This window comes from Hibiscus syriacus, unplaced genomic scaffold (assembly GCF_006381635.1).
Source record: "Hibiscus syriacus cultivar Baekdansim isolate YM2019G1 unplaced genomic scaffold, ASM638163v2 tig00113124_pilon, whole genome shotgun sequence".
In the NCBI taxonomy this organism is placed as follows: domain Eukaryota; kingdom Viridiplantae; phylum Streptophyta; class Magnoliopsida; order Malvales; family Malvaceae; genus Hibiscus; species Hibiscus syriacus.
In genome coordinates, this window is record NW_024063444.1 from 3,476,956 (window position 1) to 3,537,964 (window position 61,009).

Here is a 61,009-nt window from a genome sequence, read left to right on the forward strand (position 1 = left end):
TCAGCGTATAGCGCGGTACAGGGGGCACGCTATACTCCACGTGACGCCAAATCAGCATATAGCGCGGTTCAGGGGACGCGCTTTACTGCTACGGGTGTTAGATCGGGAAATATAATCTGACCGGTGGTAGATCGGTAAATATACCGATCACCGGTGATTTTTCGGGAAAAACACCAAACATGTAAGTATTAATGGAAATATTAATTATTCATTAATAACCAGGTTGGTTGGTGGTTGGTGGTTGAACGAAAAATTGTAATAAATATCCAGTATGTTATAAAATGAGGTGTTTTGATTGTGAATTGAGGAGTAAAGTAGTGGTGAGGAAAAGAGAGAAGAGGCAAAATCTGGAGAATAATTGAAAGAGTAAGCATCCAAGAAAAATTGTAGATAAAATTTTGAACAAAATTTTCTTCCAATCTATAATATGTAAGTATTATTCGAATAAAATTTTATTTGTATTCAAATAAAATATGTCTATTTCGGAAAGGTTTTTAAAATATTATTTTTAATATGCTCGAGTTGCATATATAATGTCTTACTCAATACTATAACGACCCAGCTTAAACTCATTCGCCAACCATGATAATCTCACACGTGACCCTTTTGTAAATGTTTTTTTCTGGAACCTTCCCAAGGTACGCCCTACATATTTCAAACACGTCCTGATCATTTTTTCCCACTACTGTCATTCCATTTGTAGGCACCCCGAGTTGTAAAGTCACATCCTCCAAAGTGATCGTACATTTACCACACGAAAGATGAAATGTATGAGTTTCTGGTCTCCACCGTTCAATTAATGCACTGATCAAACCGGGAACCAACCTATATTCTCTTACAAATGTGACATCGTAAAAGCCCACAATTTACAATTTCTCGACAATACATTTATTTGCTTCTTATAAGTGTTCACTCGACTACGAATGACTCGTTATTCGTCATTTTGCAATTTGTTAATCCATGTAATTATAATTAATTCATCGTTCTCAAATAAAATATATTATTCAATCATAATACCAGTGCTCCCAAATGAATAGAAATGTGTCGAGTATCTAGTCTCAAAAGAACATTTTCTTCTGTCACGCTTCAACAAAACTATAAAAAAAATTAAATATTTCAAATTATAATATTAATCATAATTAAATAAAATTTAAATAAAAAAATATGCTAAATCAAAATAAATTGTCTAATTAATTTATATTTACAATAAAAACAATAAAAAACAAAACCAAAAAATTAAACTAAACTTACCAAACCACTCAAATACGATTTAATATGTAAAATCAAGGTAAATACTTCAATAATTTATATTACTCAATAAAAAATAAAAAAATATTTTAAACTAAACTTACCAAACAACTCAAATACAATACACATATGTAGACTGCATATGAAGATTGTTCAACTATTTATTTATTTATTTATTTATACATGCATGGTATTTCTATCTTTACTTTTAATTTTTCTAACTGCCGGAGGTCTTTCACGGAAGCTGCTCTCAACCTGGTATTGGGGGAAGCCTACTATCCTACATCCCCCTTACCCCATTGCATATGGGAATAGGGTTTTATTGTTGTTGTTGTTACCAAACAACTCAAATACAACTTAATATGTAAAATCATAATAAATAGTATAATAATTATAATTTAAATTAAAAATAAATATTAGATTAAAAATTACATGAAATTTTTAAATTAACTTACCAAACCACTCGAATACAGTTTAATCTGTAAAATCAAAACAAATAGACTTATTAATTTATTTTTTTCAATAAAAACACAAAATAAAACAATAAATTTTAAACTAAACTTACCAAGTAACTCAAATACGATTTAATATGTAAAATAAAAATAATTAGTCTGATAATTTATATTACTAAAAAAATAATGTAATAATTTAAACTACACTTACCAAGTTTTACTCAAATACTACTTAATATGTAACAACCCGAATATTTACAAAATAATATTTAATTGAAATTGGAGGTTAATTGTGAAAATTGGTAAATTGTTGGTGACTAAATCAAAATTTATGAGAGTTTATAGGCCATTTTAGAAGTAAAGGAAATCCAGGGACTAAGCCTTGAATTTACCCTAAAACTGTCGGCAGCTTTGGGTGATTATAAGCGTGCATTTGGTTCTGATTTTCAGAACCAAAATGCTCCCAATTTTCCTTTCCCGTACGTCGTTTCCAACTCCGATTCCGACGCCGTCCAAATTTCGATCGTCGTTTTAAAACCACCGTTGTGTTCATCATCGAGCGTGGAACAAATCCTTCAATTTAATTGAAGCGAAACGCTACCAAACGTCGGGAATTTACAGTCAAAGTCTCGATATTTTTGTTAGCTCTATCGCCGGGAAAATCTTAAATTCACCGCCGATCGTTGCTCCGTTTACGACACCTCCTGCACCATCGTGTTCCTTGTGTCGTTTCGAGTCCGCCGGTGTCAACCTTGTTCGCCGTCGACGGCGGCACGTGAGGAGGTGGAGCAGTCAAAGATTCAGTCGAGTTGAAATCGAGCTCTCCGCCGTTCAAAAATTTGAACCGATCTTTGTAAGTATCTCGAAATCGCTTAAAATAATTTTTATAAATTTTTCCAGAATTTTTAGACCCCCGGAGGAGGCCTCACGCGCCACACGCACTGCCGTATGGAGAGTGGAGGGCTGGAAACCGGTTTGACCGGTTCGAATCGGTTTGACCGGTCTGACCCGACCGACTGACCCGACCAGACTGTTGACCGTTGACCGTGACCGTTGACCGTTGACTTCCTTTGACCAAAACTTAAAATGGCTTTGACCGACCCTTAAACGACCATAAATCTTTTCTGAGTATACCTATTCTGATAGTTTTCGTCGTCCCGAATCCGTTTCCGAAGTCCGTTTCATCAAATTTGAACCCGAAGACCTCCAAATTGACGGTAAAAGTGGTTGACTTTGACTTTGACCAAGAATCTGAATTTTTGAAAATTCATACTTTATGTTTTTCGACGTCCTGATTCCGATTCCGCAATTCGTTTGGCCAAATTCAGACTCGAAATACCCCAAAATGATAGTCAAACCTGAAAAATGCTTATATACTTAAGAATTTTAGCTTTGAACAATTAAGTAAGATTTGGGGCGGATTAATTATTATTGTTTGAAGGTACAAGAGACTCTCCGGATCGTTCGACAGCTCGACCTAGCTCTTCTATATCAGTTAAACCACGTATACCAGTATTCACCCGTTCAAAAATTGTAGCAGAGCGTGGTGAAACCAGCAATCAGTAGATCTACTATCTGAACCCATTATCGAGGTGTGTTCCTGTTTACTACATAATTTTTATATGTTTTGAAATATAATACATTGAAATCTATGGATTATTATTGTTGGTACACCGATTTATTGTTGATGATTTATGGACTTTGATGACTGTATATGGATATTGATTTTGGGATGGATTGAACTACAATTGTATAGCTTTGATCAAGCTAATAAACGGGCCTAATGTGACTCTTGAGGGCCCCAAGATGTTTCATTAGGTCGGCTTTCCTTTGCTGTGTGCTTAGGGTAAGCTATATGGACTTATTGACTTGGGCTTAAGGATACAAGCTTCATAGCCTATCCTTAAGTCGGCTTTCTTTTTGCTATGTACATAAAGTAAGCTATATGGAAAATAATTTTGGGAACTACTGATGGTGTACCAGAAAAGGGTTTAAACTATGATTTTCAAAAGTTAAAATCTTTTACTAATTTGTGAGATTTATTGGACTATAATTTGTTTAATGTACCTATTGTGATTTTATGGTAATGTTGGGACACACTGAGTCTAGCTCACCTTTCGAAAATGTTTTTCCCCTTTCAGATACTGTTGGTTAGATACCTCGGTTCGAGCACTTGGAGGATCAACATATCTCTTGAAGTATATCTGATTATAATATTTTAAACTTGCAAGTTGACTTTATTCTGGTGACATGGACCTATTTTAAAGTATTGGATTTTATAATGATGATACTTTTGCTATTACTATTCAGTTTATCGTGGTTTTGATTTTTAAGATATGTTTTAAATTAATTTATTACTGATTGGTTTTATATTTAAGAGTTGAGTTTTAATAGTATAATTTATTATAATTTCATGTCATGAATAATGTGGTTTTACATTGATTGGATAACGGTTTTGGAAAATGTTTTTGTGATCCACTAGACTTAGTCGAAACGCATAGGCCGGGTCTAGGGGGTTACATTTATTGGTATTAGAGCCTTTGGTTTTTAACCCTCGGACCGTGTATGAGTCCATATTGAAAATACGGTTTTGAAATATTTTACAAAACAAGTTACAAAGGCCATGTCACAATATTATTAAGATTTTTAAATTGTGTTCGAGACTCCAAGTGCTTATCTAACCCTAAGTTTTATCTTCTGTAGTAAACTTGAGATCCATCAAAATAAGTGCTAGACGTAGTCGTCGAACTAGCCGTGGATGAGGTCGAGTGGCTAGATTTGCAGATCTGATTGATGAGATACGGGTAGATCCCCCACCTCCGATAGGTGATCCTGCTCCTACGACCCCAACGAATCTGCCTCATACCGCTGGTATTGGTATGACTACACCGATCATAGGAGCGACCAATATTGAGTCAGAGTCTACCGGAGTTGCTTAGGATGAGAATTTTGGTAGACAATTTCTGCAGTTGATACAGGGAGCAGTCAGAGCTACTGGTGTTGTATCAGAGGTTCCTATTTCGCAGACTTTGATTACCAATGGAGTTAGAACTTTTGGGGGACAGATTGGTGGAGCTCCTACTGAAGCTGAGGATTGGCTCCAGGATACAGAGAGACGCATGGATCAGTTGGGTTTATACTCAACTAAGAGATATCAGGGTGCTGTGGCGATGTTAGATGGCAATGCCTACACTTGGTGGGAGTCAGTGACCAGTAGTGTTCCTACCGATCGTTTGACCTAGAATTTCTTTAAGGATCGCTTTCGGAGTCGTTTTATAGGAGAGCGCTACTTAGCTCAGAGACGTCAGCAGTTTCAAGACCTGGTTCAGGGAGACATGACTGTTTCTGAGTATGAGATCGAGTTCTTGAAGTTGATGAAGTATGGATTCAGTATGGTACCTACTGAGAGAGATCGATGTCGTAAATTTGCCCTTGGACTCAGATACGAGCTGCGTAGGCAAGTTGTAACCCATCAGGATGAGATATTTGATGTGCTGGTGGGCAGAGCCAAAGATGCTGAAGAGGTGGAGGTTTTAGCTTCTGGTAGAGAGCGTGTTGAACAGGAACGATCTAAGAAGTTTTCAGGCCCGATGGAGTCATCAGCATAGTCCGGGAAAAGGACTCGTACTTCAGTCCCTCAGAGAAGCAATACACGTTTCAGGCCTACAACATTCTCACCGTTAGTTGGCAGTCGAGGCGGTTCCTCGTCGTATTATCATGGGTTCCTCTATGAGATTTGTGGTAAACAACACACAGGAGAGTATCGTAAGAAGATGGGTCTTTGCTATCAGTGTGGATCTAGTGGTCATTTTCGGAGGGATTGTCCTCAGCTAGCTTCGTTTGAGCAGACCGCTACTCAGACTCCTGTGCGTTCTCAGACTACAGTACAGACTCCAATTAGAGATCGTAGCCAAGTAAAGGCTCGTGGTTCAGCGTCCAGGACTGACAGTAGAGCCCGACCTCAGTAAAATAGAGGGCCAACAGTTTCTGAGGCTAGATAACCAGCTTTAGGTTATGCCACTAGACATCGGGATGATAGAGATGAGCCTGAGGTTATTGCAGGTACATTTACTATTTATTCTATCCCATACTTTGCATTACTGGACAATGGCTCCACTCACTCCTATGTATCGAGCTCGGTATCTCGAAACCTTCAGATTCCGATCGAGAACACTGAAAATACTGTTACAGTTACGAGTCCAGTAGGAAAAGCAGTATTAGTGAATAAAGTATTTCGACGTTGTCCTCTCGAGGTTCAGGGAGAAATTTTTCTCGCTGATCTTATGGAACTTCCTTTAGAGGAGTTCGATCTAATTCTTGGGATGGATTGGTTGAATAAACACAAGGTAATTATGGATTGCGAATGCAAGCGGGCTACTCTAAAGACTTCAGATGGTCAGACCGTTGTGTTAATTGGTGAACGGCGTGGCTATCTCTCCAATATAGTTTCAGCGATGGAAATTGATCGTATGATCCGGAAGGGGTATGAGACTTTCATTGCTTGTATTTTGAACACTAAAGGTTCATTGTCCATGATCGAAGAGATCCGTACAATTAGCGAGTTTCCTGATGTCTTTCCAGAGGAGTTGCCTGGTTTACCTCCTGATAGAGAGGTAGAGTTCGAGATAGAGACTTATCTAGGATCTGCACCTATTTCTATGGCACCTTATCGCATGGCTCCAAAAGAACTTAAGGAGTTGAAGGTCCAATTACAAGAATTATTCGATCGAGGATTTATTCGGCATAGTACTTCACCATGGGGAGCTCCAGTTCTGTTCGTGAAAAAGAAGGATGGGTCGCTAAGATTATGTATTGACTATCGGAAGTTGAATCAGATGACGGTCAAGAATAAATATCCACTACCCAGGATTGATGACTTATTTGATCAGTTGCGAGGAGCTACTGTATTCTCTAAGATTGATCTTCGTTCGGGTTATTATCAATTGAAAGTTAAAGGATCTGATGTTGCCAAGACGGCCATTCGCACTAGATATGGTCATTATGAATTCTTAGTGATGCCTTTTGGTTTGATGAATGCTCCTGCAGCTTTCATGGATTTGATAAATCGGGTGTTCCAACCATATTTGGATCAATTTGTGGTGGTCTTTATTGATGATATTCTGATCTATTCTCGTACTGAGGTAGAGCATGACGAGCATTTGAAAATTGTTCTGCGGACTTTGAGAGAGCATCGTCTATATGCCAAACTAAGCAAGTGTGAATTTTGGCTTCAACAAGTGTCGTTTCTGGGGCATATTATTTCTGTACTAGGTATTCAGGTCGATCCAAGCAAGATCGAGGCTACTGTGAATTGGAAATGACCCAAGAATATCTCTGAAATCCGCAGTTTCTTGGGCTTGGCTAGTTATTATCGACGTTTTATTGAGGGCTTCTCGATCATTGCTTCTCCTTTGACAAAGTTGTTAAGGAAGAATGTGCCGTTTGACTGGGGTGAGGCACAATAGGAGAGCTTTGAGAAATTAAAGGCAGTATTGACTCAAGCACCAGTGTTGATTCAACCAGAGTCCGGGAAGGATTTTACAGTGTATAGTGATGCGTCACACTAAGGACTCGGCTGTGTTCTAATGCAGGAAGGTAAGGTAGTGGCTTATGCATCTTTTTAGCTGCGACTGCATGAGTGTAATTATCCTACTCGTGATTTGGAGTTAGCAGCAGTGATTTTTGCCTTGAAGATTTGGAGACACTATCTTTATGGAGAGAAGTGTTACATTTTCACGGATCATAAGAGTTTAAAGTATCTTTTGACCCAGAAGGAGCTTAATTTGAGACAACGACTCTGGCTAGAGCTTCTAAAGGATTATGATTACGTGATTGATTATCACCCTGGTAAAGCTAATATTGTAGCGGATGCTTTGAGTCGAAAGACGGTAACAGAGTTGAGATCTTTAATGGCCAGGATGAATTTATATGACGATGGCACTCTGTTAGCATAATTACAAGTTAAGCCGACCTTGGTTGATGAGATCAAAGCTAAGCAGCCCCTTGATAGCTCCTTGCTTTCCATCTTTGAGCAAGTAGAGTAAGGGACAAGCTCAGATTACGCCCTTGATCAGGATGAAGTTTTATGCTTCAAAGGTCGGTATTGTGTGCCGGATGATGCTGAGTTGAGGTAGACTATCCTCACGGAGGCTCATAGTAGTCCATATGCTATGCACCCCGGTGGAGATAAGATGTATCAGAATTTGAGAGAGAGGTATCATTGGGTCGGCATGAAGAAGGACATCTCGAATTTTGTGGCGAGGTGTTTGACTTGTCAGCAAGTTAAGGCGGAACATCAACATCCATCAGGTTTGTTACAACCTATCAAGATTCCCGAATGGAAATGGGAGCGTATTACTATGGATTTTGTTATTGGTTTACCTATGACTCCTTCGAAAAAGGACTCAATTTGGGTGATTGTTGACAGACTTACAAAGTCAGCTCACTTCATTCCTGTACGGGTAAATTATACGTTGGACAAGTTGGCGAGGTTGTATATTTCAGAGATTGTTAGATTGTATGGTGTTCTGTTATCTATCATTTCAGATCAAGATCTGAGATTTACTTCGAGATTTTGGAAGGCACTACATACGGCTTTGGGTACGAGATTGGATTATAGTACCTCCTTCCACCCACAAACTGATGGTCAATCTGAGAGAGTAATTCAGATTCTGGAGGATATGTTACGGGGTTGTGTAATTGATTTTCATGGTAGCTGGGAGAACTTTTTGCCTTTGGCTGAATTCGCTTATAATAACAGTTACCAGACCAGCATTCGTATGGCACCCTATGAAGCACTCTATGGGCGTAGGAGTCGCACCCCGATTTGTTGGACTGAGTTGCTTGATAGGAAGACTTTGGGACCTGAGTTAGTGTGGGAGACAGAGGACACAGTCAGATTGATCCGTGACCGTCTGAAAGAGGCATTTGATAGGCAGAAATCTTTTGCAGATCAGAGAAGGAAAGATATATAGTTTGAGGTTGGAGATCAGGTTTTTTTAAAAGTTTCACCCTGGAAGAAAGTATTGAGATTTGGACGTAAGGGTAAACTGAGTCCGCGATTTATTGGGCCGTATCGTATTCTGAAGAAAGTTGGACCTGTTGCTTATCAGCTCGAGTTGCCTTCCCATCTTAGTCGTATTCATGATGTTTTTCATGTGTCTATGTTAAGGCGATACCGTCCAGATCCAAGTCACATCATTCAGGTTGAGGAAGTAGAGCTGAGACCTGATTTATCATATGAGGAGGAGCCCATTCAAATCTTAGAAAGAGATGAGCGAGTTCTTCGGAATAGGCATATTCCAATGGTCAAATTTCAATGGAGTAACCGAGGCCTCTCAGAAGCTACTTGGGAGACATTGGAGTCAATAGAGGCTCAGTTTCCTCAACTGTTCTCATAAGGTAAATTTTGAGGACGAAATTTCTTGTAGAGGGGGAGAATTGTAACAACCTGAATATTTACAAAATAATATTTAATTGAAATTTGAGGTTAATTGTGAAAATTGGTAAATTGTTGGTGACTAAATCAAAATTTATGAGAGTTTATAGGCCATTTTAGAAGTAAAGGAAATCCAGGGACCAAGCCTTGAATTTACCCTAAAACTGTCGGCAGCTTTGGGTGATTATAAGCGTGCATTTGGTTCTGATTTTCAGAACCAAAATGCTCCCAATTTTCCTTTCCCATACGCCGTTTCCAACTCCGATTCTGACGCCGTCCAAATTTCGATCGTCGTTTTAAAACCACCGTTGTGTTCATCATCGAGCGTGGAACAAATCCTTCAATTTAATTGAAGCGAAACGCTGCCAAACGTCGAGAATTTACAGTCAAAGTCTCGACGTTTTTGTTAGCTCTATCACCGGGAAAATCTTAAATTCACCGCCGATCGTTGCTCCGTTTACGACACCTCCTGCACCATCGTGTTCCTTGTGTCGTTTCGAGTCCGCCGGTGTCAACCTTGTTCGCCGTCGACGACGGCGCGTGAGGAGGTGGAGTAGTCAAAGATTCGGCCGAGTTGAAATTGAGCTCTCTGCCGTTCAAAAATTTGAACCGATCTTTGTAAGTATCTCGAAATCGCTTAAAATAATTTTTAGAAATTTTTCTGCAATTTTAGACCCCCGGAGGAGGCCTCAGCGCCACACGCGCCGCCGCAGGGAGAGTGGAGGGCTGGAAATCGGTTTGACCGGTTTTCAACCGGTTCTGACCGGTTTGACCGGTTTGAACCAGTTTGACCGGTCTGAACCGGTTTGACCGGTCTGACCTGACCCGGCCGTTGACCGTTGACCGTGACCGTTGACTTCCTTTGACCAAAACTTAAAATGGCTTTGACCGACCCTTAAACGACCGTAAATCTTTTGTGAGTATACATATTCTGATAGTTTTTGACGTCCTGAATCCGTTTCCGAAGTCCGTTTTGTCAAATTAGAACCCGAAGGCCTCCAAATTGAAGGTCAAAGTGGTTGACTTTGACTTTGACCAAGAATCTGAATTTTCAAAAATTTATATTTTATGTTTTTCGACGTCCTGATTCCGATTCCGCAATCCGTTTGGCCAAATTCAGACTCGAAATACCCCAAAATGATAGTCAAACCCGAAAAATGCTTATATACTTAAGAATTTTAGCTTTGAACAATTAAGTAAGATTTGGGGCGGATTAATTATTATTGTTTGAAGGTACAAGAGACTCTCTGGATCGTTCGACAGCTCGACCCAGCTCTTCTAGATCAGTTAAACCACGTATACCAGTATTCACCCGTTCGAAAACTGTAGCAGAGCGTGGTGAAACTAGCAATCAGTAGATCTACTATCTGAACCCATTATCGAGGTGTGTTCCTGTTTACTACATAATGGTTTTATATGTTTTGAAATATGGTACATTGAAATCTATGGATTATTATTATTGGTACACCGATTTATTATTGATGATTTATGGACTTTGATGACTGTATATGGATATTGATTTTGGGATGGATTGAACTATAATTGTATAGCTCTGATCAAGCTAATAAACGGGCCTAATGTTACTCTTGAGGGCCCCAAGATGTTTCATTAGGTCGGCTTTCCTTTGCTGTGTGCTTAGGGTAAGCTATATGGACTTATTGACTTGGGCTTAAGGATACAAGCTTCATAGCCTATCCTTAAGTCGACTTTCTTTTTGCTATGTGCATAAAGTAAGCTATATGGAAAATAATTTTGGGAACTACTGATGGTGTACCAGAAAAGGGTTTAAACTATGATTTTCAAAAGTTAAACTCTTTTACAAATTTGAGAGATTTATTGGACTATGATTTGTTTAATGTACCTATTGTGATTTTATGGTAATGTTGGGACACACTGAGCCTAGCTCACCTTTCGAAAATGTTTTTCCCCTTTCAGATACTGTTGGTTAGATACCTCGGTTTGAGCACTTGGAGGATCAACATATCTCTTGAAGTATATCTGATTGTAATATTTTAAACTTGCAAGTTGACTTTATTCTGGTGACATGGACCTATTTTAAAGTATTGGATTTTATAATGATGATACTTTTGCTATTACTATTCAGGTAATCGTGGTTTTGATTTTTAAGATATGTTTTTAATTAATTTATTACTGATTGGTTTTATATTTAAGAGTTGAGTTTTAATAGTATAATTTATTATAATTTCATGTCATGAATAATGTGGTTTTACATTGATTGGATAACGGTTTTGGAAAATGTCTTTGTGATCCACTAGACTTAGTCGAAACGCATAGGCCGGGTCTAGGGGGTTACATAATATGTAAAATTAAAATAAATATTCTAATAATTATAATATAAGTTAATAACAAAAATTACACTAAAAATTATACCAAAATTTAAATTAAACTTACAAAGTCACTCAAATACAGTTAATCTGTAAATTCAAAATAAATAATCTAATTAATTTATATTTCAAATAAAAATTAAATAAGAAACAATAAAATTTACACTAAATTTATCAAATCACTTACCAGAGCACTCGAATTCTTTCTTCCTTAAATCGAACTCTCAATATTACCAAACTACCCAGATTTTTTTTTCTCTTGGCCTCACTCAATTTTCTCCTTCCACCTCTCATCCAAAATCTAACCCCCCATTTTATAACAACCCAACCCAATGCTCCATTATTGGTGTAATATTGGCACCACCCACTCCCACTGATTCCCACGCACCCGCTCCTACTGATTCCCACTCAATCAACAATTGTCCCATACATGCATGAAAAGAGGTTCAGACGTGAAGACGTCGTGTATTCCCAAAGTCATCTACCTTACCTAAAGACGTCGTATCTTCCTGAAGTCTTTATTTTTGTCTGAAAACGTCAAGTGATCCAGAAAACTTTTATTTTGCCTGTAGACGCTGATATTTCCTAGAGTCTTTAGCATTGTAATGTAGAAAACACCCTAAATGAAAAAATAATGTGGGAACAGCATTACCCTGAGGAAAAAACTTCCTCAACCGCATTATCTTGGGAATTTTGCCCAATAAAAACTCATGGTCTTTAAGTTTCTGGTTTTTCTTTTATAAATAGTCCTAGCTCGGTTTTAGGGCTTTGTTGATGATAAAAAAGGGAAAAATTGCCCCAGAGTTTCTGTAAAATGAGCTTTAAAGAACAGATAAGGTTGAAAAAGTGACTGGTATGGATCTCAATCGATCGGTCGTAGCTTTTTTATTCAAACCCTTTCTTAACTTTAGTGTCAGACAATAATGGCGCTGATCGTATCTGCCATTTTTTAGAAGAGACTAAAACGAAATATTAGTATACCCGAATCGATTGGAAGCTCCGTAAGTGTTTCTAATGGCGGAAACAGCGACGGCGGCGGAGGGATGAGTCGAAGCGGTATCAATGGTACTAGTTTCAGTTGTTTATCGAAATTTCACTTCAGAGATCATATATTGACTTACACTCAAAGATAACTTACTGCCGATGCGGTAGAAGAGCGGCAGAGGAAGCGGTGCACACGCCTCTGAATAACTGCCATCGGCCTCTGTGTTGAGCGATTCGACACCATAAAAAATGAAGTTAAAGCATATACAAAATCCATGGGAATCAACTTCGAATTCTCCATAGTCGAAAGCAAAGAGAACCTAAAAACCGAAGACATCAAATTATACGATAACCAAGTTCTTGTGGCTTACAGCATTCTTCAACTTCATTGCGTCGTTAAAGAAAACAGGGAAGTTTTTGGAGCTCGTCGAGCATGATTCAAGCCAAAATGGGCCTTTTTTTCTCAACAGATTTATGGAAGCACTCCAACTGTTCCAGTCACTGTGGAAGCCATGGTTAACGGCTGACTGATTAACTTATGAGAAAATAACTTCAGTGACCGAAAATGCCTTATAATATACAATTTTAACCAACTTTTTCTTGATTTGCGAAAATGACCAACAAAATCGCAACGCAAAGTCTAATTTCGTAACACAGGTTCCAAATTCGCAACGCGAATAGGTAAATCACAATGGTAATTGGTAAATCGCAACTCGAATAGGTAAATCGCAATGATAATATGTAAATCGCAACGCAAAAGACAAATTCGCAACGCAAAAGTCAAATTCGCAACGCGAGAGTCAAATTCGCAACGTGAATAGGTAAATCGCAACGCGAATTTATGTTTCATAACATAAGTTTTCTTTTCGCAACAAGATTTTCTAATCGCAACACGAATTTTGATTTCGCAACTCGATTTTTGAATTCACAACACGAATTTTAATTTTGCAACAGCTTTTATTTTCGCAACACAAATGTTTTGGGTATATAAACTACGCAGCAGCATCAACTCATAACCTAAATCCCTAAATTGCAACTCATTCTATCTCCATTTATCACTCTCTTCGGTAACATCCGTTCCAATATCCAACGACATCCTTCCCCATCTCTAATTTTTTTTACATAATTTTATTTCTATATAATTTTTCAATGATTTCTCTCCCAAATTATCAACTATCAACTTAATAAAGGTATGTTTTTCTCGAAGTTAGTGATGATATCTAGTTTATAGTTCGTTTGTTTAGTAAATTAATTTATAATTTGTAAAATGAAATCACCAAATGTTGATTATGTTTGGATATATTTGTGTTTTGGAGGGTCATGGGAGAATGTTCATGGTGTTTTACAATATATGCCTTTACCCATGAATCTTCAACTAAAACTGTCATTAAAAATGTTAACTTATGAAACTCTTATGTTATGTGTTGCAAAGAAATTGAATTTAGAGCCTCTAAGTGGATTTAGGTTATCTTATCAGAGAAAAGGTAAAGTTTATTTGTTAACCAACAATGAAGATGTTGAACGATTCATTGCTTACATTAGTGTTTCACAAGATGATTTTACATTGTATGTTGTTGAACCTAGAAGTAGTGAAGTTGGGTCACTAGCGGGTAGTAATCAACTAAGTGCTTCAACCCCACTTTATGGTGCTCACAATGTACAACGTTGTTATCAACCTCAAAATTTAATGGTTCCACCACAATTTCATCACCAAGAAAATTTTGTTTCGCCACATTTCCAATACCAAACACAATCTCAAAACCCACACCCTAATCCAAATCCCAATCAACTTTCAGCACAAAATTCCAGTTTTTTTATTGACCAGTTAGACGATGATGAGCCAACAGAAAAAATTGTGAGTATTAGTCAGTATTCGAAATTTGATCTTGGTCAATACCAAGACTTTGATCTTGGTCAATACTCGGATTTTGATGATGTTTCAGAAGAAGAAACATGCCCTGTGTGTAATGATTTTGATATTAGTCAATACCCGAATTTTGATGATGAAATAGCCGCTGCTTCTTAAGATGTTATTTATGATAATGAGGAGGAAGTTACGACTGTGAATGAACATGTTGAACATCCATTTTGTAATTCATATAACCTTAACAAGAAGAAGAAAAAGAATAAGTCCCCAGAGAAAAGTTAAAGAAGAAAATGCCATGAGAGTATAACTGGAATATGCCAGAATTACTTCAGATACCGGAAGAAGAGTTGGTAAAGATAGTAGTTGATTGTTACACAAAAGTTATTCGTATCAAGAAAGATGATTGTTTTGATACAAAGGAAGACTTGAAGATAGCTTTGTATACGAAATGTGTGGAATATGACTATCAACTAAAAGTTAACAAATCAAGCAAAGATCATTTCGAAACAATGTGTATGATTGACAAAAACTGTACATGGCGTATGATTGCAAAGAGGATAAAAGATTGTGAAATGTTTCAAGTTAGGACTTTTATTGATAAACATAAATGTTCAAGAACCCAAGTTTTTCCTCACCATAGACAGGCAAACAAAAAGGTGTTGGGTGGTTTTCTGGCTGAGTTAATGTTTTTGAATGACATGGTATATCGGGGACATGAAATTATGACTGACATGAATGCTCGGTTCAATATTAGTATCTCATATTCTCAAGCTTGGAGAGCCAAATGTTATGCCTTGGAATTGTTGAGGGGATCGCCAGAAGCATCGTTTGCCCAACTGCCGGCTTATTGTCACAATTTAAAGCTGAAAAATCCTGGGTTGGTAACTCATATCAAAACATATAGAGATGAACACTTTGAGTTGCTGTTTATCGCCATTGGTGTTACGGTTAGTAAATCAATATAATTTTGTTGACTCATTTTTGTTAGTTACATGAATTTCATATTTAAATGATTATATTTCTAGTGCATATTATTTTGTAGATTCGTTCGTTTATTACTTGCATGCGCCCAGTTATTATAGTTGACGTAGCACATTTGAAAGGTCGATACCTTGGAGTAAACTTATTAGCAGTAACCATTGATGCTAATAATGGGATACTGCCAATAGCTTACGGGGTTGGCAAATCTGAAACCTCTGATTCATGGACATGATTTATGGGGCATCTTAGGGATTGCATAGGTTCTATTAGCAATCTGACAATCATATCCGATAGGGCAAACTCAATTGACAACGCTGTTAGAAGGTGTTTCCCAAATGCTTTTCATGGACTTTGTGGTGTTCATTTGTACATAAATCTAAAATCAAGGTCTGCTAGTATAAAAAATCACAAATGGACATACTGGAAGACTGTAAAAGCTTATCGGGAAGTGGATTTTAATAAGCATATAAATTGTTTAAGACGTGTTTTGCCTCAATGTGCTCAAACACTAGAAGATGTCGGGTTTGAAAGATGGTCAAGAGTACATCAACTTGGAGCAAGGTATGGTTTCATGACGTCTAATAGTGCAGAATCAATCAACACTCTAAGTCGTCATTCCCGAAAATTACCCATTACTATGTTAATGGAGTTTTTTCGAGCCTCTATTAAATAGTGGTACTACAAGAAAAGAAACCATGCATGTATTATTTATTTAAATTTGTAACTTATCATATTTAATTTGAATATTTTACTAAGTATTATTTATTTAAATTTACAGGAACATTGGAATGTCGTGTTACACCATGGACTGAAAAAAAGATAAAGAAACGTGTTGTGAAGTCAACATCATGGAGAGTTAAATCATGTTCAAACACTTTGTTTGAAGTATTTTACAATAACTTAAATGGGCTTGTCGATCTAAATGCAAAGACTTGTAGTTGTATGAAATGGCAAATATCTAGTTATCCGTGTGGCCATGTTATAAAAGTTGCTCTTCATCTAAACCAAGATGATTCAAGCGCATACCCTATTCAAGATGATTCAAGCGCATATGCAATTTTGACTTTCACGTTGTGATTTACATATTATCGTTGCGATTTACCTATTCGCGTTGCGAATTTGTAACCTCTGTTATGAAATTGGACTTCGCGTTGCGAATTTGAGACCGCGTTGCGATTTTGTTGGTCATTTTCGTAAATCCAAAAAAAGTTGGTTAAAATCATATATTATAAGGCATTTTCGGTCACTGAAGTTATTTTCTCTTAACTTATTTATAAATGGAGAGCTTTAATAACTAAATCCTTAGTTTTAAATCATCAGTGGAAAAACATCAGTGACCATTTACCCAACACACAATTTACCTTACCTTAACAATATATAAGAAACCAAAAACAGTGTTATAACTAAATTCTTAGGTTTCATTGGGAAAAATGGATAGTTATCACACATTTGTAAACCAACATTTTTGCTAGGATAGATACCATCTGGCATGTCAGATCTTCTTGGGAATTCTATATGCCATGTTTCTTCCAGCATATCTTCATAGTCATGAAACCTGGTGAAGCACACCATCAAAATAACCCTAAAGGAAATAATTCAAAACCTATGTTGCACTGATATAGATACGGGGACGGGAAACAATAATTCTTAAAATTACAAGGTATGGGACGACAAGAGGACGACATATAATAAAAATTAAATTATAAATAGATATAAAAAATCATAAATAAAGTTAATATTTCACAAAAAATTAGAAAATAAAATCCATAAGTAAATATTAGAAAATAAAATTCATAAAGTCAATACTTCATAGAAAATTTGAAACCCTAAATCTCTAAATTATTTATGTAACCAAATTGTAATTATTGTAAAGTATGTAACACGTTTTGTAAACCCTAAAATGTTTGAGGACTAACTCTAAAGTTATACTATTTTTATTATAATCACAAATCTCTGATTTTGTTTTAACGTTTAGTCGTACGTCCCTATTTCTTTTCCTTTGATGATTCACGAATCCTCACCGGTCATCCCATAAACCCATATATCGTCGTGCCGCCACCATCCTTAGGTTGTCGATCATCTTCCAAAAGCCTCCACGTTGTGACCCCAACCCTCACCGTCGACGTGAGTCGTGTTGATATGAAACCTGCGAGCTTTGGCTCTCATTCTCCGTCATCGTGGGTCGATTTGGCCACCTAGGGACGCATGTAATAGTCACATGTTATCCCCAAAACATCTTCGGGTAAACATCGAAATATCCCCTAGTTTGTTCAGCTATACCCCACCATGTGGTATGTCCCCAGTACGTACTCATGCCGTCCCCGTGTCGGGGACATATCAGGTACTGAAACGTGGGAAACAGTGTCGTCCCTGTGCTTCATAATTCAAAACTACTTCCAAAGAAGAGAGCAATATTGAATAAGTATTACTAACCAAGAACAGGGTGGAGGAGGATATAAATCAGGAATCAAAAGTGTTGGGTAGAACAAACCCATAGGAGGAACCTGTTTAGAACGAACTATCAATGGTAAATCCTTTGGAGAGAAGAAAACGATGTCTAAGTTAAAACATACATTCAGAACAGTTAGCCTTGTCTTATGAGATCATGCAGGTATGTCATCCTCATAAGAATGAACTACAACAACATCATCAAGTTCACCCTCCTGTGAAATAACGCACTGAGAAAGTACAAGAAGAGTATTTCCACAGCAAACAAAACCTAAGAATACCAGGTAAAGAAGGAAGGTTTTGAAACTTGAATCTCCACGCTCCATCCTAAATGCCATGACAAGGTTTTGAATCTGAGATTTCATTGAGAGAGTGTGTGAGAAGAAGAAAGAATAAAGAAGGAAAAAGGAAGGAGAATGATGAAGAAAGAAGGAAGAAGTAAGAAGGAAGAAGAAAGAAGAAAGAAGGAAGAAGAAAGAAGAAAGAAGAAAGAAGAAATAAGAAGAAGAACCTGCTGCCACGTCAGAAAATTAACGTGGTTAAGTGCCACGTCAGCAAAAACTAACGAAGATAACGATAGTGACTAAAATGAAAACGAACTAAAAGTTTAATGATTGTATTGCAAGTTTTAAAAGTTGGATAACCAAAATGCAAGCACCCTAAAAGTTCAGAGACTATTTTTAATTTTTACCCTTAATATAACCATATAATAATTTTTCAGGCATTAGACATCAACGTACTTTGCAAGTAGAAAATTTTCAAGGGTATTTAACAAAAAATTTAAAACTCATCGTCAGGTGACCAAGATAGTTAGAAGGGATTATTGTTATTATTATTTTTTAAGATTTTAGGTTTAAATAATTGTATTTGTGAAAATATAAGTATTATCCATAGTTAAAAAAGATTTTAAATAGATATTATTTTATAATCACACTATAATATTTTTAAAAATCATTATGTTTTAAATGAATTAGAGTAAACTATATTTATGGCCACTCAACTATTGTCTTTTTCTATTTTGATCATCGGTTTTCAATTTTATTGATCAAACCACTTAATTATTTAAGCATTATCAATCAAACCTCATGTCGTTAACATTTAACAGAGAAGGTTACATGACAGATAATAAAATCGATATAATTAAAGATATAGTCCTCATTACTTACATATTTTATCAACATGGTCATAATTTTAAATTAATTTAATAAATTAATTCAATTTGGATGATACATTTTAATAAATCAATTTAACATTAAGACCAAGTTGATAGAATACGTAATTAATGAAGATTAAATATGTAATTATACAAATTATATTAATTTCCATGTCAACTCCTCCATTAAATGTTAATGGCATGTGGCTTGATTGATAATGTTTAAATAGTTAATGGTCTTACTGATAATATTAAAAGATCGATGATCAAAATAAAAAAAAACAATAATAAAATGGTCATATATATATAGTTTACTGAAAAAATTATTACGTTGAAAATAAAAAAAAAACCTTAAAATTTATAAAACTTTAATTTATTTAAATATTTTAATTTTTGCACTACTCAAACTGATTTGAATATGAAATAATCTTAGTCTAAAAGATTTTGAATTAAAAAAATAAAGTTCAAAAAATCTAAACCAACATCCCAAGATATTTTCATTTTCCATAATGTAGGAATATTTTTTTTATTTGAATAACTATTTTAATTATATTAAGAAACATAATTTTCCTCATTTTTTATTTTTAATTTCGGATTAGTTATATATATGTATATGTATATGTATATGTATATGTATATGTATATGTATATGTATATGTATATGTATATGTATATGTATATGTATATGTATATGTATATGTATGTATATGTATATGTATATGTATATGTATATGTATATGTATATGTATATGTATATGTATATGTATATGTATATGTATATGTATAGTATATGTATATGTATAGGTATGTATGTATATGTATATGTATATGTATATGTATGTATATGTATATGTATATGTATATGTATATGTATATGTATATGTATATGTATATGTATATGTATATGTATATGTATATGTATATGTATATGTATATGTATATGTATATGTATATGTATATGTATATGTATATGTATATGTATATGTATATGTATTATATGTATATGTATATGTATATGTATAGTATATGTATATGTATATGTATATGTATATGTATATGTATATGTATATGTATATGTATATGTATATGTATATGTATAATGTATATGTATATGTATATGTATATGTATGTATATGTATAGTATATGTATATGTATAGTATATGTATATGTATATGTATATGTATATGTATAGTATATGTATATGTATATGTATGTTATGGTATATGTATATGTATATGTATATGTATATGTATATGTATATGTATATGTATATGTATATGTATATGTATATGTAATATGCATGCATGCATTGATTTGCACCAATTTTAAGCAAAAAGTTTATTTTTCACAGACATTGACATATTTTAAACATTTTGATTTAAATCAAAATTTATATTTGAATTATAAAAGTTAAAATATTAAATATTTTAAAATTTAAAGTTTAAATTCGATAATTTGATATAAAACAGGCGGCTGTTTTAGTTCCTTATATTTCAATTTTTATGATTAACTCTAGGGTAAGTTATGCGTTTAATGTCTAAAATATTAGTTTTGGAATGTTTTAGTACTTAAATTTTTAATTTTTTTACAATTATACCTAAAGTTTAGTTTTTATTTTGTTCAAAATTTAACATTAATTTTTTTTTAAAAAAAAAATAAAAGTTTTAGTACTAAAACGGATAAAAAATTGATAGTTCATGTACTAAACACATTAAGTTTTTAATAGTAGGCACTAAAATAAAATAAAAACTAAATGTTAAATAAGGTTTTAGAAAAAAAAATAAAAATTTAAGTATTAAAACGGGCTAAATGTGATAGTTTAAATCATAAATGTGTAGTTTACCCTAAATTCTAATGTCTTAATTGGATTGTAACATATAACTAAAAGGAATCGATACATTAAAAAAAAACCCTAAAAGGAATTAATGGCGGGAAGGCGCACACAATTTAAGTGCACTCATTGAGTTTGTATTCGTCCGGCTTTCCATAGATGTGAAGAGCTAATTTTTGTTCATATTGTCTAACCTCCTACTGTCCTACATCTCTTAAAAGTCAAATTCAATTCTTTATAGATAAAAGGGTAAATATACATTTTAGTATATGAACTTAGTTACAAGATTCAATTTAGTATTTTACTATTATTTTTTCTAGTTAGGTATTTAAATTTAACTTTAATACATTTGATATTTAAAAGCTTTTCTTATCCAATTAAGTATTTGAACTTTGCCTCATATTTCAAATTGATACTTGAACTTAATTTTTATCCAAATATGCACTTATAATAAATGACTTGTTTAAATCAATTCAATCATGAAGCTGGATTTAGGTATCAACTGGAATTAAAAAAAAAACTTAATACACTTTTTACTGCCTAAATTATACCTCAAAATAAGAGTTGGTGTCTATTTTTTTTCTTCTAAAAATATGTGTCTAACATCTTCAACATTACACTTTAGGTGTTTGGATCTTAACAGTCATTAAATTTGACTGTTATCTAACACGTTGACACATACAAACTTTTAAAAATTATTTTATTTTTTCAAAAACTTAATATTATAATTAAATCCTCCAAAATTTTACATCTTCCGCAGTCAACGGTGACAGTTAATCGGCCACCGTCGGTCTGCGGCTGTCACCGTTGACACCATCAAAACCATCTCGTCGCCGCGACCAAAACCCAATCTCCTACCCACTGTGAAACTATGTCAATTGTCGTGAAAGTCACAGAATTTCTAGGTTTTTTTTGTTGTTCTTTTCAGCAATTTTGATGGCTATAATCTTCTGTATGTTATACGGTCCCCACCGTTGAATTCCTCATCCTACTCTAATCAAAACCCGACCGGTGGTGACCATTCGTCGTCGGCGGTTTAAATATGTTATTTCAATAGTTTAAATATGTCAAAAGTCTATGTACTATTTGAAAATTTAAATTTTAATATATACTTTTTATTTTACAAAATTGAGTTCATGTAAAAAAAAATTACTTGGAAATCTTGATTTATCCCCTGATTTTCAATCAATTTTACCCATCGATTGGTGATTTGGTAACTACTATAAAATTGCATTATTCAATTAATAATATTCTTTTATGTATTTGTAAAGATTAAGAGTTAAACAAATAATAATTACTATAATTGTAAGAGATTAAAAAATATTTTTATAATTTTTATAGCTATTATTTCAACAATTATCAAGAAGATTAAACCAAGATTTTCAAATGAAAAAGAATACATAAACTCAATCTTATAGTAATAATAAAACATAGAAACTAAATCTTATATTTTAAAATAAGACAGGACCTATTACACAATAAAACCTATTTCAATTATTAATATCTTCTAGATATATAATTTTGTTTTTAAAAAATTGTACCAAACCAAATCATCAGGAGCCACTTGAAAAATCCGGAAAAAAAAAGCAGAAAGAACGGATTATTTCCATTTTGTTCACAATCCGAGGCAACTGTGGTTCTCTACTCCAATCATGGACCAATCATCTCCTTCCTCTTCCTCAACTACTGCGGCCACCACTCCTCTCCTCCACCACCAGCAGCCTTGGTGGCGTCGCCGTTTCCAAATGAAAAACAGCCTCTCCGACGAATTATCTGGAGCAGTAGGAGACTTGGGCACTTTCATTCCGATAGTCCTAACCCTGACCTTAGTTTCCCACTTAGACCTCTCCACAACTCTCATCTTCACTGCCTTCTACAACATAATCACCGGCCTGCTCTTCCAAATCCCCATGCCTGTCCAACCCATGAAATCCATAGCCGCCGTCGCCGTCTCCGAAACCCCACACCTTACCACTTCCCAAATCGCCACCGCTGGTGCATCTACTGCCGCCGTCCTCCTCCTCCTCGGGGTTACCGGTCTGATGTCGACCCTTTACCGTCTTCTTCCTCTCCCCGTTGTCCGTGGGGTCCAGCTCTCTCAAGGCCTCTCCTTTGCCTTCTCAGCCATCAAGTATATCCGTTACAATCAAGACTTTATAGCTTCTAAGTCTACAACCCCACGGGCTTGGTTGGGCCTTGATGGTCTTGTTTTGGCCCTTTCAAGTCTCCTCTTTCTGGTAATCTTCACAGGTTCCGGCGATTATAACGATAGAAATGAATCCGATGACGACGACCAGCCTCGTCGGAGAAACTCAAAGAGGTTGAGAATCATGGGTTCAATTCCAGCGGCCCTGATAGTGTTCTTACTTGGGTTGGTTTTATGTTTTATACGCGATCCTTCCATTTTTGGCGATCTTAAGTTCGGTCCCTCCAAAATTGGGTTTTTGAGTATCACTTGGAATGATTGGAAAGTTGGGTTTTTGAAAGGAGCAGTGCCACAAATTCCACTCTCTGTTTTGAACTCGGTTATTGCGGTTTGTAAGTTGTCCGGTGATTTGTTTCCAGACAGGGCAGAACTGTCTGCTGCTAAGGTTTCTGCGAGTGTTGGGGCTATGAATTTGGTGGGATGTTGGTTCGGGGCAATGCCGGTGTGTCATGGTGCAGGTGGGCTAGCTGGTCAGTATCGGTTTGGAGCTAGGAGTGGATGGTCGGTGGTGTTTTTAGGGATCGGAAAGTTGGTGATTGGCTTGGTGTTTGGGAACTCCTTTGTCAGGATTTTGAATCAGTTTCCAATAGGGATTCTTGGGGTCCTTTTACTATTTGCAGGCATTGAATTGGCCATGGCCTCGAGGGATATGAGCTCGAAGGAGGAGTCTTTTGTTATGCTGGTTTGTGCTGCTGTTTCTTTGACTGGTTCTAGTGCTGCATTGGGGTTTGTGTGTGGGATTTTACTGTTTTTGTTGCTGAAACTAAGAAAAATGGAGTGTTCTGGTTTGGGTTTCAGCAAATTCAAGTTCGAGTCTGCCGTTGATGCCGAAACCAGTTCAATTCCTTAATGCTGCTTTATTTCGGCCTGATGTTCGATGATGAAGCAATGAGGGTATGTTACATTTTAAAATGCAATTATAAGATGTAGATTCATGTGCTGATGGTATCTTTATCAGCAGATGTGTTTGTGTTTGTGCTAGACTAGCAGAATACTTCCAGGATCATATGATAGAATATAATCTACTTTGATGCATTTAATTCTGGCCAAGCAGTTAGTACATATAGCTCGATGCATTTATTCAATTCTGTTGCCAATTGGAGTTTAATGTATAATCTTCCTTGAAAAACTAGTCAACTAAATTTTTTTCCGATAAGAGCCAAGTTTCTAAACATGGTGAAGTTTTTCATTTTGTTATAGAAATCTTGGTTAGCATAGTTTTTGCATATATGTTGTCAGATCCAAGTCAAAATTCTTTAGACATTACCTGGTGTTCTTACCATGTGGTAAGAATGTTCTTTTAGTAAAAGATTATGGCAGTATGCTGATAAAAAAATCTTAAGTGACGACCTCAAATTAACATTTGAGCATACCAAGAGAATTAGAAGTCCAATTATGCTTCACAAAATCATATGTTCTTTTTAATATTTTTATAATTTCTTTTGTAAGTTGGCTTCTTTCTCTGTTTTTGTTAAGTGCCAGGAATGCTTGCTTGAATTACTAGATAATTGAACAAATCAATGTTCTTAATAATTTTCTTTCATTAAATTGAACAAATTGTTCTTTACTGAAAAATAATAATAATTTAATCAATGTATATTTTGAAACCGAATAAATAAGAATGATCTATGACGGTGTTGATCTGAACATTTTTTAATACAAACTAGAATCCAGAAGGTAATATGAAATATTTGCTTTATATGTTATTTTTTGGTGTGATTGTAGAAGTTACTATGTGTTTATGTTTTGGTTTGTAATTATAATATTATTATGAGCAAAGACAATAAAGTGTGAAGTTGGAATAAGAATTAATTTTGCATTTAGATTTTCTAAGTGTAAAAATTTATATAAAAGTTCACAAAAAATTATGTTTTGAGAGGATTTAATTTACTCTAGTTCAAAATTAAGAGGACCTAAAGAGGGATTAAACCAAAATAATTAAAACCAATAACTTTAGCTTTTACATATCAGTAAAATACTTATAGCACTGGTTTCTTTCCAAATATCTTAGGATCATATCAGTAAAATACTTATAGGACTGGCTTCTTTCCAAATATTTTAGGATCATATCAGTAAAATACTTACAGGACTGGTTTCTTTCCAGATATCTTAGGATCATTTAAACAAATAAAGAACAGAACTCTAGCGTTTCTGGAAATTAAATAACTTTATAGAGACAGTGAAGATGGCACCAAATAGTACTGTGAACGCAGTAATTACAGCTGCCACAACTCCAATGAATTCATGTCTGAAACCGAAATAACTTCTCAAGTATTTTTCAACCGTCTGACCATCCTCAAGGACATCCTGAATATCTCCGAATTGTGAAACAAGCAAACCATACAGAGTCCAAGACACTGGACAAATATAGAAGTACCATCTACACCATATAGGAATGCTCTGTAATTTAAAAAGTCTGAAATGAGTGGGAAAAGAAGTCAATGAATATCTTATCAAATTGACAAAACAACACTTACCAGTCGAGGGATGAAAAATCCGGAGAAGACGCTCCATGGTCCATAGAATGTCGGGGAAACTATGGCTGCAATGTGGTGGTTTTCCAAAACCATCATGCCATAGAACGTGAAGTACAGTAAGGTGAAGTACATGAAGAAGAGATACCAGAAGAACTTGACAGCGGTCCATTCGAGCGCGATCATTGCATACACTATAAGGCCATACATAGCAGCTTGAACGAAAATATAAGGTATCTCGATTAAGATCTGCAGTTGCCAAGTGCGAAAGTCGGTTCTGATGTATTACATTTTGCACAAGTTTGTTTCTAGAGTGAAAACTCTTAAACAAAAATAGAAAGGAGTAAAAACATGCCTGGGCAATGGCAGAATACATTCCAGCGGCCTTTTCTCTATAAAAGACTGTCCTCTTGACTGCCACCACGGGCTGCACTGATGCAGTATTTTGGATACCGAGGAAAGGAACAGCAGCATACATTGAACCCATTGCATTACCCAGATCTTGCTTCTTTTTCCTGTAATTTTACAATGTGACGGTTAGATATATCAATATGATGAAAGACCAAGGGTGAAGCTGCGGATTTGTACTTGTTGTAGCTTACATTCTAGCGCCGAGGTCCCAGAACAGTGTCCCAAAGATCAATGTGATGACGGTTGTATAAAGAAATCTCACAGCGGTATAAGAAGGGTTGCGCCAATATGACCAGTGCTGCTTCCACAAGCAAGCTGCACACTGAGTCAAGAATTGCTGAGAGAACGGCGTTGGAAATAGAGTTCCTTTGAACCAGGAGCAGGCTTGCTTAAATCTTCAATAAGAGCTTTGTTTCTCCTGAACAAATGACATTCATCAGTGTTCAATTCAAGGTCATTTATATAACCTATGCTGAATTAAACTGAATTTTTTTGTGTTGATTATTACCTGAATAAGTCTGACTTCTTGTAAATATCAGCAAAATCGACACCTAAAGCTAATTCCTGTGCCGTTGTGCTAACTTCCAACATCCAAGTTGCTGGATTGTACCTGTCTTTTATTTTGCCAACCCCTTCAATTCCCTGTGGGATGTGAACAGATATCATGTTACATATATAGTTCATATGAACTGAGAATGAATAAGTTAACCTTTATTTTCTTGTATTTCATTTCATTTCACCTCGAAATAATCAATAAGATGTTTAGAATAATGTCCTAATGGCCCCAGATATATCTCGTCCTCCTCGCTTCATAAGGAACAGCTGCAATAGCATGTTTGTTCAGTTATACAATTACATAAAGAGCTAACTTATTTTCAAATCAAATTTTTACTGTTCTCGCCTCATCAAATGCTTCGAATATGTCGATACTTGGCTGATGAATGGTGCACACACTGTTCTTCCCGTGTCCACTATGTTCCAAACGGCTCTCATTACAATTGCAGCAGCTCTTGCATCAAGCCCTGAATTTGGCTCATCCATGAAAATGATAGAGGGATTTGCCACAAGCTCAACAGCTATAGTAAGCCTCTTTCGCTGCAGTCAATAAAACATTTACACCAGGTAAACCAACTTGCGCATGCCTTATTGGATTAAGTTCCACAAGATCCATGACTTCATCTATGAACATCTGATATCATAGGTTGAAAAAAAATCATCAATTTAATTTGATCCAAAGTGGTCATTAGGAAAATGTGTTACCTTTATTGGTCACTGTTGTCAGGCTCATTAGGTAAATGTATTATTGTTGCCCTAGTAAAAACTTCTAACTCGTAGCAAAGTAGAGACAGTACGAGACTTGAAAAAGCTTAGGGTTTCATGACTGTCAGCCTTTCTGGTTTTGGCACTGATTTCTTCCGGTAGTCGAAGCCAAACAGAATATAGCAAGGATTCTACACGGTGACAAGAGGAGAGTGAATGTCATTTTTCTCACAATATCCCGATACTCGAGCAAATGTTTCTTGCTTCTTTGGGAAACCTGAAACAGTGATGTTCCCCTCGATATAGCCACCGGTTTTTCTGCCGGCAAGCACATCCATCAGGGTGGTTTTACCAGCACCACTAACATCCATGAGAGCCGTGAGAACGCCTGGTCTGAAAGAACCACTAACACCCTTCAATAGCACCAGTTTATCTTCATTGGCACCTTGTTCTTTTATTTCCTGCAAAGTTCCCATCCAATCAAATAAACTTCTTATCTGTGGAATTATATATGATATTCGGAATTTTATTTTACCTTCGGCATATCAACGGAATAGATAATGTCATCAAATGTCATGGAATGTGGCCCAAATGGAAGTACCATTCCCTTTTTATTCATGTTTCTTTGAGTGTTATCTTGAACCTCTGCATTTCAGTTATTTTTAGAGTCTAGAATCTAGACAACGGCTTGTACACGAACACATGGATGCAAAAACTAAATGAGCTCTAATACCTGTTCTAGTTTCATTGCTTGAGCTACTTTCATTGTTTGATAACTGAAGCTTGTCACCAACTTCATCGGTTTGCTCGATCTCTTCTGGTTCTTCTGATATTACAACCTGTTTCTCCTCAAATGCTGCATATTTGGTTGCACAAAAGGTAACAGGCTAGTTCCTCCTAAAGAAGCATAAGTTTTAAGTACGTTTCAATAAAGCTACACTCACGCTTTAGATAGGCAAGGGCCAGAGTATACAAGAAGTTGAACAATATTGTGAATCCAAGCAATCCTCCTACTCCGAACCAGTACCACTGAGGATCTTGGAAGAAACCCCTAGACTTCAAAACTGTAATTCCCAGTGATTCATTTGAGCCTGGAAGAACCTTCAACATGAAACAAAGTATAAAATATCAGCACATTGTTAACAGATAATATGGGAAAATCGATAGAATATTTTAATTCGAAGCATTACTAGTCTCCACTGGTTTCCAAGGAATTCATTAACCATCAATGCATTTTGTCCATACATCAAAGGCGAAATCCAGTAGCCCCATATCCACCATTTCTTTATGTTCTCTGTGACATTAAACACAAAACAGTGATTACAAATTTTAACTTTCATCAAAAGTTTGATTTTCTGTGATATGTCCAAGACTTCTCATTCATACCTCGTGACAGGATAAAGCCACCTAATGCAAAAAGTACGAGCAAAGCAAACGACCCAAAAGTGTTGGCAACGACCATGTTTTGACCGGCTGCTGCAATAAATCAGAACAATCCCGAAGCCATCTGATTAACTATAACAAGGATTGTTATAATATCGAAATGATGATTATTGGCAAACAAATAAACACGATTGAAAAGGAAAAACAAATAACACTAGGATTTATGTGGAAAATCCATGGGCAGAGGAGAATAATTTTACTAATATGAAGGAAGAAAATACAAGAGGATTTTGGTGAAATAAAATAACTTGATTTCTAACTCTGACCCTTAGTATCTATTTACAGAGATAGATACTTAATTATAAAGAAAAACTAAATAAAGTAGAAATTTACTTTAATAAAGTTTTCTATTTTTAACCAAACTGAATTTCCTACTTTTTCAATATTTATATAGTAATTAATTTGTGCCACTTTGAATTTGAGTCAAACTCTAACAAGGATGAAGTATAAGAAATGACAAGCGAAAAGTCAGTTCAAGGTTATCTCCCCACTGGAGCCCCTTAGTATGCTTTTGTCGATAATCTGAGTAAAAGGGTTACTAGGAGAGCTTTGTGGGATTGTTTCAAACTCCATGGCAAGGTTGTTAAGGTGCTTATTCCCATTGTTAACAAGAGACCGAAGTACAAAGATTCAACTTTTGCCTTTGTTCACTTTGAGAGTCAGGAGGATCTTTTGCAAGCAGTAGCAAAGGTTGATAATGCGATGATTGATGGGAAGAGAGTTTTGGTCAGGGAGGCAAAGTATCAGAAGTCGACAAGAGGGAAGAATCTGATTGGTTCAGACGTTAAAGGGGTTAAGAAGAGGGTTGAGACTCAAACAAAGAGCCTTGAAGGTAAAGGTATAGTGTTTAATAAGTTTCATGATGGGAGCTCTTATCGTGATAAGTTGGTGGGAAATAAGAGGTTACTAGTAGGGGCACATAATAGTTCTACGAGTGGTGGAGTTGTTTTAAAGAATTCATACTATGTCTTCATCCCTGTGGAGGAGCGATGTTGGTTAAAGAGGTTGCTGACTAGCATTCATAAACAATCGTATGATATGGAACTAATCCAGAAAGCTCTACACAATGATGGTATAAATGCATAAGTGGTGAGCTAGGGGTACTCTAGGAACTCATGTTTAGTCACTTTTTTTTCCAGAAGAAGAGCAAATGAAAGCTCTGGAATTAAATTTCTGGTTCGATTGGTTGAGGTCAATTTCCTCGGATAGGGGTGTTCCTTTGACATTTTGCGAAATGTCGTTAATTGGTGTACCCCTGAATTGTTGGAACGAAGTCTTTTTATCTAGTCTGGCTTCAAGGTGGGGGAGTTAGTGGAGATCAAGAAGAAAACACTGCTGAAGTTGGATTGCATAGTATCTCAAATGGTTGTTAGGGTGGCTAGTCCTTTTGATTTCCCGAAATCGATCTTCATCATCACTAACAATAGGTTGTACGTGATAAAGATTAAAGTAAAGATATAGAATGATGGTTCTCTTGAGATATCGAATGGAGACAGTGATGAAGAGTCTTCTGATGATTGGGAGGATGAATCATCGGAGAACTAGTACGATGATGGAGGGGTCTTGAGGGATCGAGAAGTCCAAGAGGAAAGAGTGTTGTCCTAGGAGAGAGTGAAGACTTGGGCTCAAGATATTTCGACAGGTGGCATGGAGGTTTTCATTCCTGGAGTTAACAATGCAGCTGATAAGAGGCAAATTAATTCGTTGGGGGTTGATAAAGAGAGGCATGATGATTATTTAGTTCATATGTAACAAATTTTGTCGGGGGTAAATGACGTGAGTTATTGGTTGGTTAGGCGAATAATAACGGGTCAGATAGGCCTAATTCTATTAGGGAGAATGTGGAGATTATGCGGGCTGATCCAGGAACCAACAAAGGTGGATCTTTTCAACTAGGGTCTCGTAGAAGATCCAATTCTTTGGACTCTCTAAGTAGTAATGGAAATCATATAAGGGGTTTAGGTGGTTCTCGAAACAATAATATTAGATTGGGCGAAGATCTGGTTTCTCCATCAAGGTCTTCTTCTCAAAGAATAAGTCATTCTCCAAATCGTGATCGCACTTTAAAAAGGAGTGTTTCAATGGGTAGAATTGGGTGCAAATTCTTTAATAGAGTCTATAGTAGAATCAGAGGAAGGGGAAATTCAAGAGAGAGAAAGCGGGATCGTTCGAAGATTCTAATTCATTGTTCGGATGAGGATGAAGAAGTCCGGGCAAGCTGGGAAGTTAACAATTTGATGGGTGTATAACCTTCCGAAAAGGTAAAAAAGCCTTTATGAAAAAGGTGAATTGTGTGATAGATGAGAGGATGAAGGGGGTAAAAATTGATCTCCTGTGGTTATTAGGTTATTTTCTTATTTCCTATGTCAACTTTAAGTATTTTATCTTGGAATGTGAGGGGTTTGGGGAGAAGAGAAAAGTTAAGGGTTGCGAGGAATTTTATTATAGGGAAGAAACCAATGTTGATGTTTATCCAAGAATCAAAGGTAAAGGCTGTCAATATTTCCTTACTAAGGAGATTATGAGGGAATAAGTTGAGAGGGTATGTGGCGTCTCTTGCGGTTGAGTCAGTAAGGGGCTTGATAACTTTATGGGATAAAAGTAAGCTGGAGGTGGAGTCTAAATGTGCTTAGGAGATGTTTATTCCTGTTAAAGGTAATCTAAAATAATTGTCTATTAAATGTTGGTTTATTAATATAAATGGGCCATCAGTGGATTTGGAGAAAGATTATTTCTTTGAGGCGTTGTTGTCTTCTGTGCTGCAATTAGATTGTCCCATTTGTTTTGAAGGTGATTTTAATGCATACCTCTCACAAGAGGAGAAAATGGGGAGAAATCATAACAGGTTCTCGATGAGAATCTTTAATGAGTTTGTACATAGGGCTAACCTGAATGATATTCCTTTGTCGGGTGGTAACTTCACTTGGTGTAACAACAGGGAAATTTCAACCTTTGTTAGATTGGACATATTTCTGGTAGATTCGAATTTCTTATCAGTGTTTTCGATGCTAAATTAGAGTCTGCTCTTGAGATCTTTATCGGACCACAATGCAATTATTCTTGAAAGTAAAGGGTCGGATCGGGGTCCGAAGCCATTTAGATTATTTAATTATTTGTTAGAGGAGGAATGTTTCAAAGAGAAAATGGTGGAGGAATTTCAGAAAGCGATGATGGGCAGTAGGAGAAAAGGATTTTTAGTGTACTAAAATGCTCTAAAAAGGCAATCAAAAAGTGGTCTAAAGCCAGTTTTATCAAAATACAAGGGTCTATTTCGGAGCTGGAAAAATATATACATGACACGAAACTTGATATGTAGCAGGGGTCCTCTTCCGTCTCTATGGAGTCTTTGGGTATGTCTAGAAAGAAGCTTTGGGATTTATATAAAAAAGAGGAGCTGGTTTGGTTGCAGAAATCACGAGTGAAATGGTGTTTGGAGGGTGATCATAAAACTATATTTTTGCATATGTGTGCAGCAAACAGAGGAAGGGTTAATGTTATTAAAGCGTTGAAAGTGGGTGGTCTGTTAACGACAGATCCTGAAGTAATTAAATCAAACGTTGTAATTTTTTCTAAGAAGCTTACAATAGGAACCCTACAGTTGAGGTAGAGGTATTGGATTTGAATTTGATTTTCTCCAAGATTTCAGTGAAGCGGAATTCATTTTTGGAGAGACCATTTTCAGAGGAAGAAGTTTGGGATGCAATATTATCCTCGGATAGTAATAAGGCTTCGGGACTGGATGGATTGACAATGGGAATTTTTAAAAAGTTATGGTCAAATCGAAAAGTGGAAATCTTGAGGTTTTTCTAGTGACTTTTATGTGGGTAAAAGATGAGATAAAGGGGTAAACCACTCTTTCATTACCCTTATCCCGAAAAAGATGAGCTCGAAAAGTATTGAGGACTTTAGATCAATTAGCCTATTCGAAGGGCTTTATAAAATTTTGTCAAGGTGTTATCTAGGAGATTGAGACAATGTATGTATGCGGTTGTTGGCCCTTCCCAATTTGCCTTCATTCCGGGGAGGCGTATTATGGATTGTTCGTTTATTGTGAATGAGGGGATTGATTGTTGGAGAATGAAAGGTCTTGAAGGAATAATGTTAAATGTTGACTTAAAGAGAGAGTATGACTCAATTGATTGAAGTATATTACTGAAAATCATGGATTATATGGGGTTTGGACAGAGGTGGAGATCTTGGATGAAAATGTGATTGTCTTTAGTTTTAGTGAATGGTTCTCATTCATATGAGTTTCGGATTACAAGGGATCTTCGACAAGGTTGTTCTCTTTCTCCTCTTCTTTTTAATCTGGTCGGTGAATTATTGAGCTTGATGTTGTCAAAGGCTGTGAGTTTAGGTTTGTTTTAAGGATTTGTGATTGGAAGTCAGGGTAATGCTTCTGAGATCTCTCACCTTCAATTTGCAGACGATCTATTAATTTTTTGTAACGCTTCGATCGGGAAGTTGAAGAATGTGAGTAACGTGCTTCTGATATTTGAGATGATTTCTGGCTTACAAATTAATTTATCCAAGAACATGTTGTACGTAAACAACGTGAATGAAGGGGTTCTTAGTGAGTGAGTTGCTATAATAGGGTGCACAATGAGTTCTTCCCAACAAATTATTTAGGGTTACCTCTTGGGGCGAAGAAAAATTTATATGGGACCCGATTATTCAAAAGTTTTATAAGAAATTAGTTGAGTGGAAGGTAGCTTCATTGTCTATTGATGGTTGTGTTGATAAAATCTGTTCTTTGCTCCCTGCGAATATATTTTATGTCAATTTTTAGAATATCGAGTTGTGTATTAAAGGGGTTTAATTCAATTATGGAAAAATTTCTTTGGGGGGATTCGGTTGTTAAAAGTAGAATTTATTGGGTTAACCGGTCTATCGTTTGTAAGCTTAAGGCTTTGGGAGGGCTTGGGGTTCCAAATTTAGAGATTATGAACAGAGCTTTATTGGAAAAATAAACGTGGAAATTTGCTAATGAGAAAAACTCCTAGTGGAAAAAGATTATTTGCTGCAATACCAAAATTGATCTGAATTCAATGGGGTTGGGAAATTCAGCCTCTTATAAAGCATCTTGGATATGAAAGAGGTTGTTAAAAATTACTGTTCAGATGATGAACTTAGAGTTTGTTTGTAGAGTACTTTTAAAATGAAGGTGGGCAATAGGGATTCAATTTTGTTTTGGCATGACGCTTGGCTTGATGAAGTTCCATTTGAAAGAGCGTTTTACAAGGTTGTTCACTCTTTCTAATAACAAGAAAGGAAGATTGCTTATTTTAGGAAATCAAATTCTTCAGGCTGTTCTTGGTACATTCCTATGAGAAGAAATCTTGTCGATTGGGAGATGATGCAATGGAATGAACTTACTTCATTGTTGTATAATTTTAATCCCTCGCCTTTGATTGATGATATCCTTGTGTAGTCAAGAGAAAGTGATGGTCGTTTTCAGTTAAATCTTGCCTTAGAATCCTTCTTGACAATTCAAATGATAGTTTTTTGTGGTTAAGACATATGTGGTCTGGTGTGGCTCCTCCTCGGGTCAAATCTTTTGTCTGGCAAGTGGTGCACAAGAAGGTAGCAATCTAAGTGGATTTAATTAAACGTGGGGTGCAAGGGATTGAAGATCCATCTTGTTCGTTTTGCGGGTTGGTTAAGGAAATTGTATTTCATTTGTTTGTTTCGTGTAAAGTGTCATTGGGTTTATAAGTGAGTATTTTGCAGCCTTGGAAGGTTTCTTTTGCTATTCTTGAGTGTCCTGTTGCGTTGATTTCCATTTAGTTTGACCTTGTGTCTCGATCAATCATTTGAGGGTTTATCCCAGGAGTCATTTTATGGTCAATTTGGAAGATGAGGAATTAAATCATTTTTAATAAAGGGAAGCTGGATTTTTCCCTGTTATCTTTTCTCACGGGGTATAGAGTGGAAGCATGGTTTACTTCAAAATTTCCAAAAGTGTTGATTTCTTTTGATAGCCTAGTGGGAGATCCTTCCTTAGTTGATCGTGTTTCGAGTTCTGAAAGGATACCTTCAAATTTTTTGAGTTGGTCTCTGCCTCCACCGATTTTGTTAAAGTGAATGTGGTTGGTGCTATGGATAAAATTTGGCTGAAAGGTGGCATTGGCTGTAGATTGAATCAAGAATCATGCTGCCACCACCCCATTGTTCTTGTCCATAGTTAAAGATATCGCTTCGGTTATGGTTGATAAAAGTGTTATTCTTAGGCATGGTTGGGATATATTTGTTGCATTGAGTTTGTTGTATTTGGGGAAGTTTTGGTCATTTTTGTCAATTGTGTTATGCTTGCGTTTGGTCGATTGTTTTTAGGATATAGTTTTCTTGAGTTGGGTTTGGTCATTGTTGTGTTTCTGTAGTTTAATGTTGTTCATTGTTGAGGTGGTAGTCAAGTTGTGTTTGGTGGTATTGTACTCTTCTTGTACTTGGTATATATGCAATAAAATTTTGAGGCACTATTTTTCTCCTTCCAATGTCCGTCGAGTCACTCTTGTAGTTTGACGGTTATGAAGGGGTTTTTAACGAGGCCTTCCTTTTTTTATAAAAAAAACAAGGATGAAGTACTCCTTAAACAACCTGTGCCAGAAAAATCACTTTCACATCCTTTTAGATATAGGCTAAACAACAATAAACCATGCTATATTGATACTGTCACTTTGAATCGTTACCGTTCAACATTCGGATCAAATCCAATGACATAGTAGGTAAGAAACACCCATAAGCTAACTTCTACAAATGATATAGGTATCTTGAGTATCCATGTTGGTATAACATATACCCATGAAGGACAAAATAGGAGGTCTCTCTGCTTGAAAAAGACAGGAAGCTTAGAAATGGTCATGGAAATCTCATACATCCCATTAAACATGATTGCAACCAAGCCAACGATCAAAGTCTCCGTATAGATTCCTCCCCCTTTAATTGAATCATGCCTCATCTCAGTCCTAGAAGAGTAATGGTGCACAAATGAAATAAGAAAGAAAAACATAACTTGATAATATACAATAAACGAGTTTCATTAGTACATGTATAGTCTTGAATAGGTAAACGAAAGAGTTTCTCTTCATCAGAATATATTCCCTTGAGATGCAAGCTTTGAGCAACTCTTTCTTTCCAACACCATACTTTGTGGTTGTCAAAGCAGCTGGATGGCTCTTTGTTTTGTCAAATGGAACATCAAGCTCATCTCTGAGTTTCTTTCCCACGTGAAATGATTGGAATACCTCAGAGAATTCATCGGCCGATACAAACCTGTAAGGTCAATCTTTAAGTACCCAATACTGCTTTTGATCTTTCCTTGATGTAACCTGCAATGAACATAGTCGAGTTAAATGTGATACAAGTGCAACTTTTGTCCCAATGGAAAAAAGGATCAAAACTTACATCTTGCAAGAAGTCTGCCACGCCTTTTCTCTACGGACACTTGAAGCCCATAGATTCAAAGAAGCTCAGCACGTGTTCACGAGGACCCTGATATACAATCTGACCATGAGAAAGTAGAATAATGTCATCGAAAAGATCATAAGTCTCTGAAGCCGGTTGGAGAAGAGAGATGACTGCAGTTCCATTAAGGATGTGAACACTTTGCTTGAGGCAGTTGACAGTTTGGAAAGTTGTAGAGCTGTCCAGACCAGTGGATATCTCGTCCATAAACAGTACATTTGCTGGTCCAACCATCATTTCACCTAATTGGATTAACATATTTAGATTTCATGATAAGAAATTCGGGGTAATTTACAGATTGAATAAATGGTTTACTTGATATCATGAATTACCTGTCGTGACACGCTTCTTCTGTCCTCCCGAAATACCCCTCGACACTTCATCTCCTACCATAGTGTCTGCACATACTTCCAGTCCTAAAACCAGAAAAATTTATGATAAAGCTATTCAATAAGTAATGGAGTTTTCTTTTAATCACTGCGCTTCATGCATATCTTTCATTATACTGCTACCTCTTTGTAACTTTTGCCTTTAGCATATAGTCGGTGATTACATTTGCTTCCTGACCTTATGTTGCTACTGCCTAAAATATTAGAAAAGGCAACGTACATCATGAATTAATGCATGATTCTATATAATATATTCCTGAAACATTATAATGGCATTTTTCCCCTTACCTTCATGAAGACATCCATATCAGGATCAGGTTTAATGTTTGCCTGTTTCTCTCTTCTTGTCAACTCTGCTAACATCTCTGTAAATCCCCCCAAAACAACAAATTTCATGCTTTGAAGGATAAAGAATGGCACTCATATTCTTCCGAAAAGATGTATATATTTTTATAATATATGCTAGTATATATACACATCAAAAGGACTCGAAAATGAATCAAACGTACCATAACGTTCCCCAACCCCTTGGCATCTAGTAGAGAAGGCCAAAGTTTCCCTCACAGTCATTTCTCCAATGTGAAGATCGTGTTGACTGATATAGACAGCTGTTCTGTGTGGCACAAATTCATCCATTCCATGCCCGTTGTAACTCACCTTCCCCGAACACTGGAAGAGGAACTCACTCCCAAATTAGAAATCAAAACAATGAAAAAAAAAAGAATTTAATTAATGCCATTTGAAAGAAAAAGATAAATTTTGTCAAGCACCTTGAGAGTAGGATCAAGCTTCCCAGCTAAAGCCAACAAGAGAGTGGTCTTCCCAGAACTTGGAGGACCCAAAAGCAATGTCATCCTTTAATAATACATGAGAACAAACAATGATTGAGCAAAATCCCAGGATCTCTGCAAATTTTAGTTTCAGGATAAAAATATAAAAAAAATATAATATATCACCATTGTTATACCTGCCCGGTTTAATGATGCCACTGACATCATTGAGGATGGTAAACCTTTTCTTTCTACTAGAATGAATACCAATATGATTCAAGAATCCATGTGATCCCAGTACAAAATAAGACATGAAATATGATCCTAAGCAAAAACAACTGTTAAAAAAGTAAAGACTTTTTCCCAGTTGCTACCAAAATATACCAGTAGTGAAATTAAGAACTGTGGGCAAAGCACTGGTTCCAACAAAAGCTTGGGCTTCAATGTTTAGATGTTCAAACCGGACATCAATTGTGGGAAGTTCAATGCCAACACTGAAAAAGAAGATCCAATGCAGATGATTATCATCTATGCATAAAAACTGGATATTTGATTCATTCCATTTCCATCTAAACATGATTCTTGAGCTTCAACAAAAACTTCTCATTATCTTCCTCTGCAACTTTGACCAACCTCTCGAGCAAAACCTTCCTTTGTTGCCACCTAAGTTTATGAACATCGATTTCACTGGAACCACCATCAGAGCTAGTCAATATACCTTTCCTGAGACGAGAAACAGTTGGCAGTTTCTCAAGTGCAGCCCACATTAAAGCATCTTCATGATCTTCTTCTCGAGAAGACCTTGAATATGGCTCTACTTCACTGTTTTGATTTCACTGGAACCACCATCAGAGCTAGTCAATATACCTTTCCTGAGACGAGAAACAGTTGGCAGTTTCTCAAGTGCAGCCCACATTAAAGCATCTTCATGATCTTCTTCTCGAGAAGACCTTGAATATGGCTCTACTTCACTGTTTCTCCATGCCGAAGAAGTACCTGATCGTAAGCTACTACTCGCTCTATAAAGATCACTACCCTCCATTACCGAAATAACCTAACACCAACCAAAGCTGTATGAAAAACGCTCACGTTTTGGGAGCTCCAATCAATGAATCCAAAGAGAAAAGATTGTAGATTTGGTATTAATGAAGTTGAAGAATTTGCTGGTTTTGCGCTATATATATTATAAGATTGATAGCACACTACAACAAAAATGGTGAATCGGAGCTAGGGGATTTATTTGGTGAAATATATGAAAGATTCTTCATATACAGTTTACCCGGAATAAAAACTTAACGATGCTTCATCAAACAATGAAAACCGTTTTTTTATTTCTACGAAAGAGCAATGAAGACTAAATTTTATTGAACAATATATATTTTTAATTAAAAGCGAAAGAACATAGACTAAATTCTAGAGGACAATGTCAAACTACATTTAATTTTAATGTTTATAAATTTTAATTTATTTTGTTGTTAAATATTTTTCTGTATAACTTAAGTCTTAATTAAAATGTATGGTTGTTGTTAATTAGATAAAACTACATGATATATTAAATTTAAGTGATGTAGAGCAGAAATAAAATATGCAAAATCAATTAATCTGAGCTAAAGAAAGATAATTAACGGGGTTTTTGGAACAAACACCGTTATAAATCTGACCTTTTGCGGGGTTTGTTCCAAACAATGCCGCTATAGATCTGACTTTTTACGACGTTTGTTCAAAAAATACCGCTATAGATCTGACTTTTTGCGATGTTTGTTTAAAAAAACAACGCTATAGAACTGACTTTTTGCGGCGTTTGTTCCAAAAACGCCGCTAAAGATATCAACAAAAACGTCACTATAAATCTTGACCTAGGCAATGGCATATGACATGGCAGAATACATTCCAGCTTATTGCATCGTCGACTTCTCGAGAAGACCTTGAAAATGCCTCCAGGTCAATATTTCTCTGTACGGAAGAACTACCTGATCGTAAACTCCTCGCTAAATGACTAGCCGCTCGGTAAATATCGCCACCCTCCATTGCCAAAATAAGCAAACACCCACCAAAGCTATATAAAAACTAAACCCACGACGAAAGAAAATAGAAACAGCATGTATGATTACCATAGTACTAAATTGTGGTCTCAACGTAGTGTAACACCCGTATCATAACGTTTTTTAAAGTTACCGTGACACAATATTGACGGAACGCGATAAGGGAACCACATCACGATTGTTGCAGTAAAAAACCGTTATGTAACACCACAACATACTATAAATTGCGCCGCAACACCGCAACAAACTTTAAATTATCTAAATTATAAAATTACATAGATGAATTGTTCTAATTTAATTCTTAAAATTGGATTATAAATATATATCATTAATAATATCGTAATAGTTATGTTTAAAATTAGTTACTTAAATTTTAATTAATTAAATTATTTATTAACATTATTTTAAAATTAAATTAATTTAAATTTAAATTGAATTTTTCTCATATATAAAATTGACGTGATTAATTTTAAATTAAATTTTTATATTAATGTTAAGTATCATAATTATACGTTTATTTATTATTATATTGGGAAATAATTGATAGATGGTGGAATAAACAACTTCATAATGATTTACATTCTGCTAGTATGTTATAAAACTTTTAAATTTAAATTGTGATATCTTGTTTAGATATTTATTATGCTATTTTTTATGTAGGATATTTTTTAAATCCACAATTTCTATAAGGAGATAATTCCACAAGTCAAATGATTCTTGAAACCATGAATGAAGTTAGAAATATCATACAAAGGATAGAACCCAACTTGAATGATCAAATTCTTGCAATGAATAAGGTATGTATTTTATATACTTAAATTGTTGGGTAAACTACTCCAATGGCCACTAATGTTTGGGTAAATTTTTGTTTTCACCACTGATGTTTCAAATGTTACAAATCAGTCACTACCATTATCGTTTGTTACAAATTGGTCACTCTTCGTTAACAGGCGTGACAGAAAACACACGTGGCCTGTTAACAACAGTTAACATGCTTATCTGGATGGTATAATTACACAAATAGTTCATGCTATTTATATATTCTTTTAATTTAATCTTAATTTTAATAAATTAAAATATATTTATTTTTAATTCTTATAAATAATGATATATTTTTGTACAAAATAATTAAATGTTTTTTTAGTTATAAAAAGAAAAAAATTGACTTGATGATATTATTATTGATATGATAAAAAATTAGTACTAAATCATGCTCTATATAGGTAAGCAATTTTAAATGAATCGTTGCCAAAATGTTGAAAATGCTGAAAATCAAATCGAATTTAAGAAAATGGAACTAAATAGTGTGGTTTGAATCAATTTTTAATAAGTATTATTCACACACATACACGTGTGATTCCAGCCTCAAGCACGGCTGAGAACCAGAACCGAAACGAGAAAATATGTTGCACACAAGAAATCAAAGATGTCATGTTCCACCACTAGGCTTGCAGTAAACGTAGTCACCAAAACAACTTATCCACGAACTTAAAAATGGGGAGCACAACAATCAACAATCTCAACAGAAAATGTTTATTGCTTTTGCTTTGTTCCATACTAGACTTGTCTTTCACCTTTGCGGTCTGTTGTCATCCATTTTCAACTGCTGACGGTGTTCTCATCGATCCCATGCCATCGAGCTCTTCCCATCCACAAAAGCTACTCGTGCCTTGGTTACTCTCGTTGAGAGAATCGTCATCGACAGTCCATGATTGATGTCCATGATTGATAACCCTCCTTCACTCCATTTCTATTATTCGAGCCTTCATGTTTGTTGAGTTAATCGATCGATGGAATCGGCCAAGAGGGGGTGAATTGGAAATTAAAAATTTGGTGGAAGCTTTTGCAGAAAATTAAAAGTAATTGCACAGCGATTTAGAGTGGTTCGACTTTCTCAACCAAAGTCTACGTCCACTACCTTAGCTATTCACACTAAGGATTTTCCACAAATTCACTAATTTGCCTTTTTTTGAGGACAAAGAGTAACCTTACAAATCCCTCAAGAATTATACCCCAAATTATTGAGAACACTCTCTCCCAAAGAGAACAATACAAATTTTGCAAACTTACAAGAAAATCCTCACAAGGCAAGATGTTTGCACAATTCTAGAACAAATAAAGAACACTCAAGAATAATACAATTGAGCACAATAAGTGTTCTTGAAAGCAAAGATGAATATTGAATGAAATTTGGCTTGAAATTGCTCAAACTTGAGGTTTGATGCTTTCTCTTTGATTCTCTCTTGATTCTTGTTTCTTGTTGTTGATCAATGGATTTTAAGCTTGTTTAAATACTCCTTCAATTGATTCTGAACGTTGGGGATGATTAGTGGAGTCAATGGAGCCGTTTAAGTGTGAAAACAATTAATAAAATCAATTGGGAGCGTATGTGCATCGATGCATAGTCAAGGTGTATCGATGCATCAAGTGTAAAATTCAAATATTTCGACCGTTAGAACATTTAGTGCATCGATGCACTAAGGATGCATTGATGCATAAAATACATTCCATGTTTCAAAAAAACCTGAGTGCATCGATGCATGGTCTTTGCATCAATGCATAAAATCAATTCGATGTTTTAATAATACATGGAGTGCATCGATGCATGGTATGTGCATCGGTACACAAAAGTTATTCGATATTCAATTAAAACAATGGTGCATCGATGCATTGATTTATGCATCGGTATACTTACCTGAAAAATTGATTTTAGGCTCGTTTTTTGTTCGAAATACTTTGTGAAAATTGTTTCAAAAAATATTTTAAGTATGAAACCCAACTTTACACTTTAGTAAGGATTGAAACTGAACTTTGAAAGACTTGGAGTAATATTTTGATATTCAAATAATTATATCGAATATACTTGGAAAATCCTTTGTAAAATCTTAAAATTTATTTATCTTAATTTGTTATATCGAACATCAAAATGTTTTCAGCAATCTCCCCCTTAAAACATTTGAGTAATTTTAAGATTTTTAAGAAAATCATTTTTTGAAATCACATTTGAAAATTACTCCCCTTACTATGATACATCTTTTCTCCCCCTTTTTGTTAAATCAAAAAGACTCGAAAACGATTATAAATAAGGATTTGAAAAACTTAGCCAAAAGATAGCTTAAGCTGCTAAGATCACAATCAAGAGAAAGATTAGCCATTAGTTTCATAAAACAATATTCATAATAAAAAATGTGAAAAGGTAAAAATTGGTCATATGCTAAATGATGCAACAATATAATAAACCAATATAAGTCCAAAACCAGATATTTATTAATGTAAGTACAAGCATCCAAGTAACCAAAACATAAATCCAAATAAATTATCATCCAAAATAAAATTAAAAAAAAAAACAATCCAAGAACAACAAAATGTTTATCAATCCAAGTTCTAAAACCAAGAAAGCATGGCAAGTAAAGATCTACTCCATCGGAGGGTCGGGAGAAGGAGGAAAATGTGCTCGCACTTCAAGAGTGAGAGCATCCATACATTCACGTATCTCCCGTTGAAACTCAGTTAGTTGAGATTCCATGGAGACAAACCTGAGATCAAATGACTCCATAAATGAACGAAAATATGGAGGCATTTGTTCCTCTTGCTGTGCTGGATCGTCAATATCTTGCATTAGCTATTGAAGCTCGGATCATCGTCAGCAGCCGGTGCCGGAGGAGGTGGAACACGAAAAGAGCTAGGTGCAGAAGGAACTCGTGAAGAGCTAGCTCCCGAAGTTTGCTTATTGGGTCGAAAAACCCATTGACCAGTTTCCTCGTCCTGTTTTCAGTAAGCTTTCTTTAAGGAAGTGAGATTGATTTGGTTTTGAAGAGAAATGGGATTGTCGAGAGAAACTCTAAGACCGAGTTTGATAAAAAGATTGATTTGGTTAGAACGACTCGAAGAGGACCTAGGTCGTTTTGGATTAGACATGGTTTAAGGAATGGAATGAGATAGGTATCATGCAATTTGAAAAACATGTATGCAATATAATCAATCCCAAAACTCAATTGAGTCCGCAATTTCAAGGTTCTCTAAACCGAATCCTAATGGGCAAGATTTTGAAAAACTATTTGAAAATAATATCATAATACATATAGTTTTCATGAAAACAACACAATTAAATCAAAAACATCAATAATTTTCGAAACTAATAATTAAATTTTTTAATTTTAATTTTGAAATTTAAAGAACATTTTTGAAAAATTGTTTGTTTTTGACTAAATTGATTGTAAAATATAGTTTAGAATCATAATATAATCAATGATGGATATAATGTTCATCCTATAACTAATCTAAACTAGTTCTAAAATCAAAATTTGATAAAATAGGGGTTTTTAGAAAAATTCATTGAAAAATCTCGGATTGAGAGGAATATGACGATGTTTATTGAAAAATCTCGGATTGAGAGGAATATGCTGATGTTTTGCACGATTTAATGATGTTAGCAGGACTGGAGTTGAAATGGGAATGAATTCTGATAAAAAAAATGTTGGTTTTGGAGCAATTTTCAGAGTGAGGTAAGGGAGAGGAGCGGCGGCAGAGAGTTTAAGACATTGTGCATCGATGCACATTCAAGAAGTGCATCGGTGCATCTTCATGATGTATCGATGCACATGCATAGTGATGCATCGATGCACCTTTATAGTTTATCGATGCATTACGCACAAAAATGTCAAAAATCCGTTTTAAACACTTAAAATGCTAAATAATTTAGCTCTAATGGTATTGGAAACTCGTATATTGAAAATTAATCATGTTAATCAATCAATTTTATCCTTAAACTACATTTGAAAATATAATTAATTTTCACCAAAGATCGTAAACTCCCCCTAACTAATAACAAAGAATGCAATCAAATAATATTATTATTATAAGCATTTTCAAATCTAATTTAAAAAGTGCTAAAATTATTTTAAACACTAAGTGAAGATAGGTCAGTTAAAGCTAATTCTCTCTTAAGTGTCCAAAATCTTTCTTTGTCTAAAGGTTTTGTAAAGATATCCACTAATTGGTGCAAAGTATCAACAAATTCTATAACTACATCTTCCTTAGTGGCATGGTCTCTAATGAAGTGATGTCTAATTTCAATATACTTAGTTCTAGTGTTGGATGGGATTTGTAGTGAGACAAATAGCACTAGTATTGTCAAACTTGATAGGAATGGTACCTACATCAATTCCATAATCAAAAAGTTGTTGTTTCATCCATAAAACTTGTGCACAACAACTTCCGGCTGAAATGTATTCCGCTTCAGTGGTAGATAATGCAACACAATTTTGTTTCTTTGAAAACCAAGAAATCAGCATATTTCCAATAAATTGGCAAGTACCGGAGGTGCTTTCCCTATCTAATTCAGCATATTTCCAATAATTGGCAAGTCCGTAGGTGCCATAATTTGCATCGTATCAGAGAAGGCATGCAAGCTAAAGCTAGAGTCTCTAGGATATCAAAGTCCTAAACTAGGAGTGTCCTTAAGGTATCTAAAGATTCTCTTAACAGCTAGTAAATGTGATTCCTTAGGACATGATTGAAATCTAGCATATAAGCAAACACTAAACATAATGTCCGATCTACTTGCGGTTAAATAAAGCGAAGAGCCAATCATTGACCTATATAATTTAACATCCACACATTTACCTCCTTCATCTTTGTCAAGCTTTGTAGATGAGCTCATTGGAGTGTCATGAGGTTTCCCATTTTCCAGTCCAAACTTCTTGAGCATATCTTTGACGTACTTAGCTTGATTGATGAAGATGCCATATTTTCTTTGCTTGATTTGGAGTCCCAAGAAAAATGAGAGCTCTCCCATCATGCTCATCTCGAATTCACTTTGCATTAGCTAAGAAAATTCTTGGCAAAAAACATCATTACTAGAACCAAAAATTATATCATCAACATAAATTTGAACTACTAATAAATCTTTACCTTTATGCTTTAAAAACAATGTAGTGTCAACCTTCCCTTTTGAAAAACTTTTTTCAATTAAAAAATTTGACAATCTTTCATACCAAACTCTATGAGCTTGTTTTAAACCATAAAGCGCTTTTGTCAATTTAAGAACATGATTTGGAAATTTTGAATCTTCAAAATCAGGAGGTTGTTCCACATACACTTCTTCTTTTATAAAACCATTTAAAAATGCACTTTTAACATCCATTTGATATAATTTAAATTCATTGAAACATGCAAATGCTAATAACATTCTAATTGCTTCCATCCTAGCTACGGGAGTGTATGTTTCATCATAGTCTATTCTCTTTTCTTGAGTATACCCTTGAGTAACAAGTCTAGCCTTGTTTCTCACTATATTACCACTTTCATCAAGCTTATTTCTAAATACCCATCTAGTACCTACAGTAGACTTATTACTAGACCTTTCAACTAATGTTCATACTTTACTTCTCTCAAATTGATTTAACTCTTATTGCATAGCCATAATCCAATGTTCATCATTTAATGTTTCTTTAATATTCTTAGACTCTATGCATGAGATAAATGCCACATAATTACAAATATTTCTAAGAGAAGATCGAGTTGTTACCCCTTTGGATGGATCACCTATTATTTCACCATCCTTGACATAGTTGTATTCCCTTGGGTAAGAGACTTCCCTTTCTTCAATGGTTGGATTCTCGAGAGGATCTTGAGTTTCCTCATCTTTCGTTTCTTCCTTTGATGATGGTTCTCCAACGTCATGCCCAACGTCATTTATGTTTATAATACCTACATCATCATTCACACAAAAATCTTTCCTCGGAAGGGGATTATCATCGAAAACAACATGTATAGACTCTTCTACAACTAAATTTCTTTTATTAAATACTCGATAAGCTTTATAATTTAAGGAATAACCCAGAAAAATTCCTTCATCACTTTTAGCATCAAATTTGCCAAGATTATTTTTACCGTTGTTTAAAACAAAACATTTACATCTAAAAGGATGAAAATAGTTAATGTTAGGCTTTTTATTTTTAAAAAGTTCATATGGAGTTTTCTTTAAAATAGCTCTAATCATTACTCGATTAATAACATAACAAGCGGTATTTGTGGCTTTCGTCCAAAAATATTTTGGCAAATTGTTTTCACAAAGCATGGTTCTAGCCATTTCATCTAAAGTTTGATTTTTCCTCTCAACAACTCCATTTTGTTGAGGGGTTCTAGATGCTAAAAATTATGGCTAATACCATTAGAATTACAAAATTCAGTAAATCCAAGATTTTCAAATTCAGTTTCATGATCACTCCTAACACTAGTTATAGAGTAACATTTTTCGTTTTGGATTACTTTTGAAAACGTGATGAATTTTTCTAATGCTTCATCTTTAGTACTTAAGAATAGAACCCAAGTGTATTTAGAATAGTCATCTAACAATACAAATGCATACTGTTTTCCACCCAAGCTAGTAGTTCTAGATGGCCCAAAAACATCTAAATGGGTCAATTGTAATACTCTACTAGTGGATACGCCATTAATGGATTTAAAAGAAATTCGATTTTGTTTTCCTTTAGCAAAAGCATCACAGATTTTATCATTATCAAATTTTAGTTTAGGCAACCCTTGAACTAAATCTCCTTGAATTAACTGTTGCAAAACACTCATACTAGCATGTCCTAGTCTCCTATGCCATAACCAACTATCATGCTCATCCTTAGCAACTAGGCATAAATTTATCATATCTATAGAATCTAAATACACCATGTAAATGTTTCCTATTCTATGACCAACAAGCATAATTTGATTAGATGCAATGTCAATGATTTTACAACCATTAGTATCAAACAAGACATTGAATCATTTATTGCACAATTGACTAATACTCAATAGATTATGCTTTAATCCATTCACATATAAAACATTCTTAATTTGTATGGAAGAGGTATTACCTATAGTGCCTATACCTTCAATGTGACATTTTGAGTTATCACCAAAAGTCACTTCTCCTCCATTTTTTGCGTTGAGCTCTATGAACTGGCTTTTGTCTCCGGTCATGTGTCTTGAGCATCCACTATCAAGGTACATGAGTTTGAATTTGTTTCCCGTGCCTTATAGCAATGCTCATTTTCCTACAAACATAGATTAATTTTTGATTTTTGGTACCCAAATTCTTTTGGGTCCATATTCATTAGTTTCCAAAATCCTAGTCCCCTTATGTATCCATTTGTGTAGGATATCCTTATCTTTAGTAGTAATGAGTTCTTTAGGAACCCATATACTCTTAACGATTTTTTCCGTTAGAGGTTCTTCGGGGACCTCTATGATTGTAGTTTTTAAAACTTTTTCTAACAAAGTTGGATTTTGAATTTTCTCAATTTTCAAAACGTTTTGTTCCAACTTTATCAAAAGAAGCTTTAAGATCATCAATTTTCTTTTGATGATCGTCATTGACCTTTGAAAGTAAATTATGCAAATCAGAATTTTTCTTTTCAAATTCTTCTAGTTTGATTTGCAAATTTTTTATTTTACTTTCAAGATCATTGTTGGTCTTGGATATGAGATTATTTTTCATTTTCAATTTTGAAATATCATTTTTATATTTTAAAAGCAATTTCTCATAATCTGAAGCCAACCCATTATATTCCTCTAATAACTCATCATAAGATAATTCATCCGAATCGAATGAGTTAGAGGTTACCTTAGAATCTTCCCTGAATGTCATCAAGCACAAGTTTGCTACTTCTATTTCCTCTTCATCGGAACCTTCTTCATCGCTCCATGTAGCCACATGAGCCTTATGATTATTCTTTGATTGACCATTTCTCTTCAATTGTGGGCAATCGTATTTGACATGCCCCAGTTTTTTGCATAGCAAATGACCGGGTCCTTCTCTTTTGGTTCATTCTTGAAGCCTTCATTTCGTTTGAATTTTCTTCCTCGGTTTGGCCTCATTAATTTTCTGAACCGTTTGGCAAATAGTGACATTTCCTCGTCATCGTCATCTTCATCCGAATCACTCTCATTCTTTGTTGATTTGAGAGCAACTCCCACGTTCTTCTTCTTCTCCATCTCCTTCTTTGTTTCGTCTATTTTCTCGAGGTCTTTCTCTTCTTTAAGCATCATTTCATGCGTAAGAAGAGAGCCAATAAGCTCATCGAGAGTCAAGGATTTTAAGTTCTTAGCCTCGATGATCGCCGTCTTCTTTTATTGTAAATCTTTTGGAAGAGAGTTAACTAACTTCCTTACAAGCTTGTCATTTGAAATGATTTCTCCATATGATTTGAGACTATTGACAATCGTAGAGAATCTATCCGTCATAGCTTTGACATCTTCATCCTGTTTCATCCTGAAAATTTCATAGCTATGAGTCAGAAGACTAATTTTAGATTCTTTTACCTCGTTTGTACCTTCATGAGTGACTTGTAGTTTGTACCATATCTCCTTGGCGGTTGTACAAGATGAAACTCTCTCATATTCATCTGGTCCAAGAGCACAAAAGATAATATGGATGACTTTGGAGTTGAGCTGGAACATTCTTGTCTCTCATTCACTCCACAATCTTGTATGAATGGAAGGTTTGATGTATCCGTCTTCTATAATATTCTATGCTCCCATGTCACTTGCTTGAATGAAATACATCATCATATTCTTCCAATAAGCATAATTAACTCCATTGAAGAAAAGAGGCTTGTTGACGGGCAATGAATCAAGACCGAAGTCAGAGTTTGAAGTGGAGGCCATTGATAACTTGATTATCGATGTAACTCTTCCCGGATCTACTCAAGAGGGGATTAAACCTTCAAATGAGTCAAGCTCTGATACCAATTATTGAGTTAATCGATCGATGGAATCGGCCAAGAGGGGGTGAATTGGCAATTAAAATTTTGGTGGAAGCTTTTGTAGAAAATTGAAAGTAATTGCACAGCGATTTAGAGTGGTTCAACTTTCTCAACCAAAGTCTATGTCTACTACCTTAGCTATCCACACTAAGGATTTTCCACAAATTCACTAATTTGTCTTTCTTTTGAGGACAAAGAGTAACCTTACAAATCCCTCAAGAATTATACCCCAAATTCTTGAGAACACTCTCTCCCAAAGAGAACAATACAAATTTTGTAAACTTACAAGAAAATCCTCACAATGCAAGATGTTTGCACAATTCTAGAACAAAGAAAGAACACTCAAGAATAATACAATTGAGCACAATAAGTGTTCTTGAAAGCAAAGATGAATATTGAATGAATTTTGGCTTGAAATTGCTCAAACTTGAGGTTTGATGCTTTCTCTTTGATTTTCTCTTGATTCTTGTTGTTGATCAATGGCTTCTAAGCTTGTTTAAATATTCCTTCAATTGATTTTGAACGTTGGGGATGATTAGTGGAGTCAATGGAGCCGTTTAAGTGTGAAAACAATTAATAAAATCAGTTGGGAGTGTATGTGCATCGATGCATAGTCAAGGTGTATCAATGCATCAAGTGTAAAATTCAAATATTCCGACTGTTGGAACATTTAGTGCATCGGTGCACTAAGGATGCATTGATGCATTCAATGTTTCAAACAAACCTGAGTGCATCCATGCATGGTCTTTGCATCGATGCATAAAATCAATTAGATGTTTTAATATTACATGGAGTGCATCGGTACACAAAAGCTATTCGATGTTCAATTAAAACAAGGGTGCATCGATGCATTGATTTATGCATCGGTACATTTACCTGAAAAATTGATTTTAGGCTCATTTTTTGTTCGAAATACTTTGTGAAAATTGTTTCAAAAAATATTTTAAGTATGAAACACAACTTTACACTTTAGTAAGGATTGAAATTGAACTTTGAAAGACTTGAAGTAATATTTTGATATTTGAATAATTATATCGAATATACTTGAAAAATCCTTTGTAAAATCTTAAAATTTATTTATCTTAATTTATTATATCAAAACATCAAAATGTTTTCAACAATGTTATCTCTCCCTTTTAATATTTCTCACGGTGCATCGCAATGCGTATTTTTTCACTTTCCTCATCCTGACATTACGCTTCTTCTTGCTTCGTGGCTTTCCCGATATCATTTTGAAGGCCAAAGTTATTGCCGACTGCCCAAGTGGAAGTGCTAGTGCCATGAGGAAAGCTTTCGGGCCAATGGCAAACAACAACGAAATTGAAATCGGAGGTAGCGTCCAACCATAGGATTTGATAACCTGCATTGATCAATGGCAAAAAGTATTGACACCAACAGAAATGATTTACTGTAAATACAAACACATGTTCCATGAAACAAGAAGTATCGATAAAAGTAACAAACTTTACGATATATCGAATCGGGAAAATAAAAATAAATTCTTTGGCAACAATTCATTTAAAATTGCTTTCCTATATAGAGCATGATTTAGTACTAATTTTTCATCATATCAATAATAATAATATTATCACGTTAATTTTTTTTTTTGTTTTTATAACTAAAAAAACATTTTATTGTTTTGTATAAAAATATATCATTATTTATAAGAATTAAAAATAAATATATTTTAATTTATTAAAACTAGGATAAAATTGAAAGAATATATAAATAACATGGATTATTTGTGTAATTATACCGTCCAGATAAGCATGTTAACTGCTGTTAATAGGCCACGTGTGTTTTCCGTCACGCCTGTTAACGGCGAGTGATCAATTTGTAACAAATGATAACGGTAGTGACCGATTTGTAACTTTTGAAACATTAGTGATGAAAACGAAAACTTACCCAAACATTAGTGATCATTGGAGTAGTTTACCCTAAATTGTTTGAAAAAAAATTCATAAATTATCATGTTTAAACTAAAAATTCATTTATTTTTTAGTTGATGTTATATCGAGACAAAATAGATTATTTTGGAACACCATTAGCTTAAGTTGTGATTTTGAAGATTAACTTCAACTTCAAATGATAATGAAATTAGTGAATCATCTCATGGTTCTCATTCTTACCAACCAAATTCATGTTATCCATCTTACCTTGAACAAAATCCAAGTTATGGATTTTTGTCATCATTTATCATACAACATGTTTCCTACCAATGATGCATCTTATGATGCACATAATGTGATGTCTTCTTCACATGGAATATGAAAGAATTAAAACCAAGACAATGATGAAGATGAAAATGCTTTAGATCCGCCACACTATTCATTTTGATGGTGAACTGTAAGATATATAATTTTTATATTTGTAGTTATGTATTTTTTTTCCTTTCTAAGTTATGTAAAATGAACACTTTTATATTACAATATAAAAAAATTATTATGATTTTAGTGATATTGTTTTTATGTTATTCATTAACATTATAATTGTTATTACCCATTATACAGTATGATATCACTTCTATGGTTTATATTTGTTTTTAATAATTTTTTATCTATGAAATTAAATTTTTATTTTCAAAATAAAATATCAAAAGAGTATATTAATATTAATATATTAAAAGAAAATTATAAAATGTATAAATATAATATTTTAAACATATTGTGATTTTTAAGGAAGATATCACGCCCGCGGCAACCACAACACGTTACGTAACGTCCGTAGTATCTACAACCGTGACACCACAACCGCATCGGCAACTTCAATTTGATACCATGATGAATACTAAGCAGACTGTTGCGTTATATATATAAGATTGACGGCAATTCTTCTAGAAGCCTTTTTGTTATTTTTCTCTCTTAATTTTAATCGGCAATTTAAAATAACCTTTTTTAGCAATTTTTAGAAAAATAAATAAATTTCAGCAAACTTAGCATCACCTCCATCTAAGAAATTTTGGGACTATTCAATGAACAAAAGTTCATAACCTTCTTTCCTTTTTCACATTCTTTTTCTTACATTGGATAGTTTTCAAAAATTATTCTTTTATAGAAAATATTTCATCTCGTCTATCTTATGATTCACATTATTTTATAATTATTTTAAAATGTTTGTTTTAATATTCTAATTTTAATAGAAAAATGCATAGTTATTCAAAACCTTTTCTTTTTTGATTAATAGAATGTTCAATTTGCCTATATTATAATTCACATTTCTTCATTGGTTTCAAATTCTTTAGTTTAAATAAAATATAATTATTTAAATTTGGACTTTTTTAAAAGTTAAAATTATCTGAATTGAATTAAATTTGGACTTTTTTAATTTATAATTAATTTCAGTTATTTCATAAAATAAAAACAAATTATTGATCATTTTTATTTATTTGAATAATCATTTTAAAAAATATTTATGAAAAGTTTTAAATTTTTTTTATCAAGTAAGATCTAAAAATCATAAAATAAATTATTTTATTCACATAAAATAAAAAAAATGTTCAAAACTGATATAAAAAGCAGCAAATCAAAATTAAGATCAAATAACAGTTCAAACACTTTTAAAATTAAATAAAACTATATACACTCCTAATTTTTAACAAGTGAAATATTACATTTCCAGAGGGATGGAGGAGTTGCCAACTCAATGTCAATACAAAATATTATATAAATCATGTCAATATTTTTTATACATGTTAGTAAATTAATAATTTTTTTACATATAGTTTGACACAAAATATAACACAAAGCATGTCAGTATTTAATTAAACATTTAACCTAATTAATACCGAAGTCTCGAATTTTATAATATATGATGCATTATCGATTTTTTAAAAGATTTTGAATAAATATTATTTTATAATAATTTAAACTATTAAAAAATTAATTATTTTTTGGGAAAAAAAAGGGAGAGCAAAGGGAGACGGTGACCGAGTTGACCTACGGTATAGGCATCCTGTATTCATGCGGTTACAATGTTTTCTATACGGAGTTAAACGTCGTAGGAGTTTGACAATTGCGTTCTGTTTGGATCTTTTTTTACGCAAATAAAAGCATTTAATTTTGTTAAGAAAAATCCATGATTACAATAAAAACTTACAATTGTAAAAGTTAATTGAGCACATAATTAGAATTTTTCTAATAAATATTGATATGAAATTAACAATTTAAAGTCAAAGGCTATACAAAGAAAAAATTAAAAAAAATATCTAAACAATAGAACAAAATAAAGATACCAATAGATCAACTCAATGGAATACACTGATGATAAACAAAAACATTTGGGAGAGTTCAGATTCTATTGGGCTGTAATCAAATCCGTTAGGAATAAGACCTATAAATGTGTGTTAGGCTTTAAGCCAATCATGATAATTTTGGGTAAAATTGACCCATTAGGCTAGACGCGAAAATAAATTAGTTTATTAGGCCAACCTTAAATTTATTTTGAAATCTACGATAAATGTTACAGTACAAAGTAAACTCGTTTGCAAAGTTATAAATAAAAAAAATTATGTGCTGAATGAAAAATATTTATTACACATAAAATAAAAACAAATTATTGATCTTTTTATTTATTTGAATAATTATTTTAAAAAATATTTATGAAAAGTTTTAAATTTTTTATCAAATAAGATCTAAAAATCATAAAATAATTTATTTTATTCACATAAAATAAAAAATTAAATGTTTAAAACTGATATAAAAAGTCGGGGTTGTTTGTTTGCCTCTTAATGGAACCATTCAGCGCTGAATGCTAAACCGTTCAACATTCATCGCGTTTGTTTCGCACCTCTGAATGATTCAGTGCTGACTGATTCAACAAAACAATGCTGAATGATTCAGCACAGAAGTACATTCTAAATGATTCAAAGCCATTATCAAACAACATGTCACATTCAGAGCGAATTCATACAAAGTCTCTGAATCATTCAATCATTCAGCATTTGAATCATTCAGCGCTTAATCATTCTGAAGTAAACAAACAACCCCTAAAATCAAAATTAAGATCGAATAACAATTCAAAAACTTTTAAAATTGAATAAAACTATATACACTCCTAATTTTTAACAAGTGGAATATTACATTTATTGGATGACAAATTAATTTATTACACTCCTAATTTATTACATACTAATTTATTACAAATTAATAATATTTTTTAAACTGATACAATTACTAGAAATAACAAAATTACATATATTTCCTTAATCCTTGATGATGACAAGGAGTGGTCGAATAATAATAGTGTAGGGCTCGTTGATTTCTTTGTGGTCGTCCGCCTTAACCGTCTTCATCTTCGTTTGCTTTTTCTTCAACAATAGATGTATTGAATATCACTCCACTTTGATGTCCACCTTTGAGTGACAATGATGGAATATTTAATGTATTTGAGACTATCATTGACGTCATTGACTTAAATTTTCCACCAGAATCGATATCTCGTTGACCATTTAGAATATAACTCCATTCACTCGTAGGTTCTGGCGAATATGGTTGAATGCATTGCACTGCATCCCATGAACCTCCAATCCAATTCGATCGACTCTCCATTAAAACATGATATGGAGGATAACAATCATGACTGGTTTGAAATGCAAAATATTTCACAGAAACAAAATAAGAAAAAAAAAATGCTAATGATGATGCTTTTTTGGCCTTTGCATATTTTGCATTCATTTATTCGTATTCGATGCTATCTTCTGGTGTTGTTAAATATAATTTTTCATTTGCTTCACATTTTCAGAGATAAAAGATATTTTAAAATCAAGATCATCAATTGTAATCTCGTAATTAATAAACATTATATTTGGCTCATTCCATTGTTGAATATATACAACATGCTTCATTGACAAATTCTTTTTGTACTTTTTATAGGTATCAATTCTATAAAGTTATTCTATCTTAGATGTTTGAGAATGATCTGCAAGCGAACATGTAAATTTTAACCATTCCCTTCATTGATTTCAATTTTTCTCTTGCATTTTTCTGTTCTTTAATTCCCTTGAGATTCCTTCTCGGGCAGATAAAAACGTAACAAAAATAGGGACACGTGATAATTTATTACTTAAGATCTAGTTCATAGTTATTACTTGTGTAGAATTAATTGCAGTCAGACAAAAATGTGCCAAAAATGAAGATTTTAATATATGGGTCTTGTAGTTTACTAACCTACATATATAACAAGTAATTTGAAACTCAGTACAAAACCTGGACTAATTAATTACCTGAAGTCCTGAACTCTAATTGAACATGGAGAAGATAGAACACAGGACGGTGACCACCAACGGCATAAACATGCACGTGACATCGATTGGTTCTGGCCCAGTTATTCTCTTCTTACACGGCTTTCCGGAGCTTTGGTACACTTGGCGCCACCAGCTTATTTCACTGTCGTCCCTCGGCTACCGTTGCGTGGCTCCAGATCTCCGTGGGTTCGGCGACACCGACGCTCCCACTTCGGCGGCTTCCTACACCGTTTTCCACATCGTGGGGGATCTCGTGGGTCTCCTTGACGCTTTCGGTGTTGACCGGGTGTTTTTGGTTGGCCATGATTGGGGTGCGATGATCGCTTGGTCTTTTTGTCAGTTCAGGCCCGATAGAGTAAAGGCTCTGGTGAACCTGAGCGTTACGTTTCGGCCTTGGAACCCTAAGGTCAAACCCGTGGAAGGGCTCAGGACTCTGTTTGGTTACGATTACTATATTTGCAGGTTCCAGGTAATTGATTCAGCCACATGATTTCTCCTCTTTTTGGAACTGCAAGTCATTGGAATTTAGAATTATTTTTTATTAATTGGGTTCTCTTTATCTGTTTTTGTTAATTGAAGGAAAGTATTATAGACTTTGTCTTGAACATTTAAGATAACAGAATCGCCCAACTATTAACGTTTGAGAAGACAAACTCATGTTTTGGGCTGACTTAAATGAATCCTACATACTCATATTTCTATTTATGATGAATGAACTGTGAAGTGTGATTAATGAAGTATGCTATTGCCAACTCTGCTATCGAAATTTCAATTAAGCCGAATCTTGTTACCTTGGAAAGGAATTGCTGTCATCTTCTTCTCCTTTCATACCCTTGGCCTTGAGGATGAATGTTTCAATCAAGGGTGTGTGTGTGTGTGTGTGTGTATATTTAGCTTGCTTCAATTTAAAATCATGGATATCTGAAATACTTTCTCTTAATTTCTCTCAATAGGAACCTGGGGAGATTGAAGACGACTTTGCTCAGATGGACACCAGAAAACTTATTAAGATTTTTCTTACATCTCGCAATCCAAAGCCGCCCCATATACCTAAAGAAACAGGGTACAGTGGGTTGCCTGACCCCAAGCCCTTGCCATCTTGGCTTTCAGAAGAAGATGTCGATTACGTTGCTAGCAAATTTGATCAGAAGGGATTCATCGGAGGACTTAACTACTATCGAGCTATGAATCTAAACTGGGAACTTACTGCACCATGGGCCAGATTAGAAATCAAAGTACCGGTCAAATTCATCGTAGGTGACCTGGACATTACCTACCACGTACCTGGTGTCAAGGAATACATACACAATGGCGGATTCAATAAAGACGTGCCATTCTTGCAGGAACTAGTTGTCATGGAAGGAGTAGCCCACTTTCTCAACCAAGAAAAACCCGAGGAGATTAGTATGCACATTTACGACTTCATTAAGAAATTCTGATTCTTGCCCTCCTTTGGTATTTTATTTCCCTTGTAGTTCTAACTCTAAAGTAATGTGTTGAGACATTGCAGTACACCTGCTTTTCTGTTTGATGATTTGCACCTAGAGTATTGCTGTTACTGTAGTGCTTTGTTTAAGCTTATGCAACTTAGAGTAGGTTATTGCATATAGCCAGGAAATACAGATGCCGAATTACAGGAAAAGAAAAAGGAAGGGCTACATTGTTATCCCTTTGTCATTCCTTGATTCATAAGAAAGCAACTTATTATATCCGAGTAAAGAAACTTATGGTTGATAAAAAATTTACAAGCACCTATGAGTTGTAAGTTTTTTTTTTTTAATTTTATAACTTTTTAGTATTATTGTAGTGGGGTCGAGACATTTAAAAATCGAATTTTAAAATTATAATACTTCTTTTTTTAAACAAAATAGGTATATAATTTTTTATTTATTTTTTTCTCATTCTCGTAACAAATTTAATAACTAATCTAAAATGATGGGACGCACTTGGTCCGTAGAGGCATAGTGTATCTACTCTTAGATCGTTGGATGAGTAAAAATAATTAATTAAGATTGAAATTATGAAATGAGAAGATATTCACATGATAAAAATAAGGAGATAATCTTAGTCGTTCATTTTTATGAGAAAAATATGCCAGCTATGAATAGTCAATTGATAAGACATTTGGGCAAGACTTTGGAAGATCCATGTGATTTCTTGGGGAAAATCCAAGATATGACTATCGGATCTATCTAATAAACTGGTCTACAAATAGCCATAATAATCCTACAATTGGTGTTGTGAGCTAGAGCCACTATAAATATCTCTTAACACAATAGAGAAAGAGGGCTAGAACCTTCCTTCTTCATGATCAATTCTCTTTTATAGAAAAACATCTACAGTGATCGTTCCCTCGCCAATTGGAGCTCTTCTTTCAAACAGAGGGGTGGACCGCCAACAACTGACAAAGAACAATTTATTCTCTGCAACACATTATGTCACATTGCTTGAATATTCTAGTCAAGTGTGGCTTTCAACACTCCCTCTCACAAACTTGGCTTCTCAGCTCATACTTCTCTTAGAGAATGCAAAATATATCTTTTTTTATTAAAATATTTTTAATCGATTTTTTATTCTAGAATAGATTAACTCTACATTTGTGTTCTAATACTTGTTTTCATATAGTGATACTTTGTATCGATATGTTTGTTTTGTCTATAAAATATTAAATTCTTTATGAGAGAAATAACAAATTTGTCAATATAAATTACAAATGATCATTCTCGTGTGAGATTTAACTTAATTTAAAATATTATTCAATCCATTTTCTAACAAATGCACATTGTAATAACTATGTATCATGTTTCCAATGCCGAGAGAGATACTATTTACTGCGTCTTCGGCTGACCATGAAAATATTATAAAACTGATATAGAATAGATATCCAAAAATACTTTTCGATCATCAAAGTCTCCTTCATAATTAGTATAAGAACAATCAACTAAATTTAAATTTTATGAATTGTATAACCATGATCCAATGCACCTTAATTTGACCTATCTCAAAATTCTTTTTGCTACAATCTATTAATCTTCCCCCCCCCCCCCCCAAACATCTAAACTACTGAGGCTCTCGAAGTAAAATTAACTAGTTAAAAGGTCGGGGTTATTACCGTCTTCCCAAAAAATTGTCTAATAGAATGTGCAACACCACCATTTATAAAATTCAGGATCTACCTTTTTCTTTTTCGAGTTAATGTCCCTCACCTCTCCGAGACGTGACATTAATTATGAAATATAAGTGAGTATTCACTCCAACTTCTCTCATGCTTTTTTGCTTCATTCCTTTCCTTTTGTGTCCGTCTATTTTATGTTATTAATATATATATGTCCACCTTAAAAAATATTTATGGATCTATCGCTACTACGACCTATACAGCTATCTCAGTTACACAAGCATGGGAACACTGAATCAGCGACAGGGAACACTCAGATTGCAGGAACCTCAAGCACAAGGTGTGTTTCCCTTTATTATTCAGTCACTAACATCTACTTTTTGGTTACAAAACCCCCCACATTGTTCCAACTTCATATAAAATAAAGTTGGATAGAGTGGATTAGGAATACATTTCATCACAAACTTCCATGGATTTATCATTATTGATGAATAAGCTAATTGATAGTATACTTCATAGTAGCACAAAAAAAGTTTTGGCTCCAGCTATTTCCTGGTTGGTTTCTGTTTAAAATATTTGTTGGACTAAGGTTAAGCTGATGTTATATGGCACAAAAAACATTGCAACACTTTTAAATTATTGCTCAAAAGGAGAACATGTAAATTTGAAACCTATCGGTTATTAAAAAAAAAGAGTGAAGCCTAAACTTTTGGCAGAATAAAGTTTAGGAACTCTCATGGCTATAAAAGAAGGTAATATGGTTAGAAAATATTAGCTGTTGTTGTGGTAACTCAGAAGTTTCTGTAGACTATATATTGATGAAAGTGGTTGAAGAATTGGCATCAAATGTGCAGGTTCAGTGGATTGTTTTTTTGCTGACGAGGAAGATTCGGCCAGTGAAGGTGGAATAATCCTGGCTGCAGGGACACAAAAGGAGCGTTTGATATGAGGAGAAGATGATGCAAGTTTGATGCTAAGGCTGACACTTCACTGGTTTTTACATGTAAATTGCAACCACTTGCATTCAACGGAACTAGCTAATGAATTTTTAGAGCGATGTGGTATAGTTTTGTCTCCTTCGGTTTTGCTGGATGAATCGAACTCTTAGTTACTCTACCGAGACTATTATGATGACGGTGAGCTGGGGGAGCTTCCGTTGGAAGAGGATGGGAAAAGGAAACAGTTAAAGACAGGACGGTATCTTCAATGCAGCTGGTGCACTTTACGTGATCGTTAACACTGAGAGCTTTACCTTGTTCTGCGAGTTCCTAAGTTTTAAGCACGAGTCGAGTCCTCATACGTCGGTAAAGCGGCATTGCTTGGAGCTTTGACGGTCAGCAACGAGTCAAGCAATTCATTTGGTTGGTCCTTTGGAACCGACTGATGACCTACTCGGAACGAGCAAGACACGGCCTCGTGACGGATCCAAGCTGCCGGATGTGCGGGAAAGGCGAAGAAACCATAACCCATGTTCTAAGAGACTGTCCAACCGCACGACACGAATGACTTGGACACAGCTTATCTCTCCTAAAAAAACAGGGAGTTTCTTTGCCTCCTCTCTCTTGGATTGGTTACATACTAATCTCACTATAAACTCAGGGACTTACTGCATGGTGAGTAAAACTCGACTCAATTCGAAAAATAAAATTTTTGACTCGATTCAACTCGAAATACTCGATTCGAATTGACTTTGAGTTGCAATTTCATAAACTCGATATGAAAAATTTCAATTTCAAATCGAGTTGTAAAATATAACTTGAATAACTAAAAATTTTTGTAATTAGTGAATTTATTTTTAAGTTTGAATCTAGTTCTTATACTTTGTATGATATGTGTATATCACGTAGGAAAAAAAATATGAATAAATATATTTGTATTGTATATATGGGTATAGAAAGTCATTTAAATTGGAATCAAATAATACTATAATATTATAAAAGTTTATAATTAAATTTAAATATAAACTAGAAAAATTGACTCGACTCGACTCTAAAAAATTTCAAATCAAATCCGAATTGTAAAATTAGACTCACCAACTTGAATAATTCAAATTTTTTTGACTCGACTCGATCGAACACTCAACCCTAGCCGACTGTGAAGCTTACCCCTGGAGGCACTTGTTCGAGATTCTAATACGAAGAGACTGGAAGCAGCGAATCTGTTTTGTATTCAACGGGCAGATATGGTCCACTCTCGCCATCATCTACTCAGCGTGGTCCTGGGCATAGTCCATCCGTATTAACCCCCACAGCATACCTCAAAGCTACAACCGCCAGACCACAATGGAAACCACCCCACACCGGTGTAGTCAAGCTTAACACAGACGGAGCGGTTAATCAATCCACAATGAAGGTAGTCGAGGGTGATATTATCCGGAATAATGAAGGTGCATGGATCACAGGCTACTACAGGAATATTGGTCGATGCTCTATTCTTCACACCGAGTTAGGCCACTGCTTGACGGACTCGACATCGCTAGGAATCGCGGCTTCAAACTGGTTGATGTGAAAATGGACAACAAGGAGACTGTCAAGCTCCTCAACACACCAAGTCATTCACACGAACCAACAATCGTTCGCAGAATTTGGAACCTCCTCAAGCGCAACTGGGTGATTAAGATATCCCATATTAGCCGAGAATCCAATGGCGTGGCGGATGCTCTTGCTTGGCTCAAACAAACGGCAA

The 61,009-nt window shown here is 34.7% G+C and overlaps 2 protein-coding genes, 1 long non-coding RNA gene and 1 pseudogene across 3 annotated transcripts; 2 read left to right on the plus strand and 2 right to left on the minus strand.

Annotated features, from left to right (window-relative positions):
* Nucleotides 1-16,750: 16,750 nt before the first annotated feature.
* LOC120185682 lies at nt 16,751-17,973 on the minus strand. The gene is made up of 3 exons (XR_005522150.1): nt 17,889-17,973; nt 17,749-17,819; nt 16,751-16,870 (listed from the first exon to the last, which is right to left on the minus strand). It is a non-coding gene; the product is annotated as an uncharacterized LOC120185682 (long non-coding RNA).
* Nucleotides 17,974-22,303: 4,330 nt separating this feature from the next.
* LOC120185594 (molybdate transporter 2-like) lies at nt 22,304-24,082 on the plus strand. Its single transcript, XM_039189770.1, has one exon. It carries the CDS (start codon nt 22,401-22,403, stop codon nt 23,802-23,804), a length of 1,404 nt encoding a protein of 467 aa, XP_039045701.1. The 5' UTR covers nt 22,304-22,400; the 3' UTR covers nt 23,805-24,082.
* A 1,014-nt stretch (nt 24,083-25,096) lies between these two features.
* On the minus strand, nt 25,097-38,207 carry LOC120185784 (annotated as a pseudogene).
* Nucleotides 38,208-55,171: 16,964 nt separating this feature from the next.
* LOC120185680 (epoxide hydrolase A-like) lies at nt 55,172-56,769 on the plus strand. The gene is made up of 2 exons (XM_039189842.1): nt 55,172-55,678; nt 56,163-56,769. The coding sequence occupies exons 1-2, from the start codon at nt 55,214-55,216 to the stop codon at nt 56,646-56,648; spliced, it is 951 nt and encodes a 316-aa protein (XP_039045773.1). The 5' UTR covers nt 55,172-55,213; the 3' UTR covers nt 56,649-56,769.
* Nucleotides 56,770-61,009: the final 4,240 nt, after the last annotated feature.

What these genes read in the sequence shown, in the direction of transcription:
- LOC120185594 (XM_039189770.1), top strand. Translation starts at nt 22,401, where the DNA reads ATGGACCAATCATCTCCTTCCTCTTCCTCAACTACTGCGGCCACCACT.
- LOC120185680 (XM_039189842.1), top strand. Translation starts at nt 55,214, where the DNA reads ATGGAGAAGATAGAACACAGGACGGTGACCACCAACGGCATAAACATG. An exon ending in ACTATATTTGCAGGTTCCAG is followed by an intron (nt 55,679 to 56,162) that starts GTAATTGATTCA and finishes TTCTCTCAATAG; the next exon opens with GAACCTGGGGAGATTGAAGA.